Source organism: Lathyrus oleraceus, chromosome 5 (assembly GCF_024323335.1).
Source record: "Lathyrus oleraceus cultivar Zhongwan6 chromosome 5, CAAS_Psat_ZW6_1.0, whole genome shotgun sequence".
Taxonomy (NCBI): domain Eukaryota; kingdom Viridiplantae; phylum Streptophyta; class Magnoliopsida; order Fabales; family Fabaceae; genus Lathyrus; species Lathyrus oleraceus.
Genome location: NC_066583.1, coordinates 631,191,391 through 631,263,479, shown reverse-complemented (window position 1 = coordinate 631,263,479; position 72,089 = coordinate 631,191,391). Strand labels below are relative to the sequence as shown.

General features: G+C 36.4%; 2 protein-coding genes and 1 long non-coding RNA gene across 7 annotated transcripts in view; all 3 read left to right on the top strand.

Annotated features, from left to right (window-relative positions):
- The window catches only part of LOC127087373 (putative pentatricopeptide repeat-containing protein At5g43820), a 7,082-nt gene extending 3,806 nt beyond the window's left edge, over nucleotides 1-3,276 (top strand). For 3 of the 5 annotated variants that reach the window (XM_051028261.1, XM_051028259.1, XM_051028257.1), the window contains exon 3: nucleotides 1-376. This exon is cut by the window's left edge and continues 6 nt beyond it. The gene's annotated coding sequence lies outside the window, so the exon portion shown is untranslated. Of the gene's footprint in view, nucleotides 377-3,018 lie in introns of those variants that run through there. The other 2 variants (XM_051028258.1, XM_051028260.1) reach the window with 2 other exon arrangements.
- A 26,017-nt stretch (nucleotides 3,277-29,293) lies between these two features.
- LOC127087372 (beta-galactosidase 1) lies at nucleotides 29,294-34,293 on the top strand. The gene is made up of 18 exons (XM_051028256.1): nucleotides 29,294-29,773; nucleotides 29,906-30,001; nucleotides 30,141-30,253; nucleotides 30,338-30,404; nucleotides 30,501-30,593; nucleotides 30,694-30,837; nucleotides 30,947-31,035; nucleotides 31,151-31,256; nucleotides 31,348-31,435; nucleotides 31,524-31,642; nucleotides 31,743-31,907; nucleotides 32,007-32,185; nucleotides 32,263-32,372; nucleotides 32,473-32,582; nucleotides 32,668-32,778; nucleotides 32,867-33,186; nucleotides 33,274-33,610; nucleotides 33,696-34,293. Exons 1-18 carry the CDS (start codon nucleotides 29,606-29,608, stop codon nucleotides 33,804-33,806), a joined length of 2,526 nt encoding a protein of 841 aa, XP_050884213.1. The 5' UTR covers nucleotides 29,294-29,605; the 3' UTR covers nucleotides 33,807-34,293.
- A 13,661-nt stretch (nucleotides 34,294-47,954) lies between these two features.
- LOC127087371 (uncharacterized) lies at nucleotides 47,955-62,245 on the top strand. The gene is made up of 2 exons (XR_007789936.1): nucleotides 47,955-48,616; nucleotides 50,441-62,245. It is a non-coding gene; the product is annotated as an uncharacterized LOC127087371 (long non-coding RNA).
- The last annotated feature ends 9,844 nt before the right edge of the window (nucleotides 62,246-72,089 follow it).

The window sequence follows — 72,089 nt, the reverse complement described above, 5'->3', positions numbered from 1 at the left end:
TTGCTTCAGAAGCTTCTGAACAGTAACTTATCAGATCAAGAGAGGTTAGAAACTTAGAATCGTTACTTTTAGGGTTTTGTCTTATCATTATCCCTCCCCCAAAACACACCTATTTTTCATTTTTATTATCATATTTAAATGGTTTTATCTTTTAAAGATTCTGAAACAAACAATCGGTCTATCTGCCTATGGTATTTGCTTTAACTAAAATTTATATTTTAAATGCATCCCTGTCTCCAATTGAGAAATGTTTACATTGTTGTAGTTTGTATGTTTTGTTTTGTTTCAATTATGGGTCCAGTTTCTGCCACATATTGTATTAGACAAAGTAGAATATCAACAACTTACAACTCACAAAGAAAATTCGCATGCTTGAGCCCACAATTGCCTAAAATAGTGGAGAAGTTTTGACTTGTGTTAACCAACCTTACTTGTTATGCTTAATATTACTTTTTTTTTAAAAGCCAAAAATAAATTTATTAATAGGCATAAATTTTGCCACAACTTTACCCTGAAACAGATAAAGCTATGAAGACATAGCCGACCACCCATTACATTTAAATATAATTGTCTACATAAAATATTGAATCAGTCAGATCATCCATTACATATAAAAATCGCAGTCCACCCAAAATATATCATTACAAATCGAAGTACAACACAATAACGAAATTGTATCAGCAACCCAATTTCAAAAAAAAAATCTACATCAGCTCAAACAAATCTCTTCTCCACCCATCTGCTGCCAACAAAATTTGATATATATTCAAATCAGAACTAAAAATATTAACCATCACGTCTGCAAATAAGATTAATCGGATATGACTATTCCTAAACAGCCCAAAGGGTCTAAATTCCATTGATTAAAATATAATTAAATCTTAATATCTTACTTTTTAACCATCTACAGGCTAATGTTAATTATTAGGAGCTTTGTATCCTCATCAATTGTTTATACATATAGATAAACCAATGTTGAATCAATAACTCTTTTCATAAGTCTTTTATATTGTGTTATGGAAACAAAAGCAAGATATAAATTGACATAACCCAGGCTAATGAAAGTATAGCCCATGCCAATGAAAATAAAATCAGTTTATATACTGTTTTTGTTTCCATAACACAGTATTACGAGATTTATGGAAAAAATTATATCAAGAGAGTATATATCATGTGTTTTGAATCAACATTGATTTATCTCTATTTATAAACAATCGAGAGAGAAGAAGCTCCTAATAACTAACATTATGTTGTCTTGGAGATGGTTGAATAGTAAGATATTTGGATTATTTATTCTTTTAATCAGTGGATTTTAGACTCTTCGGATAGTTTGGGAATAACCGTTGCCAGCTAATCTTATTTGTGGGCATGATGATTAATATTTCTGGTTCAGATTTGAATATATATCAAATTTTGTTGGCAAAAAGTAGGTGGAGAGGAGATTTGTTTGAGCTGGTGTATCATATAATCGGGTTGCTGATACAATTTCATTCTTGAGTTGTACTTTAACCTGTAATGATATATTCTAGGTGAGCTGCGGTTTTTATATTAATGAATGGTATTTTATATCTGGTTCAAGATTTTAGGTGGACAGACATTTTTAATTATAATGGGTGGTCTGTTATATCTTCCTATCTTGATCTAGTTCTAGGGTGATTCTCTGCAACAAAATGTGTAAAGTTGTGGCATAGCTTATGCCTATTAATAAATTTATTTCTGGCTTTTAAAAAAACCTAACTTAGACATAACAACTAAGGTATGTTAACACAATCCCCAAGGGTTTGCCTTGTGGTGAAGGCTTGGGCCTTGAGACTGTGCTCCTCTCAAGGTCTCAGTTCGAATCCTGCGAGGTGCAATCAATCTTTGTGTTAAGTCAGTGCATACGGAGCTTTGCTCTAGCTTTAAACGAGCCCCTGCTAGTGGACGGCGGGGTTGGTCTTAATGGATTGGTCATTCACAAGGCCGGATACCAAGATTTCAAAAGAAAAAAACACAACTCAACACTTCTACACTATTTTAGGCAATTGTGGGCCCATGCATGCAAACTTTTTCTATGAGTAGTAAGTAGTTGAAATTCTACTTTGTCTATAATACAATAGGTAGCAAGACCTGACTCCATCATCGAAACAAAGGAAATACAAAACATCATGATTGTTGTCTTTGCTTGTATATCATGTGATTTTCAATAATGTGTAATTAAATCATATAATTTGGGTAGCTTGCTTTGAAAACATGGTTGGTTTTTCTCTTCAAGATGATATGCCTGTGAGAACTTTGGTGGGTTTTAAAACTTGGATTTCATTCAAAAAGTATAGTTATCAACCATGATGCAAACAGAACTCTTAGGAGCATAAATGACCTTATAGTGCTGGTTAGGAGTGATATTATTTGAATAAAACCCTGGTACATGATTAAATGCTCTGATGAACTATTTCTGAGCCAAAATAGGCCTTTGAAAGTTTGGATATATAATTATGCAAAGTAAGAACAAAATCTACTTAATTAGAGAAAGTACATCCTAATATAGTTGGAATAAGATAGTGCAATATACTAAGCGTCTAACTATGAATATTGTCGATTAAGCATTAAAGAAGATGCTTTTTGTATGTTGAAGTGCATTAGGCCTTTGAGGATGTTTTGGCCTGCTTCAAATTTACTTTGTACCAGGAGTGTTCAGAAATGTATTGGTGCATATCTGAACTTTTCCAGGAATTTTTTTGCTTCATTTGTTATTAATTTGAAACTATGTTCTGGTCGTCACGAGTCAGATTCACAACAACTAGGCTTAGAGCAACTTAACCCAAATAGCATAGTATAAATAATTCCAGCTTATTTCTTATTTACAAAAACAAATTTCTGCTCTCTTCATAAAGAGTATCGTTACTATTAAATAACTTGGTCCAGGATAACTCTATTTTGCTACTGTAGTCCATTATATTAATGGGGCTAGCTATCATCGAACATACTTGTTTATTGAAACACATAAATAGGTTGTAATACACGTGCCATCTGTTATAGGATTATAGGAATGACACTAATTGTAATAGAGATGGCATGTATTCTGGAAAATGATTGGCTTATATGACCTTATGAAATCGCGTATCAACGTGCTTGCTTCTACCGTGCAGTGCATGATTTCTTGGAACTGTAATCACAGAGTTGTAATATGCCTAGTTTGCTCCGACTCAGTTTCTCAAGCCATGTACTGGCTATAAGTTGTGGCCATGTTGAATTAGAGAAATTGATGTATTGAAAATCACTTGTTACTTCTATCAATTTTGGTTAAAAAACATTTTGAAAGACAAGAAACCTTTGTTATAAAGTTTTTTAAAAGTTACTTCATGTGGAACAAAATATAAACAAAAGTAACCACTTGCATGTATGGGTGGAAAAGCAATGCAAGGGACTATTTTTGTTCTCATGTAAAGATCATGATAAAAATAAAAATAAAATTAAAAAATGCAAATAAGAAAAAATGGGAAAAAATTCTTGGCTCGAGTATTCATCCCAAAAAAGTGTTCAAGTTCAGTTTTTCTCATTATTAATGAGATCATTTTGTAGATATAAAAAGCAACATACGTCTTCCTCTTCTTGCATACTTATTAAGAGAGTTAGTTATTCTATTTTTTTTTTCATTTAAGAGTTTAACCATATTACTTAAACTATCCCTCATCTTATTTTGTCAGAGTATTCAGTTCTATTATCATATCACAAATACTTTATTTTTCTCCATGTCTATTCTCAACCTCTGCCTTCCACGGTTTGAAAATTGACCAAGACCTTAGATTTATATTTTATAAAATAAACTCAGATCTTACGAGAAAAATCTTCAAGTAATGTTACAAAGTATATGAAATCTCCAACGGGTAGCTCTTTTATAGGCCTTCAAACATCAAAATGAACATGGTCTAAGATTCTCTTGATCTTGAAATGAACTCTATGTAGTTTCCCAAGAATGTGATACTTGCACAATTCAATTGTGCAATTGCGAACACCATTCAACAAAATTCTCTTATGAAGTTTCATCATTCCACGTTCACTAAGATGATCCAAACACATGTGTCACAATTTGGTTGCATCATTATCAATTTCAACGGATGCCACATCATCCATATATGTTCTCCAACAATTTATAAATGTTGCCTACAGTCCTGTTTGCCCTTATTAGTGTCATTGAACTCTTGCTAACCCTTATGAAGTCTTTATCTCCATCTGATCGGAATGAACAACCATTCACTTGAAGAGTATCTAGAGAAATCAAATTCTTCCTTAATTCTAGAACATAACGCACTTCACTTAACGTGTGCACGCCACCATCATCCAAAGCAAATTTAATTTGTCCATTTCATACTTAATAAGTTGATTAATTTCTCTCCTATTTTATAAAATTTAAATGTCAAATTGGTTAATGTTATTATTTTAAAAGTTAGTTCCCATATTTTTTAAAATTTTAAAATTGCCACTCAAATTTTTTTAAAATAACAAATTAGTTCTTAATAATTTTCAAAATTTATAAATTAATCTGTTTAAATTTTAAAAATTGCAAACTAGTCCCTATTTTTAAATTTTAAAATTTAGGTCTAAAACTCTAAAATTTATAAAATTGACCTCAAAAATCTAATAATGAATTATCTTTAATATTTTATCCAAAAAAAAATTAAAAATAAATAAATTTTAATAGAATCCTTTAAATGCTTACGTGGTAAATAAATATTTTACCAACTAACTTTTTAGAAATTTGAAGTTATCAAGTGTATTCTCCTTAATTGATAAGATTAAATTATCTTTACTTGAAACTATCTCATGTAAATACGTTATTTCTCAATTATATATTCATTCTAAACTTTTCTTGAACCTTCTATCTAGAGAGAAAGATAGTATCCACCATTTTGTTCTCTTTTTTTCTATCTTTCTCTCTATGTATTATTTTTACATGTTTCTCTCTATTATGTTTTGTCTGATATTGACTATTATTTTAGCCCCTATAAATATATTATTATTTTTTGTTTTTGATAATTATTGTTTTGCTTTTATCTATGTAAGTTTTATTCATATATAAAATATTTAATTTTAATACCTCAACATAAGGATTAGAATAAGTATTACGCATATTAATATCATTGTAATTTAAAAAAAAATACCAATGCATTTAACTAAATAAAAAATATTATATTTATTTGAACTAAAACATATTTAAATATTTATTAAAATATATTGTGGACAAATACTAAATGAAGTACATATAATAATACATTAGTATTAACATATTTTATATTGAAAATTAGCATAAGTTTTTTTTTTTGGAAAGATGTGAATATGCTAAATAAAATATATAATACTACTTTCGTTTTTTATTATAAGTCGTTTTAGAAAAATATTTTGTATCACAATATAAATCACTTTATGATATTAATGAATCATTAATATTATATTTTTTATTATAATTTTTAAATATTTATTATTCTCTATTCTTTTAATTATGTTAATTTATCTTTTGCAATATCATTAATGAAGGACAATTTTATAAAAAGAATTATAATTTTTCTTTTTTATACAATAATTATTATATTTTTTAAAACACGTGAAAATCAAAAAGGACTTATAATGAAAAACGGGTGGAGTATATATTTTCATAGAATTCATAAAGTAATCATTTTCAAAGCAAACTCTTGAGCTTGTTTGTACACAAAATATGACATCGATATCATATTAAATTCATATATAATTTTTTGAGGAGTTTTATATTACTTCATTTATTATTTTAAATGTTACACATTAATTTGCTTAACTTTTGTGTGTCTAAATAATAAACTTATATAATGTTTAAATTTATCTTTTATTTTAATTTCAATATCTAATCATTGGTCATTGATTGTTGGCTAATACTAACATGTGCCCCAATGACACAAGTTAATGATACATTTATAGAAATATTCTCTTGGAATACGTGCACTTGATTTCTTAAAACTCAAAATTTTGTTTTATTCCACACAAAATTTATAATAGTAGTAATCTTAACTTGTACTCCAAGGGCATAAGTTAGCATGACCCTTGATTGTTTTATGCTTCTTTGATAACTAATACTAGTACTTGTAAATACTGAAAAAATAAAATTTAGAAAGAATTGTGTAAATTTATATTAAATGTATAATTTTTTAATTTTTTATTTGAAATTGTTAAATAATATTTTAAAGTGTCCTTAAAACATCAACCGACAAAACTTTGTTTTTATTGGTTACATGTTGTGTCGCTGTCTCTTATTATTAAGGTATAAGAAAAAACAAAATCGATTTTCTTACGAAAATATTCCTGTTTTTTAAGAAAATTCCCAAAATAATCTTGTTTTCAAAAAAATTCACAAAGTACCCCACTTTTAGGAGGAGGTGTCAATCCAATTGACGACTCCTCTTAAAAATAGAATGGAGACGCCAATTGGATTGGCTAGGGCACATGGTGCAGCCAATCCAATTGGCGCCCATGTGTATCAGTTGAAAGGAGACACCAATTGGATTGACACCTCAGTGTAAAATACAATTTTTTTTATTAAACGGTCTACGTGATACATAACTTCGAAATAGGACCAATTGATATTAATAAAAATTCCCGTTTACACAAAAAAGCCTAATGGTGATGACCGAGATCACCTAATCGACCTCTGGTCCCACATCCCCTAGCTACCATAACCCGTGGCCCTAACCCGCGTTGATGATTCGTCACTGGTGTTTGAGCATCTGAGGGGCCAGGAGCATCACTACCAACTACAGGAGATGGCCTGTTGAGATAGTCAGACAAATCGGCATAATCTTCAGTATACATCGAAGGTGTACCGCCATAGTTGAGTTCATGACCCATGCTAGAGTAGTTGGGTTATGTTTGACTCATTGGTGGGCGACCGGGACGGTTGAAGGGAGACATGGGTGTGAATGATGCGTCGAGGAAAGGTTGGAAAGATTGTTGGGGTGTTTGGTAGAGATATGGTTGTTGGAGGTTTTGGTTTTGTGAGGTTTGGGCTTCTTGGCTATGGTAGGAGGATGGGCGGTTGGTGTTGAATAATCGTTGGGTGTTCTGGCTAAGACGACTTTGGTAGGGTGATGTGTTGGGTGCAAAGCGATGTTGGGTCTCTGGTTGATGATCAATTTGTTGGTGGTGGTATGGGGTATGCTCTTGGTATTGGGGTTAGGTGTATGACATGTATGGGTTGTATGTTTGTGTGTTTGTGGAACAGAAAGTTTGACGTACAGGGGGTTGTGTGTATCCGGTCTGACAATGTTGTTGGGGGTTAGATGTTGAGGTGTCTGGAGTGTAAGTTTGTTGGCGTGGGTCATACAGGTACATATCCTCGGCGATGGACTGAAAACCAACCGATCTGCACCAAGTCATATAAGTAAGACTTGGTTTTTCTTCATTTGGCATCACTGCGTCAGTTAAGACATGGTCATGGTGGTGCTTCCATTTGCGACACTCAGATCTTGCGAAGCTTTACCATGGATTGAAGTTCCATTGGTCGTTAACTTTGCGCAGATGCCATTCTCCTAGGTTTGCTGGGGATCTGGGATGTTTTAGGGCATACCGAACTGCAACTTCACACAATCACTGTTGTGCATCTCCATAGTTGTGAATCTTATTATCGGTGTGCATGCAATCCATACAGTTGCGTCTTCAGCGTTGACCTCATGGTCATGATCCAAATTTAGGTATGGACGCCAAATGAACTGAAATGTGAAAGTAACTTGGATTATAAACGTGGTAGAAGAAGTTAACAAATTATAATGAAATAACGAGGTTATTATCCTTACGTCTGTCGGTCGAAGGTGATCCAACAGATTGCGATACTGGGTAATACAGTGTTTAGGACATCTGTTATAACTCATACCACGTGTCGACCATCTGCACCAAAAAGGTAAAAATATTAGTTAGAGATGATAATCGTTAAAGAAGTAAGTAAATATATAGTAATTTAAACAACTTATTTTTGTGCATACGGGAATGTGAAAGGATTGTTGTTGACGGGTGCTAGGGACGGTAGTCTTGACCAACCCCATGCTTGGAGAGAAACAACACATCTAGAAAAGGTAGATGTGTCTTTGTGTGAGTTTTTACACAAAGAGCTATAAAGATAGGCCAGACAAGCGGATCCCCAACTGTAACTCCCTATTCTATCTACATGTCTTAGTAAAGGTAAATACATAATATGCATACTAGAACCACTACCTTCGGGAAATAAAAAAGAACCAATTAAAAGCATAATGTAACACCTAATTTTTATTATTCGAGCATCTTCGGTAGAATGTTCATCTAAGTGTAAACTGTTATAATATGACTTAAGGCGTGAAAGGAGTATACCTTGACCTCTTGAGTTATCATCTAACAAATCAGTCTCAAAGAGGTACATGCAAATTGAATTTGCATAGTTGGTTTTACTATTTATAGTCTTACCTTCAATGGGCAGTCCCAAAAGCATGTATACATCTTCTAACGTCATGGTACACTCACTGATTGAGAACCATAATGTGTGTGTCTCGGGACGCCATCTTTTGCATAAAGCAAGAATGAATTTATTATCCACCGACCAAGACATAATTTTGCTTATATGTCCAAAATCGACGAGTTCAACATAAGGTAAGAATTTTGCATAAACTGATTGAGAGTGCTTACAACAATCATGACAACGGATGGCATGATCCTCCTTCTACCCATGTCTATTGCATTAGACATATTGCATAAAACTTCATGCACGCAATAAAAGATAAGAATCTTCACAAGAAGGTGGTGAATGTTGGGTATGCTCTAATCCAGCCGTCATTTCAATATTATCGTGATGAAATTAGACTGTCTAATGAAGATGCAGGAAGATGGCTGAATAACATACCAGTAGAGCAGTGGACAAGGACATTTGACGGAGGTTGTCGATGGGGCCACATGACAACAAACCTTGTGGAATCCATGAACGTGGTATTCAAAGGAATTAGAAATCTGCCAATAACCGCCTTGGTAAGATCGACCTATTATAGGTTAGCTTCTACGTTCGCAACCAGAAGTGAAAGATGGAGTGCAGTGTTAATGTCTGGGAAAGTATTTAGTAAGTGTTGCATGAAAGTCATGAAAGAAGAGAGCATCAAAGCTAGCACACACGTTGTAATAGTCTTTGACCGTCATAGGCAAAATTTCAGCGTCTAGGAAACAATGGACCACAACGAGGGGAGACCAAATTTAGCCTATGCTGTTAGATTAAACAGAAGTTGGTGCGACTGTGGAAAATTCCAGGTCTTCCGCATTCCTTGCACCCATGTCATTGCAGCATGCACATATACTCGTCAAGACGCTTACAGCCTTTATCTGATGTGTACAAGGTCGTCACCGTCATGAATGTATATAATAAAAGCTTCTCGATGATATAGTTTGACACAACGACGAGATGTGTAGAAAGAAAACAGGAAGGTCAAATAGAACACGTATCAGGACAGAAATGGATTCGACAGATAAAATGATAAGATTATGTAGTATCTATCGTCAACCAGGACACAACAAGAACAACTGTCCCAATCGAGGAACATCATCTGGGTCATAAGCTTTTTGTAACATTGTATTTTTGTAACCTTCAATTATTATATATCATAAAGTTTTTGTTACAACGAGGTTCACAACAAACAGCAGTACAAAATAAGCTAACTGAAAACAGAAATATTTCTAACTGATTACAACAATCAAAGTGATGTCATCTCGATCGAACATCATTTCCCTAGCATCCTTATCAGTTCTCATTCACACTCAACCAAATATATTGTCGAGTCTCTCAATACTTCTAATTTTTTCCCTTATGGTATTTTCTCATCTAACCAACAAACTGAATCCCTCTTTAGTTGATCGAACATAGTGATGTTCCAGAAGAGCATCAGCTAGGGGTGACAATTGGATCCATTAAGACAAAATTCATCCAATCCATCCATCAAAAAATCCATCCAATCCATCCACTACATAAAAATTAAGTTAATTGATTGAATTAAATCCATCAATTTATAAACATGGATTATCCAATCCATCCAACACATTTTAATGATCCAATGGATTTTTTTATCTAACTTTAAAAAAATAAATTTTTTCAAATATCATTTTTTTTTTGAAAAAAAATCAATTTTTGTTTAAAATACAAAAAATCGATTTTTTCCAAAAATTTAAAAATCTTTTTTTTTTAAAATACCAAAATTTGATTTTTTTTTACGAATATAAAAAAATTATTTTTTTTCGAAAATAAAAATAAAACAATTTTTAAATTATATTTTTCCAAAATACAAAAATATATTTTTTTTTGAAAAAAAAAAGATTTTTCTAAAAAAAACTGATATTATTTTATTAAAAAATAAATAAATAACTTTTTGAAAAAAATAAATTTCAAAGAAAAATAAATTCAAAAAAATAAGTGATTTTTTTCAAAAAAAAATGGATGGATGGATACCCATCCACTAAAAATATGATAATGGATGGATTGAATGAATTTTATTCTTAATGGATGGATTGGATTGGATATTTTAAAAAAACTTTTAGTGGATTGTTAATGGACTAATGAATTATTTTGATCCATCCGTTAACGATCCAATTCATATCCATCAAATCCATCCATTTTGCCACCCCTAGCATCATCATCTGAGGTTTGTCTCTCGCATAAATCACCTTTCCCTATCGGCGACGAACATCAAACATGATTGTCAAATGATGAAATGAGACGTGGAAAAATGATTCACACAACACATCTATTTATAACCAAAAAAATTGCATTTTATACTGAGGTGTCAATCCAATTGGCGTCTCCTTTGTAAAAATACACATGAGTGCCAATTGGATTGGCTGCACCATGTGTCCCAGCCAATCCAATTGGCGTTTCCACTATATTTTTAAGAAAAGTTGCCAATTGGATTGGTGTCTCCACCTAAAAGTGGGGTACTCTGAGAATTTTTTTGAAACCAAGGTTAATTTGAGAATTTATTTGAAAAATTAGGTTATTTTCATTAAAAATTCAACAAAATCACATCTAATTTTGTTTTTTTTAAGTGTCATTTACAAAGTTCAAGATAATATTAATAACTCCTAAATAATTATTATGAAGAGAAAAAATAAAATGAATATAATAAATAGTTAAGAGTATTATAGATAAAATAAGAATTATTATTAAAAAAGTAACAATAATCATTAAATTTTTTGATATGTATAAAAAATAAAATAAAAAAATAATAACACTTAAAAAAGAACGGAGTATATCATACAATAATTTTAAATTAAAAGCAGCCCATGTATATTCCTCTTTTGTGGGCATTGTTGGAATAAAAAATTCAATACTATCAATTTGTAGGCCACGTGCGTATGACGTGCTATTCAATTATTTGGTCACCGGCCATGGAAATAAGAAATGATATTATTTGGTGACAGGCTATAAGAGTTGTATTGGTGAAGAAGAGAATGGTATTTTTGGTCAGAAAAAGCAGGAGCAAATTCCTTAATTAGGGTGTATGTTATTTTTAGAAACTAAGTAGATCACAGCTAATCACCAAGTATGCAGATAACGATGAGGGTACCTTTTCTCTAAAAAAGCTTTAGTGTCATAAAAAAGTGTAGTACTATTCATGAGCCAGGACTTTTCTTTTCTCTACAATGCATAAACCAAATGGAAATGATTCACAATAAATAAATTACAGTATTGTTATTCTTACACTCTAATTTACGCTTACACCGTATACACTGCTCATAAATACGGTGAATAGTATTGTGAACAATAAATCTATACATAATAATGGTGTGAACAGTTCATAAACAATGTCATGTGAACAATAATGAACAATAAATATATACATGAATAATGGTTAATGAAACGTAAATAATTGGTTAACGAAGTTATAAAGTTGATTAATTAATGTCAAATATAAAAATAACTTTTAATAATAAAACAAAGTTGGTTAATAAAATGTTAAATATTGATTATGAAGTTATAAAGTTGGTTAATCACATAGTACTCTTTAATTAAAAAGTAAAAAATATATTTTTTTTAATATTTTTATAAAATAATATTTTATTATTATAATATTTTACTATTCACCGTATTGATGAACAATAAAATATAGTGTAGTGTATGTTTTGTGTATGAATAGTATTTTTCAATAAATTAACAAACTTTTCGGTTGAATGTTTTTTCCCTCTCTTATTAGTAATGTTCAGTGTCTGACTTTATATCACGGTGAATGAAACATCTTGAATGCATATAATCGACTGTATAATTCAAAATAATAATAAATTATGAAAAATAATATGAATTCTCCAAAAACTAAATAACACACATCATTTCATTTTAAATTGGAAACAAAATATGTCATTTGTTTAATGTGTATGTTATTTTTATGGTGAATAATACCATGATCGGGGAACAATGACACGAAACAATACATAAATATGTTAGAAAATTAATTTAAATAGAATGGATTGAGGTTAGAATCGTGAACGAATTCACTTTTTTTATAAATATTTTAAGCACTCTCAAATGTCTTAGAGTTGGAACGCAGGAATATACAGGATAATTCAGCCTATATTCGAATTTGCACAAGACCGATAAAAATTCAAATGTAAAAAATATGAAATCCAGAATTTTGTGTGAAGATGATATGCATTTATTTTCTATTTTTCTTAATCTGAAAACCTGAATTTATAAGGCAAACTTGGGTTGTTTCATAAGGTTAAGGCCCTTGATGAAACACACCCTTTCAATAATACTTTTGTTAAGTGTTGCATTGTTTCGCATACAACAATATTTTTCAACCGTTGCACTATTTCACCTACAACAACATTTCTATCAAATGTTGCACTGTGTCGCATACAACAACAGTTTTCAAAGGTTGTATTGTTTCGTATTTTGCAACACTTCACAAAGTGTTGCCTATTTCCGAATTCAAACATACTACAATATTTCACAAGTGTTACATATTTCTGAATTCAAACCTACCGCAATCTTCACAAGTGTTGTCTATTTTTGAATTCAAAAATTAATATTCACTTAAATATTTTACTTGTCATTTTGGAACACACTCAATATTATTAATTGCTAATAATTTACAATAATTCCCCATTTGTTCTAATAATGACAAGACCAATTCTAGAAAAAGGGAAATAATGAATGTTAATACACTTAAGTATCCTTCAATTTGAATTTAATCTTAGTAAGGATAATGCAAAGTCTAATCGGAATGTTAAACAACAATGCTTTGAACCATTATCCCTTGTGATTAAACCGGAGTTACCTTACACACACTCTTTAGTGGTTCTTCGCCTACATCTCTCGTCTAACACTATTTATGGCCATGTGTTTTTCCTGTTTTCGTAAAAAAATTATGAGAGAAACTCCAACTCTCACTTTGAGATGACACCATCTTGAAATTCATATAGGTGAAGTTCGTTTTGTATCTATTTCTTGAGATACATATCCTCGATATAGAACTTCATTAAGAGTTTGAAAAAACTCAACCCTCAATATGTAATAGTCAACATTGTCACAAAATATTGTACAAACATCCAAATCAACGACTTGTTGTTAGTCATTGAATCTTAGGTTAAGATTTGTTAACTTCCTATTAGGTTGCTACCATTGTCGAAACTCTTACTCAAGGAGTTTCAACTCCATGCCTCTCGAAGTTGTTTTTACTAAGTCTTGCCTAGTGGTTTAGTAAATTGATCAGCCAAATTATAGCTCTTTTGTATATAGGTGGATGAAATGATTCCATATTTAATCAATTTTCTCATAAAAGAATGTATAAGTCCTACTTGCCTAGACTTTATGTTATACACTTTTTATATGCTCTGACTATCTTAATATATCAACACCTTTGAAACATTGTCTTTAGTCAATGGAACTTCCAACAGAAGGTTCCTCAACCATTCAGCTTCTTCATTAGTGGAAGCAAGAGTCTCGAACTCTGATTCTATGGTTAAGAGAGCGACCCACATCTGTTTCTTGATCTTCCAAGAAATTGCACCCCATCTAGTATAAATATCCACTCAAATGCAGATTTATGATATTCAATACTTGATATCCAACTCGCATCGGTGTATCCTTCTAATATGGAAGGAAATCTATCATAATGAAGACCAATATTTTTTATTTTTCTAAGATAGCCGAAAATCCTAATGATGGTCCTCCAGTGCTCACCATTTGGATTGCAAGTAAAATATACTCATTTTACTAATTGCAAATGTTATGTCGGGTCTAGTACATTACATGCACTTGCATATTTTAATTGAGCCACAACTCTTCCTTCATTATTTTGAAGTTTGACACTAGGATCAAACGGAGGGGTCACTTCTTTAAAGCTTAATTGTTTGAACTTATCAAGCACTTTCTCAACATAATGTGTTTGACTCAGTTCATAACCCCCACTATTTTGCTTTACTTTGATCCCAAAAGTGTGTCAACTAGTTCAAGATCATTCATCTTGAATGTAGAAGTTAGAAACCTCTTTATTTCTAAAATTCCATTCATCTCGTCGCTAATGATCAATCATATAATCAACATGGAGACAAAGGAATATCATAATATTCTCACACAATTTTGTATACACACACTTGTAACAAGAATCAGATGAAGAAGATTTTTAGATAATCATAAATTATGATGCAAGAATATTTTAGATGAAATGAGAGATGAAATTATGAGCAATTTAAAGCAGTATAGTATAAATTGCAATGAGCACCTTATTTATGTTCACTTGTCTCAAATCTTCACTTGAATTTCTATGTTAAATCTTCTTGATCGACTTCATCATTGACGTGCATGACACTTTTGATCCTTTCTTCTTTGGTAATCTTTGTCTTCATCAAAATTGAACTAAATATAAGATATATTCCTCACAATCTTCTCTTTTTGATGATGACAAAATATTGTCTCCTCCTAAGTTGTATGTCTCCCCCTTAATTGGTGAATCTTATAATGAATAGTCAAAATTTGATATAATTATTTCGGTGCTTGTTTTAATCCATACAAGGATTTAACAAGTTTGCACGTCTTTTGTTCATTACCAAGAAGTACATAACCTTCTGGTTTCTTCTTGTAAATATCCTGATTAAGGTTTCCATTTAGTGATGTCATTTTGACATTTATTTGATGAACTATAAGGTCATGCAAATAAGCTAATGCAAACGATATTCTAGTTTTCATTGTGCTTGCTACTAGTGCATATGTGTTGAAATAATCAACGCCCTCTTTTTGTTAAAAATACCATTGGTCATTAATCTAGACTTATAGGTGTTTAGTGTACCATCACACAACGATACTTCCTTCTAAATAAGAGGAGTCACGTGAAACTATTGATTTCTTACAAGTCTTAAGATCATCTTCCACTTGAAGAGTAATTAGAATCTTACGAATAAAATTCTTACTATTTCCTTCCATTAGATAAAAGAAATAAATTAACTTCAATTTGTTCGATCGTATATCTTTAGTCTTTCGGAATCTCTTGCTTATTCTAAGTTCGGGTTGTTTTCAACAATCAGTGACGAACTTTTGATTTGTGATTCAACTATTCGTGGAGAACCTTTCTCACGAGGTTCTTCATTTGTGCAAATTTCGAGTTTATTCCATATCTTCCATGATAATGTTCTCAAAATTCTACATCTCGAGATTTAATAATGGAATCCAAATCAAAATTCAATTGCATAAATTGAAATCATAACTTTAATTAATTTGATCACTTTAATAATTAACAAGTTTCTAATAAAAAATCATTCCAAACTAAATTGTAGGCTTTTTCTATGTCAAAATATCAAAGTTTTTCAATATATAATACTCCCTCCGTTTTTTATTATATGTCATTTTTGAGAAAAAAATTGTGTTGAAATATAAGTCGATTTGTAATTTCAATGTAGAATTAATTTTTCTCTTCCTAAAATACCCCTAATCCATCTTTTTTTTTTATAATTTTCATAATTCAATGAATTATGTATTTCAATGCAAAGTGACATTTTGAATGTTGTTTTTCAATGTATTCGTCCAACGTTTTAGAGAAAAAATTTCTCCCTCATCAAACTCTACATTAATTTGTGAGTTTTTCAACCTCTCTCATAAAACTCTACATTAATTTGTGATTTTTTTCAAAATTTTCCTCTCTTAAAAATGTAATTCCCAATTAAAACTCAAAAATTTCTCTCTTCAACGTGAATCTTCTCAAGTTTTATATATTCTGCATTTTTTTAATCCTTCTTCCTATCATAACAAAAGAAATACTTTAAAAAAATTGACAATGGAATATCCCAAAAACCCATAAATAAAAATAGTAGAAGATTAGTTAGATTCTGATAAGGTTACCGAGAATGAAGTAATGAGAAATTGTATACTTCTTTGGATTCTGATATGCTATCACTATCTAGCATATCAATCCAAAATGATAATCTAGTTCTCTTATTTTCTTTTGTTAAATAAGGTTGGATAGTATTTGAATGTCTTCTTATTTCTCTCAATGTGCTTCTACTTACTTCTAATACGTGAGAAAATGATGGAATAATGGTTCTTTGTTTTAAAGAAATGTCACACACTAGATTAAGGTCTACATGAACTCTTTTGCGTCCATAATTTCCTATCTTTTTATGACTCACATCAGCATACACTCCTTCGTTCTCAGCAAGTTTCCAAATATGTTGTACCGTGTACATTAACTAAAAATAGAGAAGACACTAATTTGATCACTTTTTAATTTTCTGAATTTGTAAGTATGAGAAAACTAACATATTAATTACATGGATTAAAAAGAATAAATTTAAAAATATTAAAAGAGAAATTATGATACCATATTCAGATTCAATGTTGTTTTCCACGTCATTTTCTTCATTTTGTATGTTGTTGTTTTCCGCATCATTGTGTGCATTTTCTATGTTGTTGTTTTCTATAAGAACATGGAGAAAATAGAAAACCCATATGCCATTAGAAAAAAATGAAAACTTAAATGCTATAAGGAAGAAAAAAATGAAAACTTAAATGCCAGAAGAAAGAACGAAATCTCAAAGTCAAGGTGAAAAATCACACAAAACTCACATGATAAATAAGTAAGAAAAAATAAACCAATTAAATTCTAGATATTTTTGTTAAGGATCATGAAGAAACAAACAAATAAGACATAAAAGTGTGATAATTTTGTTACTTACCAATCGGGTTATAAGTATCTTCTTCCAAAGACATCTGAGATATGTGCATATTTGGAATGATGTTAAGATCAATACTTTTTACAATCTTGTTAATGAACATATTCTTTCTCTTTCGTTAGAATAATATTGAGATCAATGTGATTTAAAGTCATTTTAATATCATAATACGTGATGGTTAATCTAAATTTATAAAAAATAAATAATAAAAAATAAAGTAGAATGAAATATTTAGAGGAAAATTTGAAGAAAAAAAATTTAATGAAGAGCCGTGAGAATTTAGAATTAAATACATTTACATATCGTATTCTTTACGACAGGATAGTAACAGAATGAAAGTTATGAATTATGCAGCAATAATGATGAACATCCCATAATTACAAAATAAATATTACAGGAATGCCAACAACGGATTTCCTCCTATTTATTGAAATTCTAACGCGTCATTAACTATTCAACTATAAAATGTCAATTGCACCGAAACTTAAACAAAATAAATTAATGTAATAATTATTTACACGGATAGTACTTTTAATCTTTTCTGTTAACTATTGAACTATAAATTATTTACACCGAAACTTTAATCTTTAAAACAAGGATCTTGTTAACTTATGTCTTTGGAGCACAAGTTAAGGTTACTATTATTGAAAATTTTGTGTGGAATAAAACAAAATTTTAAGTTTTAAAAAATTAAATGCACACATTTCAAAAAAATATTTCTATAAATATATCATTAACTTGTGCCCTTGTGACACACGATAACATTTGCTTTAAAACAAATATAAAGATATCTTTTCTGTTAACTATTTTATAAACCATACTTTCGTTGCGATGACACTGAGTCATTATTAAAATAGAACAACATATATACGGTTCAAGATCCTTTTAAATCATACAAATTCATATGAAAAGTGAAAGTATATATTTATTTATATATATCCTGAGCATGTATTGTATCATTAAAGCATCCGAATTATCAGTACCAACGTATATATATTTAATCATATTATGTCCATAACCTTCCATTTCTATTCGCATAAATTGTTTATCGAAACATGTCTATATTATAATTATCGGCTATGATATATTTAGAATTTATTATTAAAATAATTCAGTTTTTAAAAAAAATTCTCAAAATAATCTTAATTTCAACAAAATTCTCACACTATCCCATTTTTAGAAGGAGATGTTAATCCAATTGACGTCTCCTCTTAAACATAGAGAGGAGGCGTCAATTGGATTGACTAGGACACATGATGCAACCAATTCAATTGACGCCCATGTGTATAGGTTAAAGGGAAGCGTCAACTGGATTGAGGTGTTGACACCTTAGTGTATTTTGTAATTTTTTTAGTCTACGTGATGCATAATTTCGAAATCGAACCAATTCATATTAATATAAATTCTCGTTTACACAAAAAAGACTAATGCTGATGACCGGGATCACCTAACCGACATTCGGTCCCACATCACCTAGCTATCTGAACCCTTAGCCCTATCCCACGTTGATGATTCACCACTGGTTGTTGAGCATCTGAGGACTCAAGAACATCACTACCAACTACGGGAGATAGCCTGTTGAGATAGTCAGACAAATCAACGTAGTCTTGAGTATGCATTGAAGGTGTACCGCCGTAGCTAAGTTCATGACCCATGCCAGAGTAGTTGGGTTGTGTTTGACTTGTTGGTGGGCGACCAGGACGGTTGAAGGGAGACATTGGTGTGAATGATGCGTCGAGGAAAGGTTGGAAAGATTATTGTGGTGTTTGGTAGAGATAAGGTTGTTAAATGTTTCGGTTTTGAGATGTTTGGGCTTCTTGGCTATGGTAGGAGGAGGGACGGTTGGTGTTAAATGATCATTGAGTGTTCTGACTAAGGCGACTTTGGTAGGGTGATGTGTTGGGTGCGAATCGATGTTAGGTCTCTGGTTGATGATCTATTTGTTGGTGGTGGTACGAGGTATGCTCTTGGTATTGTGGTTGGGTGTACGACATGTTATGGTTGTATGTTTGTGTGCTTGTGGAACGAAAAGTTTGACGGATAAGGGGTTGTGTGTAGTCGGTCTGACAATGTTGTTAGGGGTTAGATGTTGAGGCGTTTGGTGTGTAAGTTGTCTGGCGTGGGTCATATAGGTACACATCTTCGGCGGTGAACTCAAAACCAACCGATCTGTGCCAAGCCATATAAGTACGACTTGGTTTTTCTTCATTTGGCATCACAGCGTCAGTTAAGACATGGTCATGACGGTGCTTCCATTTGCGACACTCTGATCTAGCGAAGCTTTGTCATGGGTTGAAGTTCTATTGGTCGTTAACTTTGCGTATATGCCATTCTCCTATGTTTATTGGGGGATCTAGGATGTGTTGAAGCATACCGAACTGCAATTTCACACGATCACTGTTGTGCATCTCCACAGTTGTGAATCTGATGATCGATGTGCATGCAGTCCATACGGCTGCGTCTTCTTCGTTGATTTCATGGTCATGATCCAAATTTAGGTATGGACGCCAAATGAACTGAAATGTGAACGTATGTTAGATTATAAACTTGGTAGAATAAATTAACAAATTATTACGAAATAATTAGGTTATTATCCATACATTTGTCAGTCGAAGGTGATCCAAGAGATTGCGATACTAGGTAATACAATGTCTAGGACATCTGTTATAACTCATACCACGTGCCGACCATCAGCACCATAAAGGTAAAAATATTAGTTAGAGATAATAATCGGTAAAGTAAGTAAATATATAACATTTTAAACAACTTACTTTTGTGCGTACGATAATGTGAAAGGGTTGTTGTTGAAGGGCGCTAGGGACGGTAGTCTTGACCAACCCCATACTTGGAGCAAAGCAACACATCCAGAAAAGGTAGATGTGTCTTTGTGTGAATTTTTACACAAAGAGCTATAAAGATATGCCAGACAAGCGGATCCCAAATTGTAACTTCCTATTTTATCTACATGTCGTAGTAAAGGTAAATACATAACATGCATACTAGAACCACTATATTCGGGAAATAAAAAAGAATCAATTAAAAGCATAATGTAACACCTAGTTTTATTATTTGAGCCTCTTCGGTAGAATGCTCATCTAAATGTAAACTGTTTTAGTATGCCTTAAGGCGTGAAAGGAGTATACCTTGACCTCTTGATTTATCATCTAACAAATCAGTATCCAAGAGGTCCATGCAAATTGAATTTGCATAGTTTGTTTTACCATTTACAGTTTTACCTTCAATAGGCAGTCCCAATAGCATGAAGACGTCTTCTAACGTCACGGTACACTCACCGGTTGGAAACCAGAATGTGTGTGTCTCGGGACACCATATTTCACATAACGCAAGAATGAATTTATTATCCACTGACCAAGATATTATTTTGCTTATATGTCCAAAACCGGCGAGTTCGACATACGGTTGAATCATCGGGTCCATGTGTACATATTCGTGGACCCGAGTACGGAACCTTGAAACATCCTATAAAAGAATCAAGAAAACACTTTACTAAGTTGATATGTTATTAAAAGGTATTCTAGACAAATAACAAAAGAATTAAACGCTTACATAAGTTGTTATATTTGCAACTGTTCCTCTGTGCGATTCACCCATTGTGAGGATAGACATCTTGTCGGAGATGAAAGAGGTTGGTGCAGATGAAAGAGGTTGTTGTAGATGAAAGATTTAATGTTGTTGAGGAAGTAGTGAGTGTTGGTGTGGGAGAAATGTTAGAGTCACCTATTTATAAGGTGTGACATGCAAAAGTGTAAAAGCTTGGAAAAATGGGATTACACGTGCTAGCCAAATGAATTGGTGCTCATGTGCATTTGCTACATGATAGTGCCAATCAAATTGGCGCCTCCCTAGGCTCATGCATGACACATCTATCTCTGCATGCTTGGTTACGAGGTGTGCATGCATGCAAGACATGGTGTCGCCAAATGGACTGACGCCAATGTGCAAGGATTGCAAGGAGGCGCCAATTCATTTGGAGTTAGGTCTTGCATGTGTGACACGTGGTTTTCCTCTCTCTTGCATGCTGGTGAGACATTTAAGTTTAAGTTATACATGTTTTGTTTTCGAAACACCGATACCATCCAACTTACGATCAAGAGAAATGCAAATTTCTTGCAGTTGAAGAAACGAATTCAATCCTGCATAGGATCTGGTATTGTGTCAAAGAACACATATCAAAATCCTTTTCTTTAGAACAGTCAATGCAAGTTTTTCCCATGACGCTTACAGCATCTATCTGATGTTTACAAGGCCATTATTGTCATGAATGTCTATAACAAAAGCTTCTCGGTGCTACCAATGAAGGGATACTGGCCTCTATGAAGGTGACATAGTTTGGCACAACAACGAGATGCGTAGAAAGAAAAAAGGACGGCCAAACAACACATGTATCAGAACAGAAGTGGATATGACAGATAAAATGATAAGACTATGTAGTATATGTCGTCAACCAGGACATAATAAGAACAACTGTCCCAATCGAGGAGAAACATCTGAGTCATAATCTTTTTGTAACATTGGATTTTTGTAACCTTCAATTTTTATATATCATTAAGTTTTTGTTACAACAACGTTCATAACAAACATCATTATAACATAAGCAAACTTAAAACGTAATATTTATAACAGATTACAACAATCAAAGTGATGTCATCTCGTCCAAACATCAATTTCCTAGCACCCCTATCGGTTTTCATTAGCACCCAACCAAATATACTGTCGAGTCTCTCAATACTTCTAATTTTTTCCCTTCTGGTATTTTTCCATCTAACCAATAAACCAGTTCCCTCTTCAGTTGATCAAAAGTAGTGATGTTCTAGAAGAGCATCAACATCTGAGGTTTGTCTCTCGAATAAATCACATTTCCATAGTGGCGAAGAACACCAAACATGTTTTCAAAAATGATGAAATAAGATGTGAAAAAATGATTCACACAACACCTCTATTTGTAACAAAAAAAATTGTATTTTGCACTGAGGCGCCAGACCAATTGGCGCCTCCTCTCAAAAGTAACACATGGGCGCCAATTGAATTGGCTGCACCATGTGCCCTAGCCAATTCAATTGGCGCTTCCTCTCTAAGTTTAAGAGGAGGCACCAATCCAATTAGTGTCTCCTCCTAAAAGTGGGGTAGTTTGGGATTTTTTTTGAAATCAGGGTTATTTTGAGATTTTTTTGAAAATTTGGGGTATTTGTGTAAAAAATTCATATATTTACACTATTTTTTCACACACTGTCTATTACACCTTAGAAATTAACAAAGAAAATGATGTTGTACACAAATCAAGACGAGCACAATTATTATAAAAATTAAATGTATGCATTGTATGTATAAATATGGTGTTACTGTAAAAAAGAGATGTCAACTCATCATTTCTCTATAATTATTTGATTCAAAATTTACGAATCAAGATCATTAACATCTTTATTATTTATTTTTAATTTAATAAAAATTCATATCAATGAAAGATTACCGGAAAAAAGTTATAATATCCAGACTTTTGATATTATAATTTTTATAGTACTTTTATTTTTTAAAAATAAAATAAATCGTATCGAGATAGATAATGTCAATTTCTTCTCCAGTTTTTGATTTGGACTTTACTATCCCTTTTTCATTATTTCCTTTGATTTTCTTAAATTAAAAACCTCAATTGCTATTATTTGTTAAATTTATAAGATTGTTAGGAATTAATTTAAATCTAATGGATCGAGGCTAGAATCGTGAACAAATCACTTTCATTATAAATATTTCAATCACTCTCAAATGTCTTAGAGTTGGAATGCAGAAACACACAGTATAATTCAGCCTATACTCGAGTTTGCACAAGACCGATGGATACTCGAATGTAGGAAAGATGAAATCCAGAATTTTGTGTGAAGATGATATGCTCTTCTATTCTATTTTTCTGAATCCGGAAACCTCAATTTATAGGGAAAACTGGTGTTGTTTCATAAGGTTACAATCATTGATGAAACACACTCTTTCAACAACACTTTTGCTAAATGTTGCATTGTTTCGTCATGTTGCACAGTTTCACCTACAACAACAGTTTTTAAAGGTTGTATTGTTTCGCATTCTGTAACATTTCAGGAAATGTTGTCTATTACCAAACTCAAACCTATTGCAACACTTCACAAGTGTTGCCTGTTTCTAAATTCAAACCTACTGCAACACTTCACAAGTGTTGTCTATTTTTGAATTCAAAAATTAATCTTCAATTGAATATTTTACTTGTCATTTTAGAATACACTCAATATTATTAATTGTTAATAATTTATAATAAAATAATGATTGTGAACAGTGACATATAAGTGATTCTAAAACGCCCGATTGAAACGCCCCATTGTTCCACATCCTGATGCGTTAGCTTACCATCGAGGTTTCCCACGATTTCCCTGAGGTGTTTGAGGTTTTTGAGTGCTGGCATGATGCAATGGTGGCTGATGTGAAGGTCCGGTGGAAGGTCTAGTGGTATTTGACAAATTTGTCATCATTTCTCCCCAATACCTGAGGAGATTGCCGCCAACGGTGCTGCCGTAATTTAGTTTGGTGTCCATGTTGTCGTAGTTGGGTCATTGTAGTTAGGTGGTTTGTGGTTGGATGGTTTGTGAACAATATGGTTGCCCGAATTGGGACATTGAATCTTTTTGGAAACAAAACAATGGTTCATGTGGTGTATTAAAGTCAAATAATGGTTGGGTGTTGTGGCGATGGGATGTTTGAATGCTCATAAGTGGAAGCTATGACGGCATGAGGTTAAATCGTATGAATCATCTAGGTTATAGACAAATGTGATGGATGTGTATGGTTGTTGGTGGTTAGGGTTTGGTTCCTAGTTTTGAGTTTGAGTGTGTGGGATGAATTATTTGCGAGGTTGGGTGTTTGGTGGTTGGGTGTATATGGTAGAGTGATGGTGTGAGGTTGGTCATTGGGTTTGGGTGGGTTGGCATTGTTCTTGGGCGGGGATTTGTTGTTAGACGTATGTTGACGAAGCTTGTTGGCATGGATCAATCAAATACATAGGCTCACACACAAACTATGGGGTTGTAACCGATCTAAACCATATCATATAATGTTGAGTTGGTCTAGCACCATGTATGATTGATTCATTTAAGATGTGCTGACGTTGATTCCTCTAATGAAGACATGTCTCTTTTGTAAAGTCTTTCCAATCGGAATAATCCCATTGGCCATCGACTCTTTATTGATGCCAATTTCCCAAATACGTCGGAGATTCTAGAATTTGTTGTTGCATGCCAAACTGCAGTTTCACACGCTCAATCTGATGCAACTCCACGGTAGTGAACCGGATGATTGATGTTTTTGTTGTCCAAACTGCAACATCATCATGGTTAACATGATGGTCAAGACCCATATACGGTCTCTAGATAAACTATATAAGAATTTGACATGATTAGAGGATATGTAATTGGATAATTTTTTAAAATTAAAAGCAGAGTTATTTAGTAGTAATACATTTTATGGTCCAATAAGGTCTAAAAGATTGCGATAAACCACTATAATATGTTTGGGACACATGTTGTAGCACATCCCCTTAACTAACCACCTAGATCGAAAAGATTGAAAATATATTAGTTACAGTCAGTTGTAGTATAAAGTCTAATAAATTAGAAGATTTAAGATAAACTTACTTTGTTGCGTAAGGGAATCTGAGTGGCTTCTCGTTGATTGGGCCGAGTGACTGCATTCTTGACCAACCTCATCTTATAGCAAATAGGCGCAAGAATAAAACATACATGTATTTTTTTTGGCATTTCTACACAACAAACTATATAGATGAGACAAAACAGCTGAACTCCAACTATATGTGTCTACTTTGTTTATGTTTTCTAACAATAGCAAATACATAGTATTTACCATATTACCAGTACTTTCAGGAAATAAAAAATTATCAAATAGAATCATAATATAACATCGAGCTTTAATTATCTTTCCATACTCAGTAGATTCTTCGTTTAATGTTATACTTGAATAATACTGTTTAAGATATTTTAAATTAATACCTTTACCCCTAGGTTGACCCGAAGTCTGTCCCGTAGTTGTGTCTTCACACAAAAGGGCACCCTACAATTCCTCGCATATAGAGTTATCTTGATTAACTCTACCATATACGGTCTTACCATCGATATATAGACCTAACAACATGTAGACGTCCTCAAGTGTGACAGTACACTCACCGAAAGGAAGGTGAAATGTGTGGGTCTCGGATATCCATCTTTCTACCAAAGCAAGAATAAATTTGTAATCAACTGAGTATGAGACTATGTTGAGTAGATTACCAAAACTGCATGCTTGTAGATACGGTTCTATCAAAGGATCATGTGGTACATATTCATGTACACGACATCGAAATATCTTTAGGTCCTAACAAAAGATAATTAAGAAATAAGTAAGAATAAGTAATAAACAGTAGAAACATTTTGTTAGGAAATAAGAAATAAGTAAGAAAAGTAATAAACAATAGAGAATAAGTAATAACTTACAAATGTCGCAATATTTTTTATTGTTCATCGATGTTCATCACCCATGGTCAGTAGAGACATTTTGTTGAATGCGTTTGAGTATCTGTTGCTGACAAAATAGATAGGTTAAACGTTGCATACAATGTAGATAAGTTGAGTGTTGCATACAATGTAGATAGGTTGAGTGTGTTTGATGGAAAAACTGATAACATCAGTATTTATAGATGTGAAAGTTGGTTGAGTGTAAGTTGCATTCATGTTAAAGTTCTTTTTGCATGTGATATCTGAAACACGCGCCATTGGGGTTGGCACATATATGTCTTTTTAGGGCATGCACCATAGGGGAGGGCGCATGTGTTATCCTTTTAAGGTATAGGGAATTATGCAGGGAATCATAGTAGGACGCATGCGTTGTCTTGTTATGGAGCATGCCTTGTTTTCTAAGACCATGTGCCATTGGTAAGGGCGTATACCTTGGACAATGAAAATGGAATCATGGCAGAGATTCGTTGTAGTTTGAACCCTAGGTTTATGCATGAAAGATTCTTCATAGAGGCGACTGAAAATGATGCCTAAGTTAAAACCATATAGCATGCGCCATACCCTATGGCGCATACTTTGATTTATGGATATTCACCATTATCCTTATTTAACTGCATGCTAATACGTGATCAATGCCCATCACCATAATACACTAAACTTACATGCATCTTACAAAAATGGCTTCATTACCACATTACATAATCAATGCCCATACCGATGGTGAAATATTTGAATGCGAGTTATCCGGTTTTTGTTTTCGTAACACGGAAGTTACTCAGTTTACAATAAATAAATGACCAAAATTTTCACATTTGAAAGAAAGAATAGAAAAGAAATTGCAGTGTAGTCAGGTGGAACAAATCATCTATAAAAATCCGGTGTTTTTTTGCAGACAACCAAGTTAAGTTTTATCAGTTGAAGATTCAAGATGATGACGATGTTCATCATATGTTTCACAGTCATGAACAATCTGGGTTCAATGATATTGAGTTATATATTTTAACACAACAAAATCAATTGTCTTAGTTCGTTGGTCCGTCACAAGTGTTTTATGAAACTGATGATGACGAACAAGCTGAAGTCGATGCTGTTGATGAGGAAGAAGAAGAAGACGAGTTATTGGTTGATGAAATAGTGAACGATGAAACTGTCGACCACCAACAAGAGGCATTACCAACTAGTCATGTATATTGTCCACCTCCTTCGACACATATCTACTGCATTAGACATGTCGCTCATAATTTCATGCGGGAGATCAGAGACAAAACACTGCGAAAGAAGTTTGTCAACACAGGGTATGCATTAATAGAACCATTCTTCAAACACTACCGCAAAGACATCAGATTGTCAAACACAAATGTAGTAATGTGAATCAACAATATTCCATTAGAGAAGTGGACTAGGGCATACGACAATGGTCAACAATGAGGCCACATGACAATAAATCTTGTGGAATCAATAAACTCTGTCTTCAAAGGTATTTGAAACCTACCAATGACTTCTTTAGTGCAAATAACCTATTTTAGGCTAGGGGCGCTGTTTGAGATCAGACGTTCCAAATGGGGTTCAGTGTTACAATATGGGCAGTTGTTCAGTGATGCTTTAATGAAATTCATTAAAGAAGAAGATTCCAAATCTAACATACATGTGGTCATAGTGTTTGACCGTACTAAATGTTGGTATAATGTTGTTGAGTCAATGGATAAAAATGAAGGCATGTCGAGGAGGCACTATCGAATGGAACTAGATAGAGGTGGGTGCGGCTGCGGAAAGTTCCAATCCTTTCGTATGCCCTGCTCCCATGTCATAGTGCCATGTTCAAAGGTTCGACATGACCCTTCCAACTTACTATCCGCCGTTTACAAAGTTATAAACATATGTAATGTTTATAAAATTAGCTTTTCGGTGGTAGCAAAATAGGATTGTTGGCCTGCATATCATAGGGACATACTCTGGTACAACGAAATAATGCGAAGAAAGAAAAATGGTCGCCCAAAAAGCACCCGTATTCGAACCGAAATGGATACGGCGAACAAAATGATTATATTATGTAGTCTGATGTGGCTAAACGAATACATAATCACCCTAAATTAGTGACGAGGGCTCTTTGCGGCAAAGAATAGAAGGTGGTGTACTAGTTCTCAGTAAGTATTGGAAGAATCCCATGAAATGTTCATCCAAAGAGGGATTTTAGTTAGTGAAAAAATACCTTCTTTTTCTTGTTACCTCCTGCCCACAGCCATGCACATAATAAAGTTCATGTCGCCAGCCCGATCATAATCGTACAAACTGTTCCAGTGTTAGACTAAGCACAACAACATAATTTTAATTGTAACCCTTTTGCTTTATATTTAGAACAACATTCATTTAATAAATATCATAAGATTCAGTTGCAAAAACTTGAAAACAACAATTAAACAACAACACAAACAACTACAACAAATAAAATAACATCACAAACAAATACAATACATAAACAACATAACTATGCGATTACAATCATCAAAACAATTTTGTAAAAAGTATACATCATCATGTGAACGTCTCTGTCAGTTTTAACATCCACCAAGAAACGAACTTCTCCATTTTGGTTGAACATGGTATCAAGTCATTGAATTCTTCTATTATTTTCATCCTCTGCAATTTCTCCATCTAACAAACGGTTCAATATCCTATTAAGATGTTCAAACGTATCTACATTCCAAAGTCGGATCTTCATCAAAGGTTGCACTGCTAAAAAAATTAAATCGACATTTCTCTTGTGAATATAAGGACACATATATGAATATGAAGACATTTTAAAGAAAAATGGAAGGAGATACTAAGAAAATGTGTGAAAAATCATGAGAGAGTGATACTATATTTATATATGAAGTGCATGAACAATAGTCACATGCATTGGTGCCCACGAGTGGATTATGCATGCGCCATTGCATGTGGCTATGCGCCAGTCTTAGTGACGTCATGAACATGGATGCGTCAATGCATGTGGCGCATATGAATAATATTTTTATTAGATCCGCCAATACATCTAACGCATTTGTTACATATCTTTGGAAAAATAATTATTTTAATAAATATTTTCAAGATTATTTTAAAAATTTAACTGAAAACTTAATTATTTTATAATAAAAAATCTCTAAATGTGAATGCTTAGTATAAAAATTGGATCATTGTCACATCTGGAAAAAAAATCCAAGTTATCATCTTATTTAATAAACACATGACAAGTCAAGTAATCACATAACTAACCATTAATTTTCTCATGACAAGATCCGATAGATTAACAAATCTTAATTATTAACCATTTATTAATACTAGCATTATGGATCACTATAAAAGAAAATACACTACTATTAAAGGATTCAAACAAATTAAAATTTGTATAGGCAAAGAGATAAAAAAAGTGCCTAAATCTTAAATCATGGGGATTGATTGGGCCAATGTCGGCATCACGGGGTGACAAATAAAGACAAGTGCTCTGTGGGGTCACTCTCTTTTTCACTGTCCTACAACTCTTTCATTCAATGATTCTTCATCACTCTCCATTTTTTCCTACCAAATTAAACTCATTTTAATATTACTAATGTACCACCTTTAATTTAACCTCATTTCCCTCAAAAAAATAAACATTAAACACTGTCTCTCTCAAACTCATAGCTGTTCTTTATATGTACGTTTTTTTTAATAATATCTATGTCTCCTTTTCATTTATTTATCATTCTGCAAAAAGAAAAAGTGAACTCGAAAACAAAACAACAGTAGTAGTGTGAAGAGGAAAAGTAGAATCAAAGCTATTTCTTTGTTACTTCCTTCTTCTTCATCTCACTTCTTTTGCTTTACCATCTTGCAAGATAAGGTTTATCATCCATAATCCATTATTCAACCCGAAGCTCATAATGTGGAACATGTCAACACTGATTCTTCTGCTACTTCTTCAGTTTTCATGCTCTCTTATTGGTTATACTACAGCTTCTGTTTCTTATGACTCTAAAGCTATCACCATTAATGGTCAAAGAAGGGTTCTCATTTCTGGATCCATTCATTATCCAAGAAGCACCCCTGAGGTATTCTTATGAATGAGCTTCTGGGTCATTGTGTTTTCTTGTTTTTAAACTAATGGGTGTCTTAAAGTTTCTTCCTTTTTTCTTCTTCTTATGCCTTTTATGTGATTTGATTAACTATGTTTTTTTTTTCAGATGTGGCCAGATCTTATTCAGAAGGCTAAAGAAGGAGGTTTAGATGTGATTCAGACTTATGTTTTCTGGAATGGACATGAACCTTCACCTGGCAAAGTAAATATCTTATGATAACATAAAACAGTGCCTTTTTTAGTAGTAGTTTTGTTTTGCTTAAACAGTGCATAAGTGATTAAGTGCATATAAGTGATTACTGAAAATAATCACTTTTTTTTTGTTTTCTTGATTGGTGTAGTATTATTTTGAGGGGAACTATGATTTGGTGAAGTTCATAAAGTTGGTGCAGCAAGCTGGTCTCTATGTGCATCTGAGGATTGGTCCATATGTTTGTGCTGAGTGGAACTTTGGGTAGGGTAATTGTTCTTTTTCATCTTTTTTTGGAAAAAATATTTGACACATGTGAAACTAGATTTTGCTTATTTGGTTTTTCAGGGGTTTTCCTGTTTGGTTGAAGTACATTCCTGGAATCAGTTTCAGAACAGACAATGAACCATTTAAGGTAACATTTCAGTTATTCTTATATCTTAGGAATTGTTAAGATTCTCATTATTTTCATCTTCTAATTGCTTTTGGTTTTTACATTGCCATAATGAAGTTTCAAATGCAAAAATTTACTGAGAAGATTGTTGATATGATGAAAGAAGAAAGGTTATATGAGTCTCAAGGTGGTCCAATAATTCTATCACAGGTAAGTTAAAAGATACTACTAGCTTTCTACTTAACTCAACCTTGCTTTTATAGTATCTTGTAGGTTTTATTTATTGACAAGAATTTGTGATTTTGTATAGATTGAAAATGAATATGGACCTATGGAGTATGAAATTGGGGCTCCTGGTAAGTCCTACACAAAATGGGCAGCAGATATGGCTATAGGACTCGGTACCGGAGTTCCGTGGATAATGTGCAAGCAAGATGACGCTCCTGATCCTGTTGTAAGTTCCGCCGAATTGTTCGTTTTTTAAGAAAACATTTTATTTTTGATACATTCTTTTATGCCTCCGAGGATTTCATCTTCTAATTTCGACGTTAAACGTTGTACAGATTAACACCTGCAATGGCTTCTATTGTGATTATTTCTCTCCGAATAAGGCTTATAAACCGAAGATGTGGACAGAAGCTTGGACTGGCTGGTATAATGCCTTGTTTCTGATTTCTTATGTTTTCATAAGATTAAGATCAATACAAGCAAGGTAGATAGATATAACTTGACTATAAATTGCTTCTATTTCTCTTTTATGCTTGCAGGTTTACCGAGTTTGGAGGTCCGGTACCTCACCGACCTGCTGAAGACTTGGCGTTTTCGGTTGCAAGATTTATACAAAAAGGGGGATCGTTTATCAATTATTACATGGTAACTTCATTGTTTATCGAGTTCAATGTGTAATTGTAAAGATTCACTATTTTTAAATATTGAACTTGGCCTTTTGTTTCGTTCATTTTAGTATCATGGAGGAACAAATTTCGGTAGAACTGCTGGTGGTCCATTCATTGCTACAAGCTACGACTATGACGCACCTTTGGATGAATATGGTAAAGAAATTATTCAAATACTTAAACATAACCGATAAGAAGAACTTCACATAAGTAGGATTCTTAATTTTGTTTCTTATCTTTGCAGGATTGCTGAGGCAACCAAAATGGGGTCATCTGAAGGATTTACATAGAGCAATAAAACTCTCTGAACCTGCTTTAGTTTCGGGAGATCCTACCCTTACACGGATCGGAACCTATCAAGAGGTATGCAGACTTGTTTCATTTATGTGAAAATTATCAAACCTATTTAAAATGCTTTATATTATAGTGTCGCTGATTTTTGTCTTTCGTCGTTTTCGTGCAGGCTCATGTGTTTAAATCGAAGTCGGGAGCTTGTGCTGCGTTTCTTGCAAACTATAATCCAAAATCTTTTGCAACAGTGCCATTTGGAAATATGCATTACAACTTGCCTCCTTGGTCTATAAGCATTCTTCCCGACTGTAAAACAACGGTTTATAACACCGCAAGGGTGAGACAGGAGAAAAAGCATTTTTATTTCACATGAGCTTGACCAAATATATATGATCAAGTGAATTTAAAACTAAATTTTTCCGAAATCTTTATGCAGGTTGGTTCGCAGAGTGCCCAGATGAAGATGAGTCCCATTCCTATTCACGGTGGACTCTCTTGGGAAGTGTTTTCTGAGCAAACAGCCTCAACTGATGATAGTTCCTTCACCGTGACTGGTCTATTGGAGCAGTTAAATACAACAAGAGATTTAACCGATTACTTGTGGTACTCCACAGAGTGAGTAATAAACAACTAAGCAGTTTTTAAACATTCATTTTGGTTTTTCCATGTCTTATAGTTCTCTTTTTTGCCAGTGTTGTAATTGATCCTAATGAAGGATTTTTGAGGAGCGGAAACGATCCTGTTCTTACGGTGTTATCTGCTGGGCATGCTATGCATGTTTTCGTCAACGGTCAGATGTCAGGTGAGGAGCACCATCCTGCATTACAATTTTCATAAACACTAAATTCAACATGAGACCAATAACTTAATTAAGCGCTTATCATATAAATATTTTTGATTAGGAACTATCTATGGAAGCTTGGAATTCCCCAAGCTAACATTTAGCCAGAGTGTGAAGCTCAGACCTGGTGTCAACAAAATCTCTCTTCTAAGTGTTGCAGTTGGACTCCCGGTACGTTCTCTCGCACACACATGCACTGAAAAATATTTTGTTAGAAACCTCATTACGATACTAAGTTGATATGTTGGAATCGCAGAACGTTGGCCCTCATTTCGAAACATGGAATGCTGGTGTTCTCGGCCCGATTACGTTAAATGGTCTCGATGAAGGTAGACGGGACTTGTCTTGGCAGAAATGGTCTTACAAGGTTCTACCTCAAACATTCGCCGTGCTTTTATTTTCCTCTACATTGCTTGATTTTGCGGGAAATTCATTTGAATTACCATTTTATTTAGGTTGGTCTCAATGGTGAAGCCTTGAGTCTTCATTCTCTTAGTGGAAGTTCTTCAGTGGATTGGGTTCAAGGCAGTTTAGTTTCTAAAATGCAGCCGTTGACTTGGTACAAAACTACTTTCGATGCCCCGGCCGGAATTGCACCGTTTGCTTTAGACATGGGAAGCATGGGAAAAGGACAAGTGTGGTTAAATGGACAGAATCTCGGCCGTTACTGGCCTGCTTATAAAGCAGCGTCTGGTAAATGCGAAAACTGTGACTATGCAGGAACTTATAACGAGAATAAATGTAGAAGTAACTGCGGCGAGGCTTCTCAAAGATGGTGAGTGAGAAACATAAACCTTGCGTATTGTTGTTTAATACTGACGAGAAACTATTCGTCAAACTAATCAATGCATGGTAATTTCAGGTACCACATTCCTCGTTCGTGGTTGGAACCAACCGGAAATCTTTTGGTTGTGTTTGAAGAATTAGGCGGAGATCCGAATGGAATCTTTTTGGTTAGAAGGGATATAGACAGTGTATGTGCCGATATTTACGAGTGGCAACCAAATCTTATAAGTTATCAAATGCAAAGTTCTGGTAAATCTACCAAACCTATTAGGCCAAAAGCACATTTATCATGTGGCCCTGGACAGAAAATTTCATCGATCAAATTCGCTAGCTTCGGTACTCCATTAGGATCTTGTGGAAACTTTCATGAAGGAAACTGCCATGCTCACAAGTCTTATAATGCTCTTGAAAAGGTATTGCTATATATATAGCTAAACATAGTTTTTGATTGTCACTTTTACTTGTTTCATTACTCAAAGGTGAGTTTTGTTGTTGCAGAATTGTGTTGGACAGAACTCGTGCAAGGTAACAGTGTCGCCTGAAAATTTTGGAGGAGATCCATGTCCAAATGTCTTGAAGAAACTCTCGGTCGAGGCCATTTGTACATGATCACTTCAACCTCAGAAAATAAACGGAAAGAACTTTTAAGATAGATTTTCCCCCGACGACGAAATCCGTATTTTTGCCTCAATGAAATTCTAAACTACTTGAAGATCATCACCACAAGCATTAATTTGGCTTTCACCAAAGTGAAGTTGCAGAAAACACAACACACCGTCTGGTTGAAAGCCGGTAGAGATTGCTGATATGATTGTGGATGTGTGTATATATTTGTGCTATTCTTGTTATATAGAGGTGAAAGGTGATGGAGATTTGATTAGATGCACAATGAGACAATACTATTTGAGTCAAGTCCATGTGCAATTGATTATTATAGTGTGGAAGCATCTTGCTTCTTGTATTATTAGTATTATTTTTCTTTTGTAAGCTACATTGATAGAAACTTGATTGTTTTCTTCATGTAAGAAACTTTACATGATCAATCATATGGAAAAAGGAGAAGAATGGAATGTGATATTGTTGCTTTTTTGTTGGATGATTATGTTTTCTTAGAAACAGATACGGATACGTTACCAACTACAGCACGAAAGAATCTATAACTTGCAAGAGAAGAAAAACATAATTGTCTTTGAATGGAATATGCATATTTAGGTAATTTAGAGATTCTAGAAACCTTTGATTGTTCTTGGGGTTTAATCTTTTAGACTTTTTGTTCACCCAGGAAAAACATTTGGATAAAACGTGAAATTTATGGTATTTGTCATAACCTCTTTGTTACAAGAATCGAGCAGACTTGGAGAAACGAGGATCTTTTAATTCACACTTTGCCTCCTCCGGGGATAAGTTACGCCTTTGCCTTTGCAAGTCTGCTCGATTCTTGGTTTTATCCAAATATTTCTTTCTTGGGTCAAGAAAAAGTTTAAAAGATTAAACCCCAAGAACAATCAAAGGTTTCTAGAATCTCTAAATTACCTAAATATGTATATTCCATTCAAAGACAATTATGGAGTCTGCTCGATAATTATTATTATTAATGAAAACGAAATGATTCGGAGAATGGTTCTAAGACATAATTATTATCGATTAAACTTTAATTTAATTATTATTAATATTTACAACTCATTGTATAACCCATTGATTAGTATTCTATTTAATTATATTTATATCTACAATTTTATTAATATTTATTTAATGGATCAAGTAAAGAGTGTTAAAGATGAAGAATGTAAAATTTTGGTTTAGGAAAAATATATAAAGGATATATGAAAAATATATTTCTATAATTTATTTAATGAAGGATATGATATCTCACACGACTCTAGCAGACTCAACATTAGAGAAGAGGATCAGAAATAGGGGTGACAAACGGGCATGGCCGCCCCGTTTAGGTCCGCCCCGCAAAAGCCCGCAAAAAAACGGGGCGGGGCGGTCATAGTTGAGGATGTGGGCCTAAAACTTAGACCCGCCCCACAGAAAAGTGAGGGCGGGGCGGGGAAAGCCCGTGGGCACTGCACTCTTTAAGTCTAAAAATGCAAAAAATTATGTAAATACACGTGCCCGCAAAAGCCCGCGAATAAAAAGGGACGGGGCGGGGCAAACACATTTGAGGGTGAGGGCCTAAATCCTTGGTCCGCCTCGCACAAAAGTGCGGGCAAAACGGGCATGTCCAGCGGGCCGAGCCCGTTTTGCCACCCCTAATCAGAATTATAATTTCTACCGTCAGATTCAGAAACAAGGGATAAAGGAAGCATTGAAAAGAATGAGTAGTAGTAAAGCGGTTAGGCCAGACAATATACTTATTTAAGTGTTTTTTTTAGAGATAAGGGTATTAAGTGGCTCACCAAACTCTTTAATAAAATTATGAGGTCAAAGAAATGGTCAGATTAATGGAGAAGATGCATCTTAGTTCCAATCTATAAGAACAAGGGGGATATACAAAATTGTGCAAATTATAGAGAGATTAAACTTATGAGTCATAACATAAATTTATGAGAAAGAATGATTGAACAAAGACTAAGAAAATAGACTCAAGTCACTGAGAATCAATTTGGTTTTATACATGGAAGATCAACCATTGAAGCGGTTTATCTACTACGACGTGCAATGGAGTAGTATCAGATGGAGTTTACATAAAATCAAGAATCAGTGATTCAAGGTGCTTTAATGGAGTTTACAGAAAATCAAGAATCGGAAATTAAAGATCCAACTCAATCGCAAGAAATCTCCACAGTTTTTGCTTCAACGAAGTCCAAGAACTCTTTTGGACCGAAACTCTCGATTAAATTGCAAGAGAATAACTATCTACTATGGAATCAACAATTGGAAGGAGTGATTCTAACTCAAAAGATGCACAAGCTTGTTGTCAATCCACATATTCCACAAAAGTTCAAATCAGCTCAAGATCGTATCATAGGTACAGTTTCAGAGGAATATGAAGCTTGGATCATGCAAGATCAAGTTGTATTCATATGGTTGTTATCGAGAGTTTTGAATCGGTATTACCTAGGGTTCTTGCATGTAAACACACCTTTGAAGTTTGGGATAAGATTCATTAATTCTTCAACGCCCAAATGAAAGCTAGGGTTCGACAATTGCGTGTAGAACTCATATCAAATAAGAAGGGAAATAAGTCAATCGAAAAATTTGTATTAAGAATCAAAGTGATTGCAAACTCTCTGTTAGTTGTTGGTGACTCTACCACCGAACAATATCAGGTATATTCGATTCTATAAGGACTTCCTAAAGAATACAATCCCTTTGTCATGCAAACGTATGGATGTCATACACCTCATACTATGTGTGATGTTGAAGCACTTATGTATGTGCAAGAAGCACAATTAGATAAATTTCGTCAATAATTGGCTACTTAAAACATCGTTGCAAATGTTACTCACATAAGCCAAGAAGAGAGCAACTCCAAACGGGCATACTCTGTTTGTCTAGGTAAAAAAGGTTCAGTCGTGGGCGTGGTCGTGGCCGAGGAAGGTGCGCAATTGGAAATCATCCCACATGTCAACTATGTGGGAAGTATGGGCACTCAGTCACAACCTGTTGACATCACTTTGATGAAAATTTCATGCCTCAAAATACAACTAGTGCTCACTCTAATTGTGCAAACAGTTCTAATCCCAGTCAAGAATCCACTTGAGAAACCTCACATAGTTCTCAGACTATGGAAATAATGGCTACCACGAGTCGACCTGCCTATACGCAAGAATACTCATTGCCTTCAAAATTAGAATCTCAAGCTTGACTCGCCGACCCAGGTGCTTCCCACCACTTAACTCCTTATGCTTTTATTTTACAAAATAAAAGAACTCATGAAAGATTCAATAAGGTTTATGTAGTAAATGGTCAAACTCTTAGCATCTAGTAAGTAGGTTCCTCACAATTTTACTCCAAGTTCAATTCAAAATATAAATTAATCCTTACCAATATCCTACATGTACCTTATATCACTATAAACTTGTTGTCTGTTTCAAAATTCTCTAGTGATAATAATGTTATTTTTTAATTCCTTCCTGATAAATGCTATATTAAATCCCAGGCTTCTAAAAAAGTCATTGTTGAAGGATTTTTAGATGCCAGTGACCTTTATTGCTTTCTTCGGCTATCTTTGGAGCTAACAAGCTCTCGCAACCTGAATAACAACTTGAGTAATACAATTAGTATTCAAACTTATATTGTTTCTCATTCTAATTCTCCCGTGTAAAATAATTATAATACTAGTATACTTTGGCATCATAGGCTAGTTCATGCCAACTTTACCTCTGTTGCTCATATATTCAAACTGTATAATATCCATGATCCTAATAAACATAGTACTATTTTTTGCACCTCTTGTAATCTTGGTAAAGAAAATAGGTTACATCACCTTTAACTACCACAATTTATAATAAACCTTTTTATATGATCTACATTGACTTATGGGATTCATCCCCTAATCCCTCTAGTCTAGGTTACAAATATTAGATAGCCTTTGTAAATGGACATACTAGATACACATGGTTACATTTTCTTAAACATAAATATGAAGCCTTGAAATCCTTTAAACTTTTTCATGTGTTTGTCCAAACTCAGTTTAATGTAACAATTAAATCAGTTCAATCTGACTTTGGTGGATAATTTAGACACTTTATCAATTTTTTTTACAGAACTAGGGATAACACATCGACTCACTTGCTTTCACACTTCCCATCAAAACGGGTCTATGGAGAGAAAGAACAGACACATAGTTGAAATTGGTCTTACTCTTTTAGCTCATTCTTCCTTACCTCTGACATATTGGGATCATTAATTTCTCAACATTTGTTCATGTAATCAATAGACTACCTACTTCATCCTTGAGCAAAGATAACTCACCCTTTCATGCTCTATATCAAAAACAACCTGACTACACTTTTTTAAAATTCTTTGGGTGCTCCTATATTCCCCTACTCATACCCTTTAACAGACATAAATTTTAGTTGAGAAGTCAGGAGTGTGTTTACCTTGGAGTGTCTTCTCAACATAAAGGCTTAAAATGCCTGAGTAAGGAGGGTAAAATATTTATCTCTAAGGATGTTACATTCAATGAACATCATTTTCCTTTCCCAAAATTATTTGCAAAAGAGAGAATTCCTAGTAGCTCTCATACTAGAGAATATGTATCTTGTCCTATTAGTGTTCCATCTATTGTCCTATTAGAGTTTCATCTATCCCTGTACCAGTCCCCTTTATGCTTGTACCAACTGTTTCATTTATGACTCAATGTGTCAACAATGGAACATCACCTGGCCATATAATTGTACCCAATTCTACTGACCAGCCTCCTTTGACTGATAAAGGTAATAACCAAAATTTTATTCACAAGGTTCATAACCCTGGGTGTCAAAGCCAAACCATTGGCCCAACGACTATCCTTAACTAGCTTGTCTCTGAACACATGTCTGCTCACTCAGTTATTGCACTGTCTGTAATCAAACCTAGTCCCACCAATGTGTTTGTTGGTAACCACACTCATGACTTGTCCAATTCCCCTTTTACTAGTACTTGGCCTAATGTATCCCATTATCCTAACGATAATGATCACACTAATGTGTCTATGCAAGACAATGACCTTGAGGGTAAAGATTCTACTTCAGGACCTAGTATCTCAAGTTATCTTGAGAATAATAACAACTCTGATCACATATCTGGTCAAACACATAACCCTAGGGGTAATGTTTTTGAGTAACAAGTTAATTTACACAAAGAAACTAGTGCAGTACAAGACCTAATCACTACCTTATACTCTTATAAGATATCATTATCCTCTTGTATTGTCAGATATGATTCATCTCACTCTCTATCTGTTATCACAAGTAAACCTCATGCCCCTCTCCTTGAAAGAATCACCCCATGCTTACCAGATCCAAAATTGGTAAGTCAAAACCCAAAGCCTACATGGTTCACACTGAGTTTGAACCTACCAGTACCAAGCAAGCCTTGAACAAGCCTGAGTGGGCAATGGCCATGAGAGATGAGTCTAATGCTTTGCAAGCAAACATAACTTAGACTCTAATCACACTACCTCCTGACAGAAAAGTTGTAGGATGCATACGGCTCTTTAAAATCAAAGAAAATGCACATGAGACTATTCAGAAACACAAAGTCGGGCTTGTTGCTAAAGGCTTTCACTAAGAACACGTGTGCGATTACACTGAAACTTTATCTCAACTGGTAAATCCAACAACCATTAGAGTAATTTTAACCCTTGTTATTACATACAAAATGGGACATCAACAAATAGATGTGAACAATGCCTTCTTGAATGGCAATCTACATGATGATGTATATATGAAACAACCTTCTGGTTTTGTAAGTACTGATAAAACTCTTGTGTGCAAGCTCAACAAAGCCATATATGGACTCAAACAAGCCCCAAGGGCTTGGTATGAAAAATTGCATCAAGTTATAGTTCACTACTTTTAAGTGTGATAACTCTTTTTTTGTCTATTGCAAGCAAGGTATTTCTCTATATGCTATTGTTTATGTAGACGACATACTCATTATTGGGTCTAGCTCTACTCCCATTCATGACTTAATCAACAAACTACATATTTCTTTTGCTCTAAAGAAGTTGGGTCGGCCTAGTTATTTTCTAATATTAAAGTAAAATTTTGCAGCAATGGATCCTTGCTCCTAACTCAGTCCAAATACATCAAAGATCTGCTAGCAAGGGCCAAGATGGATAATGATAATGGTGTTATAACTCCCATGTTAAGCACATGTAAAGTAAGAAAGCATGGTACAAACCACTTCTTTGATCCCCAGCTATACAAGTCAATAATGGGTGCTCTGTAATATGTTACTTTGACAAGGCCAGTCATTGCGTTCAGTGTCAGCAAAGCATGTCAGTTCATGGTGTGTCCCCTTGACACTCATTGGTCAATTGTTAGAAGATTGTTGAGGTATCTAAGTGGTACAGTTAAATATGATCTTTTACTATCTCCCTCTATCTCAACTCCCAAGTTCTCCCTTCGAGCTTACAGCGACACAGACTGGACTAATAACCCAGATGATAGAAGATTGACCTTTGGCTCGTGTATATTTTTTGGCCCAAATATGGTATCTTGGAGTTCTAAAAAGTAATCATCGGTGGCTCGTTCGAGTACAGAAGCAGAATATCAAGCTATTGCTCATTACCGTTGAATTGTGATTCCATGTGTCGAAGCAGGTTGCTCAACAGAGCAAGGAAGTGTGGAACCACCTAGTATGATGAGTTGTGTTAGTGTGTCGAAGTGTCGAAGCATGTTGCTTCACACAGGATTTCGACTTAGACCTATTTTAGTAGTGTTAGCTATTTTGGGCTTTTATAGTTTTGGGCTTTGACTTGAGGTCCAAGTTAACCTAAATCTATAAATAGAGGGAGTAACCCTTATTTTTGTAATAAAGTGAATAGAGTATTCATAACATTGTATTCACAATATTTTGCAGTTGCAAAGTGAATCAGAAGTTTTCCACAGTTTGTGGGCAGAGAGAAACTCTGCAGAATTCAATTCCTCTTCTCCTTCATCGTTCTTTACATTCTTTCTTTCTCCACTGTTCTTCTTTTTCATTGCTATTGTGTGGGTGATAACAATCTTGTTCGTCAAGATTGATTGAAATTCTCTATAGGTTTTGGGGGATTTCCAACATCTGGTATCAAGAGCTCCGGTTTAATCGATTCGTGGGAAGAAAATCACCATGGCAACAAATCATCCAAACGGGCATTTTCCAGCAAATCTTCGGATTCTCAAGAACAAAAATTATGAGAATTGGTGCAACGCTGGCAGAAAACGCGACAGATCAAGAAAAGGCTGCACATAAAGAGTTGAAGAAGAAAGATTATAAAGCTCTGTTTATAATCCATCAATATGTTGATGCAGATAACTTTAAAGAGGTTAGTGATGCAGAGTCAGCGAAAGAAGCATGGGAAATTCTGGAGAAATCGTTTGGAGGCGCGGAGAAGGTGAAAGAGGTGAGGTTACAAACTCACAAAAGAATGTATGAATTGCTTCAGATGGAAGACAATGAAAGCATAACTGATTTATTCACCAAGGTTACGAAACTGGTGAATCAAATCAAGGTATGTGGAGAAGTGTTGACATCAAGATCTGTTGTTGGAAAGATCATGAGGTCATTGTCTCCAAAGTTCGACCACGTGGTAGTAGCCATAGAAGAGTCGAAAGATTTGTCAAAATTGACAAAGGAAGAGCTTCAAGGGACGCTTGAATCTCATGAACAAAGAATGGTTGAAAGTGAAGGAGAATGGTGATCTAAAACGCAGCGGAATTTAAAATTTCTCCTTTAATGATCCTTACGAATGGGCATGATCAGTGATAGAATCGTTACCTCTTGTGGCGATCACGAACGTTAAACGATGACAACGCCTCTACTCAGTCCAAACGAACGAATTCCTTCAATCTCAGTGCTAGCTGCTACGAATGAAGGCTTTGAGTGAGAGAGAGAGAGAGAAACAAAATTGCAAGTGTGACAATGCTTCTACACAAGGGCTCTATTTATAGAACCACTTGTGTGGGCTGCAAGCTAAAAAGCCCACTCAAGTGTATATGGCCCATATCTTATAATATGCCAAAATCACTTAAGCGCGTGGTACCGTACCATATTTCGTATTCTACTTAAGTACACCGTACCTTACGATGTTCTATAATTCACTTAAGGGCACCGTACATTACAGTATTCCTTAATTAATCTATCTCTCATCAATTCGTCCTTTGTGTGTGACCCTATAGGTTTTCGCGGCATTGACAATTATATTAAATCACGTATTTAACATAATAAACAGTGAGCGGTATCTAGCAACAAATCACTGCTACCCAAGACACGAAAATGTCATGTGATCTGACAAATCCTTCTGTGATAATAATTATGTGTATAATTACCCTTTTGCCCTTATTTCTATATTGAACACAAAGCATAGATTGTGTCATCCTTGTCCAGTTCAATATTGGGCCCATAGACATTTATCCTGTTACGCAGGATGGGCAAATTCCATCTAAGTCACTCATGTCCCTTAGCATGCTTCGTGGAGTACCCATCAACTGTCTTTATGGTCATCCAATTACGGACAATGTTTGATCAGCAATAAGGCACTCGACTCTACATCTAGGGTCCATAGTGGTTTTAGGTCGAAGGGTGGTATACACCATTATCACCATGAGAATAACTTATGACACTTTGCATAACATTCTATATAGTATTCTCATAGCAGGTCAATCCAGTATAAATATTACTCTTAATATTCATACCTATGTTTAAGACTTGATAACTCTTTATCCATGATCCATGAGATGTGATCATCAGTCTATAAACATAATAGTCTTCATGCTTTAATGTTATCCCACTTCACAATAAAGCTTGACTACTGATACTTTAAGAATAATGTCCTTATGTTTAATGTGATCTCATGATTAAGTCATACTTGATACATTAAACGGACTAGCTATTCTAGGGACTTTATTAAACAAACATAATAAATAAAAATCTTTTTATTATTAATAAATAATTCGATACAAGTACCAAAAGTGTTGGCCTCTAGGGCTTACACCAACAGAAAGAGTTGCAGGAAAGTCGAAGAGTGATATGGCTTTGCAGGCTCAATCAGTAAAAGAAAGAAAAGGCAAATGAAGCTGGAATGGCAACAAAGGCAGAAAAGGTTACAATAATTCAACTTGTCAAAATCAGCAAAAAGGAAACTGGTCGAATCAGAGAAAACCCTGGAACCAAGGCAACCAAAGAGGTGGTGTTGCAAGTAGAGGAAGAGGTGGTGGTCAAAAGACAGACAAGAGTCACATTCAGTGTTATTGTCATACGGTGAACTGACTTGGGGTATTTTGCTTTTTATCGCAATGTCGCGGATAGCAAGAGTCGCCACCGACTTTTCTTTTATCCAATAAGGAAAGGTGGAAAAGAACAGGAAAGACCTCAATAGATTTTGGGTTCGGGAGGTACATTATACAAAGGGAAGGTGTTAGCACCCTTTGTATCCATGGTTATCCATGGGCTCTTAATTGCTGGATCACTTATCTTTTTGTCTGAAAAAGTGTCGGTGAATTGCTTGAAAAATGTTTGAAAAGAGAATTTAACTTTGTAATGATTCTTGTATGAATATATACAAAGTGGTTATCTCGTTTAGTTTTGAAAATTGTTTAAAAAAAATAGTTTAGAAATGTGTGAGGTGTAAAAGTATTTTAGGTTATGATCCAGTAATTGAGAGTTATACCTTCCTAAGGTCGTTATGGGCATTTCCTATCCTTATGAGGGTAAAACTGTCCTTACTATTGAGGAGTAAGTAATTTTTACCCTTTGGATGTTTAAGGGTCATCGTAGGGTCATCGATAGGTCATTGAAGGCAACAGTTGTAAGGATACCTTAGCATTCGAAGGGACGATCATCATTTAACCGTAGGCTACACCGAAGGGTCATCGAGGGACAAAATCGTATTTTCGAAGGCGACATCCGAGGGACCAGGATTTATTTTATGATGATTTAACCGAAGGGTCTTTGCTAAGTGTATCCCTACATTCGCGGGACATGACCGTAATACCGTAATATCATAAGGCAAAAGAGAGGTCCAAGATCACATATTTAAAGGCCACATTTTAAAGTTAATTAGGTGATTATGATGAATCTCCACATTACATTAAAAATGATACATTAAAAATAATACATTAAAATTAATACATTAAAATTAATTATTAAAATTAACACATTAAAATTAATTAAGCGATTTAGGGTGAGTCTCCACAAGGGTATCCCACAAATAAAGTGGAAGACCTAACGGCGGTTTTTTTTCTGGGACATATGAACCTTTGCAAAATTCAACAAACGGGTTAGCATACCAAATCAGGGTGCAATCGAGGATTACACCGCAAAAGAAATCACAACAGTAATAGGATCAAATAAACAATGCCTGGCCATGATAAAACATGAATGAAAAGTCATAACAGAAAAGCTGGCTACTGTCAGGTTCGCGCCTGCCTCGCCTAGCGAAGGCCTAGCGAATACTCGCTACATGCTCGCTTAGCGATGTGCTAGCGAGCGGCTGCGGGTTTTGAATTTCAGAATAGTATGACTTCAACCTGCAGCATGGTTTATGGCATCCAACACATAATTACATGGTTCAGCATTCACAATATTCAGGCACACTTAAATTCACATGCAAAACCTCAAATATGTTTATGAATTCAATTATAATATCACATGCAAGTTACGGACATAAAGCGGTATCACATGCAAATTAAGAAAATAAAGTGATAATAGTAGTGCAAACCTGTTTGCAATGGAGTGGTAATGCTGAATTGGCGAGCCGGATTGAGTTGGACGGAGGTAGCTTTGCGGTCGCCGGCTTTTCCTTCAGGGTTTTCCGACTGTGAGCGCTAGGGTTTGCTTGCTAGGGTTCTCCTTTTCCTTTTTCGTTCCCCCCCTTCATTACTGAAGTGCTGGTATTTATAATGCCATTTTTCATGACCTAATGGGCTCAGAACGAAGCCCGAAATTTTTTGTTGTCTGTCAGCCTCGCTAGGCGAGCTGGTAGCGAACGTTTGCTTCGCTAGGCGAGCTGGTAGCGAACGTTCGCTAGGCGAGCTGGTAGCGAACGTTCGCTAGGCGAGCTGGTAGCGAACGCGTAGCGAACAGACCAGTTTTGGGCCATTTTCTGGATCGGGCCGTTCGCGAGCTGGGCTTTTGTCCATTTGAGATCAGTGTCATAAAAATGATTCGGAATGCCTTAAAAAATGTCTTGAAATATTGATGGGCAAATTTTGGGGTATGACAGCTGCCCCTGTTCAATATTCTTGAACCGAGAGAGTAGAATGGTATGTGCCGTTCGTGGTCTGGAGGTGAAAGATTATTGAACACTAGAATGCCCCAAAAATTTGCTCTTGCTAATCACAGGTTAGTCTTGATGAAGATGGGCTTAAAGGTACCATCCAGGAAGTTTGATGATGAGAGCTTCAGATTGTGTCGTACTTTAGACGATATCTGAAGACATGGGTGTCATACCGGGTCGTACGTTAGACCATATAATGAGTCATCCATCATACTGTTGACTTCGCTGGGGAGTCTGAGTATGCTATATGCTGCTGGGGATAAGGGATCAGAATGGATCATACACTGGACCATATCTGAGTATCAGAGTGAGTTGTTCGTTAGGCAGATGACTTTGCCGAGGATGAAAAATCAGAATGGATCATACGCTAGATCGTCTCTGAGTTGAAGATCCAAATGGGTCTTATGATAGACTGTATTGGAGTTGCAGGATGAGCCGTCCATTAGGCTGAATATGATGATAAAAAAGGGGGTAGTCGTGCACTAGACTACACTTCAGAAATGTACCGTACACTAGGTAGCATCTGAGGAGACGAAGGTCAAATTGGGTCGTACATTAGACCGTATCTGAGCAGACTGAGCCGTCCATTAGGCTGAATCTGATGATAAAAGGGGTAGTCGTACACTAGACTACACTTCAGAAATGTACCGTACACTAGGTAGCATCTGAGGAGACGAAGGTCTAATTGGGTCGTACATTAGACCGTATCTGAGCAGACTGAGCCGTCCATTAGGCTGAATCTGATGATAAAAGGGGGTAGTCGTACACTAGACTACACTTCAGAAATGTACCGTACACTAGGTAGCATCTGAAGAGACGAAGGTCAAATTAGGTCGTACATTAGACCGTATCTGAGCAGACTGAGCCGTCCATTAGGCTGAATCTGATGATAAAAGGGGTAGTCGTACACTAGACTACACTTCAGAAATGTACCGTACACTAGGTAGCATCTGAGGAGACGAAGGTCTAATTGGGTCGTACATTAGAGCGTATCTGAGCAGACTGAGCCGTCCATTAGGCTGAATCTGATGATAAAAGGGGTAGTCGTACACTAGACTACACTTCAGAAATGTACCGTACACTAGGTAGCATCTGAGGAGACGAAGGTCTAATTGGGTCGCCCATTAGACCGTCTTGAAATAGTTGAAGGAATCATATGTTGGGCTGAATCAGAATGAACCGTATGTTAGGCTGTATCTGATGATATCTGTATATGTTGTATTTGCAATAAATGTCTGGGATGAGCTTAAAGATGCCATCGTTAGGAGGATATCGGAGTGTTGTCAGAATGAATGTTCCCATGAATGGTATCTGGAATACGTATCCGAACTTTTGTACCTAATTGATAAAGGTGTATGTCTGAATGAACCTTTTACTTTGACTATATCAGGAGGATAATTAACCTGCCCAGAAACGTTAGCTTCATGCTATGTCATGATGCATGAGATGTTTCGTGTTATGCCAAGAAATAAATGCGAATGTTGTATGCATGCGTATGCTGTGAAATGATGTAATGAATGAGTTATGCGTATGAGAAGTTCTGCTTGGAGACTCTACTGGGGAAAATAAATCCCCATCTACTGATTGGAGATACTTGTAATGATGACCCTTTCTCGGCAGGGGGTTGTTGATTTCGGTCTGATGGTGGAAATATTCAACAGAGCCTGGCTAGGGATGAAAGAGAGGATCAATCTGTCTGATGATATCGACTTCTTCTGGGAAATAGCTGGCTTTGCCCGGGGAATAATGCCAATTTCTCCTGAGAAAAAACAAGCTTGCTGGGGAGAATAAGATTGGTAGCTGTAAGACCCCAATTTTGGCCCTAAGATCCCTCATGGCCCATATCATATCACATCATGGCCTCAAGGATCATTGCATACCCTAGCTTCCCTCCTAGTGGGTGGGATGCCTTGTGAGTGTGATTCTTGATCACCAAGCATGTATAGCATTTGTGTGTCATTGCTTTTCATATGTTTACTAACCAAAAGTACAAAAATATTGTCATCTAATCATGTTGCTTGCAGATGAAGCTAGCTAGGCCAAAACAATCAAATCAGGCCTTGAGCAATAGATGGTGGCCATTCTTGAAGAATTTGGACACCATGATCATTCATAAAGAGTTCATATAACTTGTGGTATCATTTGGAACCAAGATCTCAATTGAAAGAGGCTTGGAATTCATCAGAACTTAGCCCAGTCAACCAAAAGTCAACAAAAGTCAACTGTGGTCAACTGTACATTTAATCAGTGATTTGATGATTGGAATTGGTTGAAAAGACCTCATTCATGTCTATATAAACTTCATTTGGCATTTCAAAGGCCAAGGTTGAAGGAATTGAGGTCAGACAGAAAGTTTCCCAAGATAGCAGGTGACTGGTAACTGAAGTTTCCAAAAATGGAAAGTTTTTGACCTCAAAAACAGAAGTCCAAGGAAGCTTCAAATGAAAAATTGTTCAACATGACAGATGTAGATCTTGTTCTCACCTTTCCAAAAAGTCCAAGAACTCAAAAATCCAATGTGTGGTTTGCAAGATATGATCAGATGAATTTCAAAAAAGACCCGTAATCAGGAGGGCATAACTACCACATGGTTTATCCAAATTGCAAGTTCTTTATATGCACAAACTCCATTTGACAAGTACTTTCATGGTGCATAATTGGATTTTTTCAAAAGTGCTCAATGCAAAAGGTCAAATTTCAACTGGACTGTTAAATGAACCAGGGGCAAAATCGTCCAACTTGTGAAATAATTGGAATTTTTGAGTGGGGATTTTTGCTACACTTCATAAATGACATTTGAAATTTGTTGGAATATTCACAACATGCCTAGGCCTTGTGGTTTGAGAATTGGGTTTGAAAATGAATTGGAAAAATGGACACATAAGCCATCACATGGTGAAATTGGAAAATATGAGGAATTTGAAAATAAGGCCAATACCATTAGCTTCCAAATGATTTTTGTGATTGGTTCCAAGTGACAATTTTCTGCTACATTGCTTCTAAAGAGAAAAGAGCTTAAAGTCCAAAATGCATTACATAAGCTATTTTACTCTAATCTCATTTTCTTCACTAATTGGGATTAAGGAGGGATTAAGAAATCCATATATATTGTTAATCTAACAGAATTTTAAACACTAATCATTGTTCACAAAATCATAACAGAAAATCTGAACAGAAATTCTCTCATTCTCCCATTTTTGCTCAAAAACTTTCATATCACTTTTTGATCAATTCACAAATTGCCACTGATTTAGTGTTAATTCTTGGCAAATCCATCATCCATATGCATTGTCGAATTGCTGTTTGCAGGTTTTGAGCGAAATTCGAGCAAGAAATCGCAGCTGCTACAAGGTGGCATTTCCATGGCAGTCAACGAATCTTCTTGTTCCGTGCATCCCTGAGCTGCAAGAACATCATCATTCGTCTCCTGGATCATCATACTCTACCTGTTTGAACGAAACGAAGCTCGAAACCTCACCGAGTCGCTACTGCACTCCAAGAAGAGGTTGGATTCCGATCTCGTAATCGCTTAAATTGTGTTAGGGATTTGGTAGAATGCTGTTTGTAGATTATGTATCAACCGGTAGATTGTGATTTCGCTGTAAGTTGAACGAGTTATTGCCGTTTAAACTTTGATACGCTAAACTGTTTTGGCTCGATCCTTGAAATATGTTTAGAATTAAGTTGTTTACTTGCTAGATTCATGTTCTGCGTTGCTAGACGGTTACAACGGTATATTATTTGCTTGATTTGGTTGAGAAACGGCCATAACCGAAGCCGGTGTTATCGAACCCGTAGAATGCATGCGAAGAAGATGCAGCTTTTCTGGAAATTTCTGCCGTGTAGATCTGCTTCCATCCGTTTTCATTTCTTTTTAGTGTTTCTGGATACCAGGACCAATCCGGTAGTGCCACATCACTTTAGCCATGCGCTGCGTTTCGGACTGTGGCTTAAGAATCGCAGCATCGCCATTTAGCTTCTAATTAATTAATGAAATCATCTTAAAATCCTAATAAATATGCAATAAATATTTAAATACTTCAAAATTCATATAATCTTCAATAATAATCCAAATAAATCAGAGTTTTTTTTGTTAATCTTTATTTTTTCTCTACTTTTTTATAAAAATCAAAAATAAAATGTTGCTTGGAAAAAAATGTAAATTGACCTAGAGATATCTTTAATGTATGCTATTTCCACATGATTTACCATTTTAATTATAGAGACTACATGCTTAAGCCAAATTAAATGAAAATTGAGATATTGGTTCTTGACATCCTTCTGGATTTTTTGACATAGGTTTCATAATTTTTGAGCCTATGGTTTATTATATGTGAATTATTGAATTTGGATGTGTAAAAATGCGACATAGTTTGATAGGCTATATTCCCCTAATTGTTTACCATGCTTCCCTCTGGCCAATGGCCTTGAATTTTTGCATGAAGCTTGTTTAATATGTTAACATCCCCTATGAATTTTTGTGGATTTTTACAATCCATTTTCGATTTGATTAGTATTTTTCCTTGCTGCCTAGCATGTTAGAGCTTCATTTGTGTAACCTTTTGTATATATGTTGCCATATTCTCATAATTAATCCAATGGACATGAAAATTGATAGGATAGTTCCTAATACATTAATGTAGCATTTGGCTTTGGTCCTACTAATTTATAATGCACCATTACTGTTTACCATTAGATTGAAGTGGGTGTATAATCGTAGGCTTCATTTGATGTTGTTTTTGCATGCCTTGTCATGTTTAATTAATTCCTATTGATCTACTAGTCCAAATGACTTGAAAATTAACATGTAGCTTGCTGAATGTCTTCTGGTTAGAACATAATTTTTGTGGATTTTTTGGTGCCATTTTGGCATTTATTTGAATGTGATCTTGCTGGTTGTTTGTATGAGACTCCACATTACATCTTTTGCCTTCCATGTTGCATAAATAGAAATAGGAGCATAGTTTGGATATGGGACCAATTGGGATCCCTTTGTTATTGAAATAGCTTGACTTTGATCATGAATTGGTTGCTGTTTTAAGATTTTTCCATCTTTTGGACCCTAGGCTAGTCCTAGTGGTCATGTTACTTACATTTGAAGTGAATTGTGCCTTTTCAGGTTAAGGAGTTAATGATTAAGGAACTTGCTCCACATTATGGATTGTGTTACTTGACATTTGTGGACTAAACTATTTGTTTTGTAGGATGTTTGGTTCATGTGAGCCTTGTGCTATGCACATCATTATTTGTATAATTGTACTTTATTAATTGATTCTTATGTTGTTATCTGTTTATGAATGGGATGCTGATTTTATTGGATTGTTTCCAGGTACCCTTTAGTCGCTCAGTTCTCTTAAGAACTTGTGTTGCTTTGCTTAAATAGCAACTTGCATTGAGGTATAGAACCTTCTTCTTCATGTAGTCTGGAGACCCGGTCTGTTATTTGGCCGGGCAAATTGTCTGAAGTCCTCCTTAAGAGGCATTGATTGTGATTGTTTATATTTGTCCCAAGCAGGAAAAGTCCTCATTTGAGGCAATTGGTGGAAGGTAGAGATAAGTAGCCTATCTCCCACTATTCAGTGAGTCTTCTCATTGCTCCCATTACATGGTTGTAGCATTGAGATCCAAACCCAAGATCTATCGAGTCTAATTGGGGAAAGAGTTCCATCTTTCTGAACTCCCCCACATTCTTATATTTACATGCTCTCTCGGACATGAGATAGAAGCAATGAGGCACACCCCTCATATCCTTTCATCTGCTTCACCTGAGCCCTTCAATGGCCAGGTTAAGAGCGACACTTACCTCTTACAGTGGACTTTCATAGTCAAACCCATTTGCTTGAGCCTCATGAATGGTTATAGCGTGTGCTACTTGAATTTATGTGATTGATTACTTGATTCATTTATACATGATTATTTGATGGCCATTGTGCATTTACTATCATTGATCGCTGTTGTGCATTTATCATCTTTGTTTGCCATTAGTGCATGATCATTTCTTTGTCCTTGTGACATTGATGTTTTCCCATTGAGGAACCAGTTATAAGTCCCTGTGAGTTGGCATCTGTTCCCATGACATGGAAGAGATAGAGTGTAAGACCTCATTGGTCACTCATATCTTCTTTGCTCTTTGTTTGAGCATTATTGTTGTATGTGAGGATTCATTGTAAGTCCCTGTGATGTGGCACTTGTTTTCCTAGGATCATACTGTGGAGGTTAACATAAGTCCAGATAGATTGGCAGTTGATTTCCCTGTTTTGTTTTTTTGTTTTATTCTGATGGAGATTAGTGTAAGTCCATAGAGTGGCTTCTGATATCCTTACTTGTTTTAGGAGACAGGTATAAGACCATTGAGTGGCCTCCAGTATCCGCTTTTATTTAATCTCATCTGTTACCATGTTCATATTATTGCTCATTTGTAGCCTATTCCTAAGGACCCACTTGAATCATCTTCTATATGATTTCAAGAGGTGGACCCTTCTAAGAAGTTTTACATCCACACCATTCCATTCATCCCATTGTGTCCTACCTCTTCACACATGCCTTTAAAAACTTGAAATAAGTGTTGTGCAAATATTCTCACCTCTCTCCAAATTAGAAACTTGGACCTTAAGTCCATGGTTTTCCAAACTTCATTTTTGTAAATACTTCATTTTGAATTGACTTTAATCATACTTTGACCTTTTTGTAAATAATCCAAATAACTTCACCCATTCAAATGATTTTGTGGCTTTGTCCATGTTTGTTAAGTTTTCATACATTAGCTATAGGTTTGATTTACCCTAGTTGGTTGATGTTAATCTCACCTATTTGTCCTTAGTAGATGAATTGTAAGCCTTCCTTGCTTATTATAGGGTTAACCCCTCTCTAGCAAGTTGAAGCTTTTCTCACATGGTGGACTAGTTGTTATATAAGGTTGAGTTTTCTCCCGTGGGTAACGTAAAACCTTAGTGCTATTGTTTTAAAATGAACTCACAAATGTTTTGGAAATCTTTTAGCCGAACTACGAGGTTTTGATCCTGTAAAGGTACGTAGGCAATGGTTATCCATCCAAACACAAAAATAATTAACATGTACATTCTTTCCTCATCATCCCACTCATGTTTGCACAATACTTATGTCATGACAAATAATAATTTTCAAACAACAAAGTGTGAAAAGGGCTCCCTAGGAGTACCTAGGACGCATTGGGTGCCTAACACCTTCCCATTGCGTAATTTACCCCTTACCCAGACTCTCTGATCTTTTTCATTAGTTTTCTACGTGTAAAACTTCTTAGGTTTTTGTTCGCTTTTTAACAAGTCCTTAGGATAAATAAAAGTGCGGTGGCGACTCTATATTCATTGTATACATTGCTTATGATTTAATCAATAGATCATATAGTAACGAATACACCGCTACAGAAAAGTGGCGACTCTGCTGGGGATCCACATCCTTGGTGGTATTGCCAACTTTTCACCTTTGTGTGATATATTATTATTGTTATTTGACATATTTTTGTACAATTTGGGATAACTGTATTGATTGTAATGTGTGAATTGCTTGATATACGAATGCTGTTTGCTTTGGTGATCTGTGAGATGAGTTCTATACCCGAACTCGAGTGCACTCTAGGATAGGAGAATGGCATAGTCTTGTTGACTGGTGTGGAGTAGTCCTTAGCCAGTTGACTTGCGAGTCCATTCACTTGGTGGAGGTCATGTTGGATTAATAATGTCACACAAGTCATTTGTGGTTAGGCATTATTCTTTCAATCATGTGCCTTAGAAGCCAAGGACCTTAGTTTACCAAACCCATCTTGGCCTATTTTTAGGACGTAGTGCGAAGGTCGTTCAGATGTAAGATCTGATGCGATTGTTACGCGATACTACACTCATAAGAGTTTCTCTTGAGAATATTTTTGGAATACGAGTATTCGTTCCTCCGATAATATTCGAAAGATGGAACGATGATTATGGGAACCTCTGGTAGAACATGTCTGGCAGGATTAAACCCTAGTACATTCCCTTTGGGTGGTTCTTAACCAAGACTCCATGCTCGTGACTCTCAGCAAACCCGTGATTCGTGGTTGAGTCGTTCAAACATCGTTAATATCAATGGATCCCGGATCAGGTGTAAAACCTAAAATCCACCAAAGCGGTTGGTTGATATTAAGGATGTTTGAGCCGGTTCATGTACCGTTAATATCAATGGAACTTGGGTGTCGATAAGGTGAAAAACCTAAATCCACCAAAATGGATGATTGATATTAGGGATACAATGAGCTTTCCCATGACCTTTGTTTGGTGTGCTTTGCTTGATCCTTGAGTGTGATTGTTGCATTCATACATTCATACATTCATCCGCATCCATATCATCAGATAAAAAGAAAATTTTCAAGGAACTCAAAGGAGTTTAGTTGCAAAAATTTTCAAAACATGAAAAAACCGGGAAAATTTTTTCACCTGATATATCTGATGAGATATTCTCATATATGATCAAAAGGCTAAATATTTCGAAGTTTGCAAATAAAACCTTCAAGTTCCTTTGATATAAAAAACAAGCATATGCACAAACACTTCATGCATCATTTGCATAAGCGGGTGTTTTGTTCCGGTCTCCCGTCCTGTGGTCTGACCCTGCGATCTTCATTTATTTTGGAGACGCACCTCGCCGGTATTATACCAGAGCCGATTCTTCGAGATTGATGGATCATCCGGAGCAAGAGAATGGTGAATTCAGAGAGATATTTGTCAGACTAAGTGTTGTTGATGGATTTATTCCTGTTGCTGGTTTGGGGAAGATGTTTGAGCTTGAAGACAACAGATCCCGGGCTGGCATTGGCTACTGTTCTGGGGCATTCAATGAGCAAGGTTTGTTCACGAGTGGAGGATTCATCCATGACGATCAGCCTGTTGAAGAGGAAGTTGCTGCTATCATTGAAGAAGATGCAGAGGATATGAGCAATTTTGTTATTCCTGGTGGTGTCTGCCACAATTGGGTCGCTGTGGATGTTCCTACAGTTATCCATAGATCAGAGTAATAATGCTCACTTTGTTTAAAACCCTTCTCCCATGCCAAAAGGAGAAGTGATGACATTATTGGCAACATTTAAATACAATGATGTTTTCATTCAATTAATGCATTGTTAAACATTTGTTTTTCCATTTGTTTTCACTTTTGGCTTTTGCATGAAATCAGTGATCACAAAAAACCTGAAAGACAAAAACAGCTTTTTCATCTGCATAAATGATTTGCTTGTTTAAATTCTAAAGTTTTTCATTATCCAGAATCATTATGCAGGGATTTCTAAACCCATTGAACATAATGATCCAACGCCATCTCCCAAATTTGAATTCCTTGTATTCGAGGCAGAGGAAGATGATGTTGAAGGGGATTCCTGATGAGAGTACCCGCCTTCTTGAGCACGAAAGAAGCTTATTCAGCTGCGTCTCAAGAACCCAGCAACAGTCAAACTGGGGCATTACAAATGTAATGTAAAAAAAAATGAATGATGAAAAAAAGGAAAAGAGGGTGAAAGAAGATGAAAAATTCAAAAGTCAGCAAAATTTTTTCAAGATTTCTTCAAAAGAAAAAAGAAAAATTATACCCTCAAGTCCCTAGTTGACTGATGCTGAATGGGTTCAGAGTCGTTATGACCAACTGAATTTGATTGAAGAGAAGAGATTAACTGCCATGTGTCATGGTCAGTTATATCAGCAGAGAATGAAGAAAGCATTCGATAAGAAGGTCAAGCCTCGTGTGTTCAGAGAAGGTGACCTTGTGCTCAAGAAAGTTTTGTCTTTCGTACCCGATTCCAGGGGCAAGTGGACTCCAAACTACGAGGGTCCATATGTTGTTAAGAGAGCCTTTTCAGGCGGTGCTTTGATGCTTACGACAATGGATGGGGAGGATTTCACCCGTCCTGTGAATTCAGATGCAGTTAAGAGATACTTTGCCTAAAAGAAAAAAAAAGTATATGCAAATGAAAAAACAGAATATCTCGCTAAGTTGAAAACCCGAAAGGGCGGCTTAGGCAAAAATGAGCGTCTCGGTGGAAAACCTGCAAGGGTAATCCAGGCAAAAGTTAGAGACTTGATAAAAAAAGCATGTTTGCATCCCGCTAGATTGAGTACCTCACCCTGGGGCAATCTAGGCAAAAATTAGGGATCAGGCAAGTAACTGCATCCTGACAAGACTTTCTGTTTCATCAGCTGTCTTTTCGTCAGAGGTTCTCGATTCGTTGTCAACCGAAGCTTCGAATACATCGAGATTCAAATTGGTAGAGAAAGGGTCATTATGTTCAATGTAGCCCTCTTCCAATATATATCACTGATTTCAAATTTGTACAGATCTATGGAGTCTTGCCATTTGCAGACTACCATTCCATCAAATAAAATTGAGCTTTTATCCAATTATTTGCACTCTTATTTGTTTCAATTCAACAAATGTTCTGCATGTTTTAATTGATAAAAATATCATTGTTTTAAAAAAAAAAAATTTTCAAAGATTATTGTTTTAAACAAAGTGAACATTCACAATGATAAAAGGATACTCAAAGAATTTCCCCAGTGCTCTCCCAAGGGTGGCATGGTTTCCAACAGGTAAGACATTGTTCATACTCCTGGTTTGGTTTGTATCCTTCTTCTCCAGATTTGGTTGTTGGGGTTGTTCCCCAAGCAGAGATTTGGTTGTTGGGGTTGTTCCCTAAGCAGAGCTTCTGTGGATTTTGACTCCCCGAAGCAGAGTGGTGTACTGAAGACTCAGTCTGTTCTCCAGCAGTAGCCTCTCCCCGGCTTGATTGCTCAGGTGTTCAGAGAACTTGTGGTTAGTGGGTTGATATCCCCGTGTCCCGTATTTCTCCCCAAGTGAGTTGCCAGCATAATTGCAAGTCGAGTTGTTGGTGGGGTTATTCCCCAAGCAGAGTGTTGTTGAAGACTCAGTTTTCTCCAACAGCAGTTTTCCCCAGCATGGATGCTTTCTTTGTGGAGGATTCGACAGTTGATGGTTTGCCACCTTGGTGCCCCATCACTTTCTCCAGTGGGTCGCTATCCCCAGACTTTATTTGTCTCCTTGGCACAGTAGAGCTGTTATTGATATCCCCATTGCAGTCGCGAGCAGAGTTGTTGTCACCCTCCCCAGCGCAGTTGCCAGCGGATTTGTCTGTTTTCTCAGCACGGTCGCTTTCCTTTTGGAAGACTCGGTAAGTCAGTGGTTTGATACCCGGTACTTTACCTTTTCCCCGGCGAAGTCGTCAGTGGAGTTGTTTACTTTCTCTCTATCAGAATGGTTGTTATCCTCAGCAGAGCAGGATTTATTTTCCTATTCAGTGGTTGATTGGGTTGATATCCCCGTATTTTCATCCATCTTTCTCCAGCATTTGTCTGCAGAGCGGTTGTTGTGGCAGTATTGCCTGTTGAACCTCTTTCAATCCCCGGTATGGTCGGTCGATAGCTCCGTCATCCAGAGATTGGATTGGTTTCCTGATTACTCTTCGATCCTCAGTAGAGCGGATTTTATTGTAGAGTTTACTGATGTGATCCATCAGATGTGTGTTCGCCCCGAGTAGAGTGGTTTGTTGCAGAATCTACTTGTTTGGCGCTTTCCTTCCTCAGTGGGTTGTTCCCCAAGAGAATAGCTAACAGTATCCCCAGTAGAGTTGCTTGTGCAGCCAGACTCTATCCAGGTGACCTTTGCTCCCTCAGTGGGTTGTTCCCCAATGGAGCTGTGTTGGATCCGTTTCCATAGCAGTGCTTGCTAGGATCCCCTGCAGGACTTTGATTTTCTCTTGTTCCCCGACAGATTCGTCTTGGTGGCCGTTTTGCCCGTTGTGACTTTCTGTGCCCTAGTTGGGATGATCGCTGATCCATTGCCCAGAGATTTGGTATTCTCCAGATATCCCTGATTCTTTTGCTTCTGCTTTCCAGCAGTACCCGCAGATCTTTGCTTTATAACATATAGATCTCCAGCAGAATTGGCTTTCCAGTTGGTTTTCCCTTGGAAGTATAATACCGGACGTTTGATTCCTGGACCTGTTGTGTTAGAAATGTCTGTTTTGTCAGCATTCATCAAACATAAATCACGCATATTCATGCATACTCATAAAACATTCAGATATTCATGTTGCATTTTTGCCATATATCCTTTGTTTATTATTCCCTGCTATGGTGATATAGATCTTTATAGATCTTCCTAAGCAGATGTCGGGTGTTAAATCTCTCCATGTAGAGTCAGCCCCATAAGCAGAAAGTGTCTGTCTTTCCTTCTGCAGTTCCCCACTGAGATATACCCTCGTGGATGATGGTTTCTTCCGTTTCCTCCCAACACATATATTGGGATGGAGGTTCCTATTTGAGTTATATCCTCATTAGGACGTGTCTTGATTCAGTCTGTCTTTTCGGATCTTTCCTGAATTGACATTTGTCGTCTGTTCCTTGTGCTTCCCTGTGGTGATTTCTATCCCCAGCGGAGTTTCGGGCCTCTACCCTTATACCGGTAGTTGTAAGTCCTATTGTTCCTTGTCCTCTTGGCGGAATTTGTGGTTATATACCTTTCATTCCTCCGCAAGAGTCGATTTTGGCCTCTACCCTTATACCGGTAGTTGTAAGTCCTATTTTCCTGGCTTCTTGGCAGAACTTGTGGTTATATACCTTTTAGTCCCCAGCCAGAGTTGTTGGTTTTCTACCTGATAGTCGGTAGTCGTAAATCCTATTTTCTTACTCTCCAACAGAGCTTGCGGTCTGTTATAAACCTCGTTTTTGGTTTCTCGTGCGGATTCGTGATTTATTCTATCCCCACGAAGAGTTTTTGGCTTTCTACCCCGTATTCTGTAGATGTAAACCCTAATTTGTGGTTATTCCCACCAAGGTATGGCCACTGCCCTCATACCGGTAGTCGTAAGCCCTATCTCTTTTCCCATAGCAGCGGTAACCTTTGTGGTTCGGTCTGGTTGATGGTGGATTTTCTGTTGTCGTGATTTTATCCCAAACAGAGTTTTGTTCCCTGTGGTGATTTGTATCCCCAGTGGAGTTTGTGGTCTTCTACCCCGTATTCGGTAGTTGTAAATCCTTTGTCGCTGTGATTTGTCTCTCCAGCGGAGTTGTATCTTATGACACATGCGGATAATTGCCGGTTGCTAGCAATTTTATCCTCAGCTGAGTCTTTGGTTTCTTACCCAGTAGTCGGTATTGTTAAACCCCTTGTTTTCTCAGCCAGATTTTTGGTCTTCTGCCCCACGTTCGGTAGATATAAACCCTAATTTCTCTCTTTGTGGTTATCTTCATTCAATATTCGATGCTGATATTCCCCTGCTTTTGGGTAGTTGCTCTTGAGTAAGCACTTGTATTCCCAGCAGTCTCCTGGATCATTGCCGGATGCTCGCAATGTTATCCTTTTGAAGTCGCCAGTGGGTCTTTTCACCGTTTGCTAGTGATTTGTTCCCTGGATCGTTGATTATATATCAATGCATCCCCAGCTCTTGCGGATAATTGCCGGATGCTTGCAATTTATCCCCAGTGAATCTTTCATTTACCCTTTTGTTGGTAATGTTGTTACTCCCTTTGATCGGTCATCATTATATGCCTGTTTGGTATCCCGATGCTTTTCTTTTCGGTCGATTTATCCTTTATTAACCCTTATACCGGTTGTGGATAATCTTCCGTGCGAGTGTATTATTCACGGTCTGCCGGTAATGGATAATATATCTCATGCACTCTTCAGTCGAAGCCTTTTGTGTTTCCCTGGTCGAGTAAGATTCGTTATTTCCCTTTGCGGAGTCGAATATTCTTGTTGTTGGATAATTGCCGGATGCTTGCAATTTATCCCTTTGAGTTGTCTTTCGTTTACCCGGATGCTTGGTATCGATTGTCCCTCTTTTTGGTTAGTCACCTATTATATACTTCGGTATCTCTGGTGTCTTTTCCTTTCGAGCATATTATTCACGGTCTGCCGGTAATGAATAATATGTCTCATGCGCTCTTTAGTTGGAGTCCTTTGTTGATTTTCCCCAACTGAGCAAGATTCGTATTCTTTGTAGAATCGAATATTCATCCTTTAACCTGTTTATGTTCCGGATGTGTGTTTTGGCATATATACCAATTCACGTTTTCGGTAGATCACCTATTATATACTCCGGTATCTCTGGTGTTTCTTACCAAGCGAGTTTATTATCTACGTTCTGACGGTAATAGATAATATGTCTCATGCGAGTATCTTATCCACGGTCTGCCGGTAATGGATATTATATCTCATGCACTCTTTGGGTTTGTGTCCCCAGTTGAGTAAGTTTCGTTTTCCCGTTGTGGATTCGAATGTTCCATCCTGTAAATTGTTTTGCTTTTTCAAGCCCTCCTTTCGGATGATGAGTGTCTTGGCATATATACCAATTCACGTTCTGTCGGTCACCTATTATATACCTCGGTATCCCTGGTGTTCCTTTCTGTCTACTCCCTATTATGACCTTGGTCCCCTGTGGAGTCAGATTTTCCTGAGTTTTGTACCCTGTGTTGGTCTTTCTCAGATGTTGGTTGATTGATATCTCTCACCCTTATACCGGTCTTAGATATTCATTCTTCCTGAGTTTGTTACCCTTATACCGGTAACACCTCATTCCTGTTGCTTTTCCCAGGAGAGTCTCTTTGTTAGACATTCCCCTGCGGAGTTCCTTCGGTGATTTTTACCCTTTGCTATATGGGTGTTTATTCCCCAATATATGCATTTTCCCGGCAGGGAGGTTCTATGTGAATCTTTTCCTGGTCCGAGTCCGGATTTTTATCCGAGGTATCCTTTATGGATAATTTGAGTCAGCTTGTGCCTTTCCAATGGATTTATTTTCCTTTGGAATTTCTTTATTCCCCGGTGTGAGTCCTTTGCTTCCCCAGCAAGTTCTCCAGTCCGATATCTGTTATCCCCACTCGGAGTCGTGTCTAGTTCACGCTGTGTCAGTTCTGTCATTACCTAATCAAAGTCGTGTCCTGCTCACGCATTCTTTTTCTTACTATCCCCTAATAGAGTCCCAATAAGAGTCTTATTAGAGTCTCTGTTCCTGGTGAGTGTATTACTCCGACGGATCGTCTTTTTTTCTGTGTGAACAATATATTCCCCACAGAATTTGCTTTTTGCATGCATACATCTGCATCATGAGGTCTCTTAGGGACCAAAATTCGTCTCATTACTATTATTTAAGCCCATTCTACCGCGTCGAGATGAAGATTTCTAAACTTCACTTCTCCGGATAGAATGACCTTAAATAGGGGCATCTGTAAGACCCCAATTTTGGCCCTAAGATCCCTCATGGCCCATATCATATCACATCATGGCCTCAAGGATCATTGCATACCCTAGCTTCCCTCCTAGTGGGTGGGATGCCTTGTGAGTGTGATTCTTGATCACCAAGCATGTATAGCATTTGTGTGTCATTGCTTTTCATATGTTTACTAACCAAAAGTACAAAAATATTGTCATCTAATCATGTTGCTTGCAGATGAAGCTAGCTAGGCCAAAACAATCAAATCAGGCCTTGAGCAATAGATGGTGGCCATTCTTGAAGAATTTGGACACCATGATCATTCATAAAGAGTTCATATAACTTGTGGTATCATTTGGAACCAAGATCTCAATTGAAAGAGGCTTGGAATTCATCAGAACTTAGCCCAGTCAACCAAAAGTCAACAAAAGTCAACTGTGGTCAACTGTACATTTAATCAGTGATTTGATGATTGGAATTGGTTGAAAAGACCTCATTCATGTCTATATAAACTTCATTTGGCATTTCAAAGGCCAAGGTTGAAGGAATTGAGGTCAGACAGAAAGTTTCCCAAGATAGCAGGTGACTGGTAACTGAAGTTTCCAAAAATGGAAAGTTTTTGACCTCAAAAACAGAAGTCCAAGGAAGCTTCAAATGAAAAATTGTTCAACATGACAGATGTAGATCTTGTTCTCACCTTTCCAAAAAGTCCAAGAACTCAAAAATCCAATGTGTGGTTTGCAAGATATGATCAGATGAATTTCAAAAAAGACCCGTAATCAGGAGGGCATAACTACCACATGGTTTATCCAAATTGCAAGTTCTTTATATGCACAAACTCCATTTGACAAGTACTTTCATGGTGCATAATTGGATTTTTTCAAAAGTGCTCAATGCAAAAGGTCAAATTTCAACTGGACTGTTAAATGAACCAGGGGCAAAATCGTCCAACTTGTGAAATAATTGGAATTTTTGAGTGGGGATTTTTGCTACACTTCATAAATGGCATTTGAAATTTGTTGGAATATTCACAACATGCCTAGGCCTTGTGGTTTGAGAATTGGGTTTGAAAATGAATTGGAAAAATGGACACATAAGCCATCACATGGTGAAATTGGAAAATATGGGGAATTTGAAAATAAGGCCAATACCATTAGCTTCCAAATGATTTTTGTGATTGGTTCCAAGTGACAATTTTCTGCTACATTACTTCTAAAGAGAAAAGAGCTTAAAGTCCAAAATGCATTACATAAGCTATTTTACTCTAATCTCATTTTCTTCACTAATTGGGATTAAGGAGGGATTAAGAAATCCATATATATTGTTAATCTAACAGAATTTTAAACACTAATCATTGTTCACAAAATCATAACAGAAAATCTGAACAGAAATTCTCTCATTCTCCCATTTTTGCTCAAAAACTTTCATATCACTTTTTGATCAATTCACAAATTGCCACTGATTTAGTGTTAATTCTTGGCAAATCCATCATCCATATGCATTGTCGAATTGCTGTTTGCAGGTTTTGAGCGAAATTCGAGCAAGAAATCGCAGCTGCTACAAGGTGGCATTTCCATGGCAGTCAACGAATCTTCTTGTTCCGTGCATCCCTGAGCTGCAAGAACATCATCATTCGTCTCCTGGATCATCATACTCTACCTGTTTGAACGAAACGAAGCTCGAAACCTCACCGAGTCGCTACTGCACTCCAAGAAGAGGTTGGATTCCGATCTCGTAATCGCTTAAATTGTGTTAGGGATTTGGTAGAATGCTGTTTGTAGATTATGTATCAACCGGTAGATTGTGATTTCGCTGTAAGTTGAACGAGTTATTGCCGTTTAAACTTTGATACGCTAAACTGTTTTGGCTCGATCCTTGAAATATGTTTAGAATTAAGTTGTTTACTTGCTAGATTCATGTTCTGCGTTGCTAGACGGTTACAACGGTATATTATTTGCTTGATTTGGTTGAGAAACGGCCATAACCGAAGCCGGTGTTATCGAACCCGTAGAATGCATGCGAAGAAGATGCAGCTTTTCTGGAAATTTCTGCCGTGTAGATCTGCTTCCATCCGTTTTCATTTCTTTTTAGTGTTTTTGGATCGCCAGGACCAATCCGGTAGTGCCACATCACTTTAGCCATGCGCTGCGTTTCGGACTGTGGCTTAAGAATCGCAGCATCGCCATTTAGCTTCTAATTAATTAATGAAATCATCTTAAAATCCTAATAAATATGCAATAAATATTTAAATACTTCAAAATTCATATAATCTTCAATAATAATCCAAATAAATCAGAGTTTTTTTTGTTAATCTTTATTTTTTCTCTACTTTTTTATAAAAATCAAAAATAAAATGTTGCTTGGAAAAAAATGTAAATTGACCTAGAGATATCTTTAATGTATGCTATTTCCACATGATTTACCATTTTAATTATAGAGACTACATGCTTAAGCCAAATTAAATGAAAATTGAGATATTGGTTCTTGACATCCTTCTGGATTTTTTGACATAGGTTTCATAATTTTTGAGCCTATGGTTTATTATATGTGAATTATTGAATTTGGATGTGTAAAAATGCGACATAGTTTGATAGGCTATATTCCCCTAATTGTTTACCATGCTTCCCTCTGGCCAATGGCCTTGAATTTTTGCATGAAGCTTGTTTAATATGTTAACATCCCCTATGAATTTTTGTGGATTTTTACAATCCATTTTCGATTTGATTAGTATTTTTCCTTGCTGCCTAGCATGTTAGAGCTTCATTTGTGTAACCTTTTGTATATATGTTGCCATATTCTCATAATTAATCCAATGGACATGAAAATTGATAGGATAGTTCCTAATACATTAATGTAGCATTTGGCTTTGGTCCTACTAATTTATAATGCACCATTACTGTTTACCATTAGATTGAAGTGGGTGTATAATCGTAGGCTTCATTTGATGTTGTTTTTGCATGCCTTGTCATGTTTAATTAATTCCTATTGATCTACTAGTCCAAATGACTTGAAAATTAACATGTGGCTTGCTGAATGTCTTCTGGTTAGAACATAATTTTTGTGGATTTTTTGGTGCCATTTTGGCATTTATTTGAATGTGATCTTGCTGGTTGTTTGTATGAGACTCCACATTACATCTTTTGCCTTCCATGTTGCATAAATAGAAATAGGAGCATAGTTTGGATATGGGACCAATTGGGATCCCTTTGTTATTGAAATAGCTTGACTTTGATCATGAATTGGTTGCTGTTTTAAGATTTTTCCATCTTTTGGACCCTAGGCTAGTCCTAGTGGTCATGTTACTTACATTTGAAGTGAATTGTGCCTTTTCAGGTTAAGGAGTTAATGATTAAGGAACTTGCTCCACATTATGGATTGTGTTACTTGACATTTGTGGACTAAACTATTTGTTTTGTAGGATGTTTGGTTCATGTGAGCCTTGTGCTATGCACATCATTATTTGTATAATTGTACTTTATTAATTGATTCTTATGTTGTTATCTGTTTATGAATGGGATGCTGATTTTATTGGATTGTTTCCAGGTACCCTTTAGTCGCTCAGTTCTCTTAAGAACTTGTGTTGCTTTGCTTAAATAGCAACTTGCATTGAGGTATAGAACCTTCTTCTTCATGTAGTCTGGAGACCCGGTCTGTTATTTGGCCGGGCAAATTGTCTGAAGTCCTCCTTAAGAGGCATTGATTGTGATTGTTTATATTTGTCCCAAGCAGGAAAAGTCCTCATTTGAGGCAATTGGTGGAAGGTAGAGATAAGTAGCCTATCTCCCACTATTCAGTGAGTCTTCTCATTGCTCCCATTACATGGTTGTAGCATTGAGATCCAAACCCAAGATCTATCGAGTCTAATTGGGGAAAGAGTTCCATCTTTCTGAACTCCCCCACATTCTTATATTTACATGCTCTCTCGGACATGAGATAGAAGCAATGAGGCACACCCCTCATATCCTTTCATCTGCTTCACCTGAGCCCTTCAATGGCCAGGTTAAGAGCGACACTTACCTCTTACAGTGGACTTTCATAGTCAAACCCATTTGCTTGAGCCTCATGAATGGTTATAGCGTGTGCTACTTGAATTTATGTGATTGATTACTTGATTCATTTATACATGATTATTTGATGGCCATTGTGCATTTACTATCATTGATCGCTGTTGTGCATTTATCATCTTTGTTTGCCATTAGTGCATGATCATTTCTTTGTCCTTGTGACATTGATGTTTTCCCATTGAGGAACCAGTTATAAGTCCCTGTGAGTTGGCATCTGTTCCCATGACATGGAAGAGATAGAGTGTAAGACCTCATTGGTCACTCATATCTTCTTTGCTCTTTGTTTGAGCATTATTGTTGTATGTGAGGATTCATTGTAAGTCCCTGTGATGTGGCACTTGTTTTCCTAGGATCATACTGTGGAGGTTAACATAAGTCCAGATAGATTGGCAGTTGATTTCCCTGTTTTGTTTTTTTGTTTTATTCTGATGGAGATTAGTGTAAGTCCATAGAGTGGCTTCTGATATCCTTACTTGTTTTAGGAGACAGGTATAAGACCATTGAGTGGCCTCCAGTATCCGCTTTTATTTAATCTCATCTGTTACCATGTTCATATTATTGCTCATTTGTAGCCTATTCCTAAGGACCCACTTGAATCATCTTCTATATGATTTCAAGAGGTGGACCCTTCTAAGAAGTTTTACATCCACACCATTCCATTCATCCCATTGTGTCCTACCTCTTCACACATGCCTTTAAAAACTTGAAATAAGTGTTGTGCAAATATTCTCACCTCTTTCCAAATTAGAAACTTGGACCTTAAGTCCATGGTTTTCCAAACTTCATTTTTGTAAATACTTCATTTTGAATTGACTTTAATCATACTTTGACCTTTTTGTAAATAATCCAAATAACTTCACCCATTCAAATGATTTTGTGGCTTTGTCCATGTTTGTTAAGTTTTCATACATTAGCTATAGGTTTGATTTACCCTAGTTGGTTGATGTTAATCTCACCTATTTGTCCTTAGTAGATGAATTGTAAGCCTTCCTTGCTTATTATAGGGTTAACCCCTCTCTAGCAAGTTGAAGCTTTTCTCACATGGTGGACTAGTTGTTATATAAGGTTGAGTTTTCTCCCGTGGGTAACGTAAAACCTTAGTGCTATTGTTTTAAAATGAACTCACAAATGTTTTGGAAATCTTTTAGCCGAACTACGAGGTTTTGATCCTGTAAAGGTACGTAGGCAATGGTTATCCATCCAAACACAAAAATAATTAACATGTACATTCTTTCCTCATCATCCCACTCATGTTTGCACAATACTTATGTCATGACAAATAATAATTTTCAAACAACAAAGTGTGAAAAGGGCTCCCTAGGAGTACCTAGGACGCATTGGGTGCCTAACACCTTCCCATTGCGTAATTTACCCCTTACCCAGACTCTCTGATCTTTTTCATTAGTTTTCTACGTGTAAAACTTCTTAGGTTTTTGTTCGCTTTTTAACCAGTCCTTAGGATAAATAAAAGTGCGGTGGCGACTCTATATTCATTGTATACATTGCTTATGATTTAATCAATAGATCATATAGTAACGAATACACCGCTACAGTAGCGGATTCATTGGAAGCATGGTTAGACCTTCTCCTTGATCCTGAATTCGGGTAGTAATTGCTATTGCCATTCCATACATGTATTTTGATAAACATTGATCATATTCAAATGCATATATTAATTCAAATCAAATCAATGGACATTTATGCAAACAAAACAGAAGAGTAAAAGTGAAATAAAATTGCATTGATTTTTTGAAAGAGGGCCTATGAACAGGCAATCTGTGTACAAGGAGACAAAAATCCTAGTAAGAGGAAATTGTCAAGAACACAAAGAGAAAGCTATGCAGAGAAAGTCCTATTGATTTTAATTCCACTACTGTCATCATGTCTTCGAGCATCTCATCTCCTGCTGGCGGATAGAAGTGATTGGCTTGTTCGGTTCCTTGAACTTGGTTGAAGCTGACAGAGAACGGGACATAGTCATACGCGTTAATCCCTAATTTTTGCCTGGACCGCCTTTTCAGGTTTTCAGTCCACCGGGATACCCTTTTTTGCCCAAGCCGCCTTTTCAGGTTTTCGACTTGCCGGGTGTACATTTTTATATGTTTATCCCTAATTTTTGCCCGAACCCTTTTGGTTCGCCGGGATGCCCTTACTTTTGCCTAGGTACATCGACCTAGCGGGTCTCTGCTATGCGTAGTATTTTTTAACTATGTCCGCGTTCACGGGATGCGGGAAGTCTTCGCCATCCATTGTAGCAAGTATCATGGCTCCACCAGAGAATACCTTCTTAACTACAAATGGCCCTTCGTATGTGGGAGTCCATTTGCCTCTGGGATCACCTTGGGGTAGAATGATACGCTTGATCACCAAGTCACCAATTTGATACACCTGTCTCTTGACTCTTTTGTTAAATGCCTGGGTCATGCGCTTCTGATATATCTGCCCATGACAAACAGCCGCAAGTCTCTTTTCATCAATCAAATGTATCTGATCGAGTCGTGTCTGAATCCATTCATCTTCGCTTAAACCCGCCTCTTTCATGATCCTTAGAGAGGGAATCTGAACTTCCACTGGCAAAACAGCTTCCGTTCCGTAGACTAAAGAGAAAGGAGTTGCCCCTGTCGAAGTGCGTACTGAAGTGCGATAACCGTGGAGAGCAAACGGTAGCATCTCATGCCAGTCTTTGTACGTTACTGTCATCTTTTGTATGATCTTCTTGATGTTCTTATTAGCAGCCTCTACGGCGCCATTCATCTTTGGCCGGTACGGAGAGGAGTTATGGTGTTTAATTTTGAACTGCGTGCAGAGTTCAGTAATCATCTTGTTGTTCAAATTAGTACCATTGTCAGTGATAATTCTTTCAGGGATGCCATATCGACAAATAAGGCTATTCTTGATGAACCGTGCCACCACATTCCTGGTGACAGAAGCAAATGAGGCTGCCTCTACCCACTTTGTGAAGTAATCAATAGCGACGAGAATGAAGCGATGTCCATTAGAAGCCGTAGGTTTAATCTCTCCGATCATATCGATGCCCCACATTGCAAAGGGCCAAGGAGTTGTTAACACGTTCAATGGAGCAGGAGGCACATGTACTTTATCCGCATAGATCTGACACTTGTGACAGGTTCTGGAGTGATGGTGGCAATCAGCTTCCATGGTAGACCAATAATACCCTGATCTCAGAATCTTCTTGGCCATTGTATGTCCATTAGAATGAGTCCCAAAAATACCGTCATGCATGTCTTCCATAATCCTTTCTGCTTCCTTTTTATCCACACAGCGAAGCAAAGTTGAATCATGATTACGTTTGTATAATACTCCATTACTCAGAAAGAATTTAGCGGAGAACTTCCTCAGGAATTTTCTGTCATTGACGGATGCCCCTTCAGGGTATTCCTGATCTTCTAAGTATCTTTTTACGTCGTGGAACCAAGGTTTTTCCCGTACTCCCTCGGTGTTAAGTTCATAACAGTATGCCGGTTCATCCAGTCGCTCAATGGTGATCCGGGGAGCTTCATTGTCCCATCTGACTCTGAACATAGATGACATGGTAGCTAATGCGTCTGCCAACTGATTCTCTTCTCGTGGGATGTGTTCGAATGTTATCTCTTCAAAGTATGGGATTAATGTCATCACCCGTTCTCGGTAAGGGATGAGATTTGGATGTTTAGTATCCCATTCTCCTTTGATCTGACTGATTACCAAAGTCGAATCTCCGTATACGCTCAAAAACTTGATTCGCCAATCTATAGCAGCTTTGAGTCCAAAAATACATGCTTCATACTCAGCCATATTATTGGTACAATGAAAACATAGTCTAGCAGTGAGAGGTGTATGGTAACCTCCGGGAGAAATAAGTACAACCCCAACACCATGGCCCAACGCATTAGAAGATCCATCAAAAACCATAGTCCATCGGGATCCCAGCTCGGGTCCTTCATCCGGTTCAGGTTTTTCATTATCAGTAACAAACATGACGTCCTCATCTGGAAACTCAAAATTCATAGATTGATAATCGTCCACCGCTTGATGAGCCAAATGATCAGCTAGCACGCTTCCTTTGATTGCTTTCTGGGTAATATACTGGATGTCGTACTCTGTTAAGATCATCTGCCATCTCGCTATTCTTCCGGAGAGGGCAGGCTTCTCGAACATGTATTTGATGGGATCCATCCTAGAAATCAACAAAGTGGTATGATTCAACATATACTGTCTTAGTCGGCGAGCAGCCCAGGCCAAAGCACAGCAAGTTCTCTCGAGCAGTGAGTATCTTGTTTCACAGTCGGTAAACTTTTTGCTCAGGTAGTATATGGCATGCTCTTTTCGACCAGACTCGTCATGTTGCCCCAATACACACCCCATTGAACTTTCTAACACGGTCAAATACATGATTAGAGGTCTTCCTTCGACTGGTGGCATCAGAATTGGAGGTTCCTGGAGATAATTCTTGATTTTGTCAAAAGCTTCTTGGCATTCGTCATTCCATATCATCTCTTGATTCTTCCTCAGCAATTTGAAGATGGGTTTACAGGTAGCGGTCAAGTGGGAGATAAATCGGGCAATGTAGTTCAAGCGTCCCAAGAAACCTCTGACCTCTTTCTCCGTACGGGGAACTGGCATTTCTTGAATAGCTCTCACTTTAGCCGGGTCAACCTCAATTCCTTTACCACTGACAATAAAGCCCAAGAGTTTACCGGATCTTACTCCAAAAGTGCACTTGTTCGGGTTCAATCTCAACTTGTATTTCTTCAACCTCTCAAACAGTTTGTATAAATGATCGAGATGTTCCTCTTCAGTATGAGATCTAGCTATCATGTCATCCACATATACTTCTATCTCACGATGAATCATATCATGGAACAAAACCACCATAGCACGCTGGTACGTTGCCCCGGCGTTCCTTAGACCGAATGGCATTACTTTGTAACAGAAAGTGCCCCATTGCGTCACAAACGTAGTTTTCTCCATGTCCTCAGGTGCCATTTTAATCTGATTATAACCCGAGAATCCATCCATGAATGAGAATACTTTGTGTTGAGCGGTGTTATCTACCAGAACATCAATGTGCGGGAGTGGAAAGTCATCCTTGGGACTTGCTTTATTCAAATCTCTGTAATCTACGCACATTCGTACCTTACCATCCTTCTTTGGCACTGGCACCACATTAGCAACCCATTGAGGATAAGAAGTAACGGCTAGGAAACCGGCATTGAACTGTTTCATAACCTCGGCTTTGATTTTCTCGGACATTTCAGGACGCATGCGACGAACCTTTTGCTTGACAGGACGGCAGTCTTCCTTCGTAGGCAGTCGATGCACCACTATATCAGTATCCAACCCGGGCATGTCTTCATAAGACCAAGCGAAAACCTCTACATAGTCATGCAACATCCGGATCAATCTTTCCTTGACACTGCTTTCCAATCCTGCTCCTATTTTGACTTCTCTTCTGTCTACTTCAGTACCTAGATTTACGACTTCGAGTGACTCTTCATGCGGCTGTATAGTCCTTTCTTCTTGTAGTAACAGTCTGGCAAGTTCTTCAGGTACTTCACAATCTTCCTCACTTCCATCTTCGGCTCGGTAGATCGGATTTTCAAAGTCATAATGAACAGTAGTAGAACTATTATCAACAGGATCCAGAGTGGATAGGGATCTGCAATTCGTTACGTGCGTGTGTGTAAGAAAACATAGCTTGTTTGAAAGACGACAGGAAAGATAAAGAGCGCAATATTTGAATGCGAAAAAAGTCCATTGATTTATTGAATATGAATATGCTTATGAAATGACAAAACCCTTAACAAATTAGCTATTGTGCCCAGGGCATAGACACAATGCTTTAAGACGTTCAATTGAAAAATTAAAGATTTGCAATACTAAATGGACAATAACAATTACTCCTGACTAAAGGAGATCGGGATAGTGTCTTCAGCCTTCCAATTATTGAGTCCGTCGCCAATTGTTGGGTAGATCCAGCTATCCAGGTCACAATCACTGTCAGCATCTTCTACAGCATTAATTTGACTCTTGTCAGGGCTGAACCCCAGGCCGAATTTGTCAGACTTGTATGGTACTTCGATCAATTGACCCCAGCCAGTACGACCACCATCCTCAACCACGGCTTGAGCGTCCTTCAGAGAAATCATAGCAGGAGGAGCACGAATAACCTTGGGTACACAGGTAGTTGGCTTAAGGACAGGAACGGTCGGGGGAGCTACTTCAAATGACTGACAAGGAGTCTCAATGAATTCACCATCCATCTCGACGTATCTGAAGGTATGCACACTACTGACAATGTACTCTTCTTCTCCACACACGGTGACAATCTTACCCTCTATCGGATATCTCAACTTTTGATGGAGAGACGAAGCTACAGCACCTGCCCCATGAATCCAAGGGCGCCCCAGTAAGCAGGAGTAGGCAGGACGAATGTTCATTACATGGAAGGTAGTATTGAAGACTTGAGGTCCTATCTTGATAGGGAGGACTACTTCGCCATGGACAACACTCTTCGCACCATCGTAAGCACGTACCACAATGTCACTAGGTTTCAGCTCAATGCTTTTACAATCCAGCTTATCCAGCACAGCTGTCGGCAGCACATTCAAGGAAGAGCCATTATCGATCAACACATGGGACAAAGTGATTCCCCTACACTCAATGGAGATATGCAGGGCTTTATTGTGATTCTTTCCTGCTGGTGTCAGATCAGCGTCGGAAAAGCCTAGGCCATTGTCAACAGCCAAGTGAGCAACATAATTTTCGAACTGATCGACAGATGTTTCCTGAGGCACATGAGCAGTCTTCAAGAATTTCATCAATGCATTGGCATGAGATTCAGAAGATAACAGCAAGGATAACATCGAGATCTTAGACGGGGTATGCCCCAACTGTTCTACCACATCGAAATCACTCTTGCGGATGATTTTCAGCACTTCTTCCATTTCTTGTTTGGCAACATCTTCGGGAGTAACTTCGACCGGTGTCTCTGACTGAGAAGGATTGACTGGTTCCTTTCCTCGAGTTTCAAGGATAGGAGGTGAGATTTCTGGAGAGAAGATCTTTCCGCTTCGAGTAATTTTACTAGTCCCAACAATGCCACTAGTATTAGCAGCATTATCCACTTGCCTCACACCATGGACGTAAACATCACCGCCATAATTCCACGGAATAGCTTTGCTTGAGGAATACGGGATCGGGCCAGGTGCAATGATGATTAGGGGAGCAACCCTAGGCTCAGCAGTAATCTTCACAGGCGCCCTGGTGGCGGTAATTTTCACTGGACCTTTGGACTTAGCAATCACAGATATTTCTTCAATAGAGTTTTCCGCCTTAGGAATCCTTTCGAAGAGAACTGTACGATCGTCCATCAGCCGTTGAATACCATTTTTCAATTTCAAACAGTCCTCGGGCTGGAGTATGCAGAGATTGCAATCTTCAGCACAACCTGGAAATAAACCAGCTTGCAATAAATTCCTCTTTATGCTCGGGAGGGGAGATGTTAAGTCCGCCACATTGGAAATGTGAGAACCGTCATCTACAGCATTAACAGTCTTGTCCTGGTTAGGCATAGGAGCAGTGATGACATTAGGAGTCTCCGGAGGCTCAAACTCAATCTCTCCAGCTTCGATCATATCCTGAATCTTATTCTTCAATGGCCAGCAATCGTTTGTATCGTGCCCGGGGCT

Excerpts from the sequence above, each read along its gene's own strand:
- LOC127087372 (XM_051028256.1), top strand. The coding sequence starts at position 29,606 with ATGTGGAACATGTCAACACTGATTCTTCTGCTACTTCTTCAGTTTTCA. Across the intron at positions 30,254-30,337 it reads TGTGCTGAGTGGAACTTTGG|GGGTTTTCCTGTTTGGTTGA; the intron begins GTAGGGTAATTG and ends TTGGTTTTTCAG. Across the intron at positions 30,594-30,693 it reads GTCCAATAATTCTATCACAG|ATTGAAAATGAATATGGACC; the intron begins GTAAGTTAAAAG and ends GATTTTGTATAG.